Consider the following 72,089-nt stretch of genomic DNA (forward strand, 5'->3'; position numbering starts at 1 on the left):
TTCGTATCACTGAGTACGGCTTAAGCACTCATCACAGTAAGCTTTCTGCAACATTTGTTGTGTCCCTGTAAAGCAAAATTTAGTGCAGACGCGTTGCTCCTCTAACTCTGCCATCTCGAAATTCGCTAACTGTGCGATACAGTGTTCTCCTAAATACAGCACTAAAAAATAACTATAACAGACATACATCAACGAATTCCGGCAGTTACACATTAAACACAGGCGTGTGCAGGGATGTCAACCGTATTTCACTCCAGCACACCATTGGCACGAAATTACGAATGTTCCGGAATTTTTTGAACAGACCTCGAAAATCGAGGTTTGATTCAGCTTTTAAAATTAACAGTTCACAGGAATTTCAGTCAGTATTTATGTGATAAATATTCTTTTACATTTTTATGTGTTTTACATTTAGTGCACTAAATTAATTATATAATTATGTTATATACGTTTACATTATAGAACGCAAAATTGGAAACTATATTCAAACTTCCAATGCTTATTTACAACAATTCTATAACCCTGACGTATAATGAACAAATAATTAACGAAGCCGTCCTGAAATTTTCGAAGCGATCAAATGCTGGCAACATTATTAAATGTAAATATACGCGACTGAGCGGTGTTAGTTTCGTTTCTAGCCTGTTTCAGCTGATCTCCTGTGATTAGAAGTGTCCGGTGATTACAAGCTTTTCAAATGCTAATTTTCGTCAAAACATTTGGTAACACTGTCGTTTGATAGAGACCCTGGCTTCTTTGAAGAATCCCCACTCAGTGTCCACCTCTTACTCAATAAAATTTCGCAAAAGAGATCATTTGAGTAGCTCCAGTCATTGGGCTATGAGACACATCGTCGCAGTCATTATCATCATTGTCATTAACACTACAATCAATAGCACAATAACCACCAATGAGGGCATAGGTGAGTGTTTACTTGAGGCTTTGTAAAACACACACAGGGACGTATGCTGTAACTGTCTCTATGTTCTAAGATTGATATTGCAATTCACTCTCTATACAGTATCATAAGAATCAATTTACCGGCCGTAACAGAGAACAGGAGCAGTAAGCGGGGCTTTGGAAATTATCGGAGTCTTCTGAGGTAATTGTTGACGTAATTGTAATATTATAAACTGGAAACTACTCCAAATTTTTGAGACCTATTTTCAGAAGATTAAATGACAATATTAATCCACATTAAGGGTTTATGTTGGCATAGTGGCGTCGAGTTCACTGCAACTGTGGTCCGCTCTGAAAGTTGTGTTTAACAGTATTTAGATTTCTGTGGAGCTATTCTCGTGTGGGCTCTGTAGACACTAATAACATTACGACCACAAAGAGGAACAAGAGGGAAGCGTCCTGACAAAGATCGCATCCATCAATTTCACAATGCCGTAGCCGTCTCCTTCTACACCACAGTGCAAAACTGAAAAACGTTCAGCCCTGCGACGTTAACTGACGAAAATAGGTAGTTTAATTGATTAAAGGTCGACTGTGCTGTAAATCTTCATCATAAGGCCGCGTAAAACTGCAGACGCAATTTACACGAATGTTTGACCTATTCCATTTTACATTAGTGGAATATAAAGTGCTCTGTCCATCTTAGGTACATTTCGTAACCTATAGTAGGAAAATTAAATAAATTAAGCAGTATTAAAAATTAAGAGTGAATTTTTAAATTTTTTGTTGACTCGGTATACAAGAAAATTCATAAATTATGAGTAAACTGAAAGAATAAAGGACAGCGTTTTATAGGTGTTATATCTTTAGGCAGTTCACAGTCTTATCAACAACAATGTTAAGTGATCCTGAGTTAGCAGCTTCAAAGCAATGACAATATGGCGACACATTACTTGATGACATACATTGGCAACATAGCAGCCAAACCTTAGACGCTTGAAGTGGTTGAATTTGGTTGATTATTTAAAGTTCATATAGTTAAAAAGTGGCGGTGACATTTAGGTCACTTGTTTTATTTTTTATTACATTTCCGCTTAGTGGGGTTTGGAATAGAGAACCAGCACTCGTAAATACAGGGTTTTCTAAAATGACCGGTATATTTGAAACGGCAATAAAAACCAAACGAGTAGCGATAGAAATACACCGTTTGTTGCAATATGCTTCGGACAACACTACATTTTCAGGCGGACAAACTTTCGAAATTACAGTAGTTACAATTTTCAACAACAGATGGCGCTGCAAGTGATGTGAAAGATATAGAAGACAACGCAGTCTGTGGGTGCGCCATTCTGTACGTCGTCTTTCTGCTGTAAGCGTGTGCTGTTCACAACGTGCAAGTGTGCTGTAGACAACATGGTTTATTCCTTAGGATTTTTCTGGTGTTGGAATTCCACCGCCTAGAACACAGTGTTGTTGCAACAAGACAAAGTTTTCAACGGAGGTTTAATGTAACCAAAGGACCGAAAAGCGATACAATAAAGGATCTGTTTGAAAAATTTCAACGGACTGGGAACGTGACGGATGAACGTGCTGGAAAGGTAGGGCGACCGCGTACGGCAACCACAGAGGGCAACGCGCAGCTTGTGCAGCAGGTGATCCAACAGCGGCCTCGGGTTTCCGTTCGCCGTGTTGCAGCTGCGGTCTAAATGACGCCAACGTCCACGTATCGTCTCATGCGCCAGAGTTTACACCTCTATCCATACAAAATTCAAACGCGGCAACCCCTCAGCGCCGCTACCATTGCTGCACGAGAGACATTCGCTAACGATATAGTGCACAGGATTGATGACGGCGATATGCATGTGGGCAGCATTTGGTTTACTGACGAAGCTTATTTTTACCTGGACGGCTTCGTCAATAAACAGAACTGGCGCATATGGGGAACCGAAAAGCCCCATGTTGCAGTCCCATCGTCCCTGCATCCTCAAAAAGTACTGGTCTGGGCCGCCATGTCTTCCAAATGAATCATTGGCCCATTTTTCAGATCCGAAACGATTACTGCATCACGCTATCTGGACATTCTTCGTGAATTTGTGGCGGTACAAACCGCCTTAGACGACAATGCGAACACCTCGTGGTTATGCAAGATGGTGCCCGGCCACATCGCACGGCCGACGTCTTTAATTTCCTGAATGAATATTTCGATGATCGTGTGATTGCTTTGGGCTATCCGAAACATACAGGAGGCGGCGTGGATTGGCCTCCCTATTCGCCAGACATGAACCCCTGTGACTTCTTTCTGTGGGGACACTTGAAAGACCAGGTGTACCGCCAGAATCCAGAAACAATTGAACAGCTGAAGCAGTACATCTCATCTGCATGTGAAGCCATTCCGCCAGACACGTTGTCAAAGGTTTCGGGTAATTTCATTCAGAGACTACGCCATATTATTGCTACGCATGGTGGATATGTGGAAAATATCGTACTATAGAGTTTCCCAGACCGCAGCGCCATCTGTTGTTGAAAATTGTAACTACTGTAATTTCGAAAGTTTGTCTGCCTGAAAATGTACTGTTGTCCCAAGCATATTGCCACAAACGGTGTATTTCTATCGCTGCTCGTTTAGTTTTTATTGCCGTTTCAAATATACCGGTCATTTTTGAAACACCCTGTAGAAACGGTGACTTGTACCTGTCAACGAATTAATTGCACAGTCTTATATAGGAAAAGTCAGTACTCGACTTGTTCTTTATCCCAAAACTATTACAAGAAAAATAATTAAAGGCTTATTTCAAAGCACACTAATATCTTGAATTTATCACTTCGTAACAAGGTTAACCCAAAGGCCAATAAAGTAAAAGACTGGAACATTGTAAAAGCAAAGTTCAAAGAAATTAAAGAGAAGCAATAGTATTTTTCAGTTAATAACGTGCAACGAAAAGAAACATAATTAATCTTTATTTAGTCAGGAAAGCAAGTATACATTTGATTGAAAAGTGATTAATTGTAAATAAAAGTTATTCTATTTAATTCTGAATGGGTGAGATTGACGAAACGGTTTATTAGTTTAAAATTTCAATAGAGTCAAGCATATTGTTGTAGCAAGACGCTTTTACAGAGGTTATTGTTGATTGACAACGAGAGGTAAACGATATTAAATTATATCTTTGCCTTGTGAATGTATTCTCCAATTTACGTAAAAATGTATAACGTCCACATTGATTGCTTGAATATACGAGGGGCGTTCAGAAAGTAAGCTCCGATCGGTTGCGAAATGGAAACGACTATGAAAATCCGATAAAGCTTTGCACAGATGTGTTGGGTAGTGTCTCTAGTATAACCCCAGTTAGCATCACGTCGCTCTTCTTATTTCTGAGCTCGCAGTGAGTGCGTAAAGATGTCTAGAAAATAGTGTCTGCCGCCAAGTACGAGGGCCTGGTGAGAAATTTCGCCTGAAGCTATGCAGCTAACATTACGTAACTGTCGTGCTGTTTCTTCTTCAAGACAATTCTCAGCCGCATTCTGCAGGGGCAATGAAGATGCTCCTGCATCGTTTTCAAATGGAAATGTGAGATTACCCACAATACAGTCCGCAATTGTCTCCCCCTGAGTTTCATCTCTGGTCACATGAACCGCTGTCTTTGAAGACAACATTTTGACACAGACAACGAGGTGTAGGCCAGCGTGGAGAATTGGCGGAAAGCACTGGCGGCTGCCTTCTATGATGAGGCTATTGAAAAGTTGGTACAACGCTATGACAAAAGTCTAAGTCAGAACGGCGACTACGTAGAGAAGTAGCTGAAAGGTGTAGCTAATTGTTACAAGTAAAACATTTCTGATGTTCACTGTGGTTTCAATTTGGCAATCAATCGGAGCTTACTTTCTGAACAGGTCTCGTATAATTATTCGTTGAAGCTTTAACAGAGCAGCAACTAGAATTGTCACCAGATCTATATGACGTAAGTGGTAGGGTACTTGCTGTATCACACCAATTTTCATATAAAATTGATATGGAAATTAATAAAATTGATCAATTAATTATCCCCCAACCACACCTATCCACCCCCACCCACCCACCCCCGATGATGTCATATGTTCTTCTCAGCCAGCACGTGCGTCCCAGCCCCCTTCCTTTTCCCAAACCTCCCCCTCACCAACATACTCTATTGGCGGAAATTTCGAATGTTGGCGCGAATTCCGAACTTTAGTGGGAATTTCTTTGTCCCTGGGCTGTGCTGACATCCCACCCATCCAGGATCTGGCGGGAAATGAAAAATGGCTATGCCCTTTCCTGGGCACAAACTGATCCTCCTGGATGGAAAGCCCAAGTGCACCATCCAACACATGAAAAGTGCCCAGATACAGGAGAGGACGGTTAGGTTAGTGTACTTTATTTATTTTGGATGGGAAACTGAAGTAAAGATCGGTCTTCATTACGCAATTAGTCATAAACATTGGGCCTCATTGCACAACAATATGCATAGCGCTACACAAGGACGGCCCAAAATCGCAATACAGCTCAAAAATTGACGACACCATACAACTGGTGTTATCCTGCTTGGTTAAAAATTTCACAATGCGACTCGAAACTAGTGTCAGACGCTTTCAAACGCTGTCCCACACCAAGTAGCTGACAGAAGAAAGGCTTAGGTGTTATGTATTACCTTTATTTTTTCTTTGGTGGGAAATATATTCAACTGACGAGATGGTGGTGTTGAATAGTGACAAGTTTAATAAGTGTATTACCTGTAAGCATACAGCTGAGGACTGTATCAATTGCTGTTGGACGCCAGAGTTTCCTACAGACACCTGCTCGACAATCACCTTGCAGCACAGGTAATCAAAGCCAACACATGCTACCAGAACTGACGGAAAAAATTTCATCACTGTTCTAATAAAACATCGAAATTGTCGTGAAAAAACCAGCACTCGGAATGAACGGGGCATGATGCAACACATGTACTGGGGAAAATTGTCGTCCAAAAAGACGTGCGTTCTCCTCGATGCGGGCTCATGAACTAACTTGGAGGCCATCTTACACCCTCCCCCTCCCTCCTTCCTTCCCTCTCCTCATTGTAGGTAGGGATAGAGGCCTGTTCTATCTTGCCACTGGTGGTCCAGAAAGAGATTCTTCTGGTGGCATTGATATACTGTCACCAGTCTGTGGAAATAAGTCACAGATAGACAAAAGACAAGAAGAGAACGCTTCTTGCAATCTGTTAAACGTATTTCTCGGAAACACTGGACCCCCATGGAGCAAAAACGACTTAGGGAGCCCTCTGCCTAAAGTGACGACAGATCCGGCCGTATTCCTCAGATGCAGTCGGAGCAGCCTGTAAGGTGTAGCACGAGCTCACCGCAGCCGCTGACCACCTTTAGGCGACGGTCCTTCACCAACACGAAAGCATGTATAGTCAACTAAATAATAGGAGTTAAATGGGAGGCCACCCCAAGTGCAATTTGTTCGTCTAAAATATAGCGACCCAGCGCCACCCACACACGATGCCCACTGGTCAGGGCGCAGCAGCGTCGGCGAACTCACACAGAGACTAGAACATGCTTCCAATGCCTCCAATAGACCTGTTCTGAGATGGAGAACGCTTTTATTTAACATCGACCCACCTCTTACAATCAAGAATCTATTAAAAAAGAAAACACAATCGCGACGATAATAAATGTCCTGTTCCCATGAAAAATGGGCGCAGTCCAGTTTCGTTTAGTTTTATGAGCAAAGTCGGTATAGTTTTTACATTCCACAGCAGGATACAATTCGCATCTCATTATGTTGCGACATCCAACGAAGTTTACCACCGCCAATTACCTTCAGAGTTCAGGCTATACACCCCCTATACACCCAACCTGCGTAAAATGGGGAAGGAGAGCTTCCACTATTTTGATACAAAAATTACCAATCACTACTGAATGTCCTCGTTATTTCTAAACCGTCATCAGAATAAAGAAAAAGAAATAATTTAAACTCTTAAGGAAAGAAAACATCGATTTTAATCAATTTCCTTCAGGATAATGGACAAATTACACTAGCTGAGAGCGTCTCTCGCAGTCAAATGAGTAAGTAAACTGTCATGCACACGTGTATTACAAACATCAAAGACACTTGAAATAACACTAGAGAATACAGTCTTTCACGCCATTAGCTCACATGCCGGAAAAAAACCACAATCATTTTTACATTCGAGAAAAACCTGCTATAATTCAATAGGATGTTGCTGTTTTGTACACTATGGGAACTTCCGTTTCACCAGTGTGACGCTATATCACACTGGCGTTAACGAAACAAATCGTGGGAGCCTGTCTTGTAACAGAACCTCCTACAAGATTTTACCACCTCTCTCTCTCTCTCTCTCTCTCTCTCTCTCTCTCTCTCTCTCTCATCCATTACGTCGAAACCAAACACCGTCTGCCTGCTTACATCTGACGTTTTTCCTCCATAACTCCCCTCTACCGTCTTCTCTGTAAACTTCCTATCATATGGTAAAATCTTGTGTTTCAGTTTTGTAAATAATTTAATCGTAACATCCTGTTTCACGCATTCTAGTCACATGCCAGGGAAAAACACACTAACAGTTCTAGGATCCACAACGAGCTATAATTCAAGTGGTGTCTACTTTATAATTAGAGGGTACGAAGTATGAAATAACATAGGACTTGAGATAACACCTATTTTTTAAACACACAGTCGTGACGATAATAATAAAAACAGTCATGGTTCCACGAGAATACACATATCCGACTTCTGTTAGTTTTATGAGCAAAATCGACGTAGTTTAGCAAGAACTATCTGCATCCGAAATTTAACCACTGTAAAACTCCTTATAAAAGAACCTCCTGCTTGATTCTATCGCATATTTCTTCCTATGTATCCAATAAACAAATACCGTCTGCGTGTTAACATTGAGGATATTACATATACACGCCCCACTGGAGCGAATGGCCAGTGCTCAAAGTCGTTTGCACAGATCTGCTTAAAGTTTTGAAGTTTTGTCCACTGTGTTGGAGGAAGACCATATCCAGCAGACTATCAATCACAAGAGAGGGTTTCTGTATTGGTTCCTCATAAGCAGTTGAAAACATAGTTTTTTCAGCTGTTACACACCCAAGCAGGGCACGACTACAGTGCACCGCCATATACTTTGTTTTTCTACCATGACTTCGACGTCTGTGTCAGGTGCTAAACCGATATTATCATGTTTTCAACCTTTGGCTCTCACAGAAAGTTGAACGTCACATGGTGTAAACTATGCAGCTCTCACAACACAGATAGTTATAAATAAAACACGGAGGCGATGTTTCTCATTGAAAAAAAATTGAGGAAGACATCGCATCATACTAAAACTGGAAGAGTCTGCGGCTTTGCAGAGTGTTTCCAACACCTATACGAAGATGATGACATATACAGTTAATCTCATCTTCCACGGCGACCGGGTAGTAGATGTATCCATGTGCCGTTTCGACGAGCTTTGTTTTCTCATTTGGCAGTCATGTACATGATTATTGCCTGCTGTCGACCATCGCCAGTAGTTGGCGTTCACAACACCCATCAGGTAGTTGCCTCTACATTTAATCAAAAATGGTTCAAATGGCTCTGAGCACTATGGGACTCAACTGCTGTGGTCATAAGTCCCCTAGAACTTAGAACTACTTAAACCTAACTAACCTAAGGACATCACACACATCCATGCCCGAGGCAGGATTCGAACCTGCGACCGTAGCAGTTCCACGGTTCCGGACTGCGCGCCTAGAACCGCGAGACCACCGCGGCCGGCAACATTTAATCCCATGTTGGTCAGTGACAAATAGCAGACATCAAGGGTTCCGCCATGGCTCCCTCCATCTCAAACAAGTGGTGTCAGTCAATCATTATGCAGTAATCCACAGCGTACCAGTGGATGGACAGGATGGGAAAGACACTGTTGATATGCGACGATATACTGTAATACACACCACGGTTGGTAGCCTGATCAATTTTAGCAATTCTACCAGTTGTTCCGTAATTTCAACGCCAGCCAGTACACCCCAGTTTCTGCATCATCACTAAATCGCCCTTCCACTACTTTGCAATTTCCATACACTACATTGTGAATGCAGCTAGATGACTGTGCAGTACATCCATTCGACCATATACATCAAAGTGAACAAGTTGTTCCATAGTTTCAACGCCAGCCAATAAAAAAGTAGAATGCTTTCCAGTTTCTGTATTATCGCTACTTTGCGAATGCTGAATCCTATACCGATGTCATTATCTACATATTTCCAGGTCATTGATCATAGTGCAGAATTTACGAATACTACTGGCCACCTTTCCCAGTGTGGATGGGCGTCACAGAGTAATCTTGCATTCGTAGGATAAAGTCGGAGAGTGACAGATCCCTCCCACATTATTCATGACCAATACTTCCTGCAGCACCAATACTGCCCACGGCATTCACCCAAAAGCACAAGATACGAGGCCTGTTCAGAAAGTAAGCTCCGATTGATTGCCAAATTGAAACCACAGTGAACATCAGAAATGTTTTACTTGTAACAATTAGCTACACCCTTCAGCTACTTCTCTACGTAGTCGCCGTTCTGACTTAGACTTTTGTCATAGCGTTGTACCAACTTTTCAATAGCCTCATCATAGAAGGCAGCCGCCAGTGCTTTCCGCCAATTCTCCACGCTGGCCTACACCTCGTTGTCTGTGTCAAAATGTTATCTTCAAAGACAGCGGTTCATGTGACCAGAGATGAAACTCAGGGGGAGACAATTGCGGACTGTATTGTGGGTAATCTCACATTTCCATTTGAAAACGATGCAGGAGCATCTTCATTGCCCCTGCAGAATGCGGCTGAGAATTGTCTTGAAGAAGAAACAGCACGACAGTTATGTAATGTTAGCTGCATAGCTTCAGGCGAAATATCTCACAAGGCCCTCGTACTTGGCGGCAGACACTATTTTCTAGACATCTTTACGCACTCACTGCGAGCTCAGAAATGAGAAGAGCGACGTGATGCTAACTGGGGTTATACTAGAGACACTACCCAACACATCTGTGCAAAGCTTTATCGGATTTTCATAGTCGTTTCCATTTCGCGACCGATCGGAGCTTACTTTCTGAACGCCCCTCGTATCTCTAGATGCGTACGTGTCGAAGACTGTAGCGCGTCATATCAGTGTATAGTAGACAGAGTGTTGTGGTGATATAACACACGGTTAAGAAGAAACGTATGGTTTATACCTGATGGAGCTCCAGACGAATGGAGTTTGAAACATTTCATGTACGAGGGTAATCCCAAAAGTAAGGTCTCCTATTTTTTTATAAATACATAGACCTATTTATTTCTGCAATGGTTTCATCAGTTTACAGCTTGAACATTTAGCTATTTTTCGACATAATCACCATTTCTGTCGATGCATTTTTGTAGATGCTGTGGCAGTTTTTGTATGCCCATGTCATACCAGCTCGCCGCCATGAAGTTCAGAAAGCTATGAACCTCTTCTTTCACCTCGTCGTCGGAGCTGAATCGCTTTCCTGCCAAATGTTCTTTTAACCTTGGGAACAGGTGATAGTCACTGGGCGCCAAGTCAGGACTATAGTGTGGGTGGGTGATTGTGTTCCACTGAAACTGTTGCAGGAGAGTAACGGTTTGCCGAGCGATGTGTGGGCGAACGTTGTCATGGAGAATGTGTACGCCCTTGTTCAACATTCCTCTTCTCCGGGTCTGAATTGCCAATTTGAGTTTATTCAGAGTCTCACAGTACCTATAAGCGTTAATTCTGGTCCCAGCGCTTCAGCTCCGAGAACGAGGTGAAAGGATCATAACCTCTGAACACCATGGCGGCGAGCTGGTATGACATGGGCATACAAAAACTGCCACAGCGTCTACAAAAATGCATCGACAGAAATGGTGATTATGTCGAAAAATAGCTAAATGTTCAAGCTCTAAACTGATGTAAACCACTGTAGAAATAAAGAGGTCTATGTACTTATAAAAGAATAGGAGACCTTAATTTTATGATTACCCTCGTTAATTAACCGTGCTATCAGTTCTGAAGCATTATCCCACTGTCTGGGTTCGGTACCAGGAAGGTACCAGCACGAGAGGAATGATCGTAGAAATTAAACACACACTCCTATGTTTACATGGTTCTCCACATAAAAATGCTACACTCTTAATGCCATACAGTTTCCAAGAATTAGTCATGCAGAATGCAATGCTCTTAATACCCTAATGCAAGATATATTTGTACAACATCAGTCATACAACCATGCCGGCCGCTGTGGCCGAGAAGTTCTAGAGGCTTCAGTCCGGAACCGCGCTGCTGCTACGGTCGCAGGTTCGAATCCTGCCTCGGCCATGAATCTGTATGATGTCCTTAGGCTAGTTAGGTTTAAGTAGTTGTAAGTCTAGGGGACTGATGACCTCAGATGTTAAGTTCCATAGTGCTTAAATCCATTTGAACCATACAACCATCCTGCAACTTTCCCACCTCAATCCCTTTGGTGGCTAACTTTAATAGGAGAAAACTACTTCCTTCTACACTATTCTTGTGCTCTCGGATGGCATTGTGAGTGTATATCCACTACTCGAGCTGCTTTTAAACGAACTAGAACCATGTCCAGAGACTGCTCTTCCGCCTCTTAGAAAATTAATGGAATTTATAAATTTTTGTAAGTCGGAAATGAACATGCCCTCAATCACGCTTTACACGTCAGTCGTGCTTATAATTAGTAGTAGTACAAGTTTTGATGCATGTGGCTACGTCTCACTAGGAAATAGTGCAAGGAATAGCCACCATGATTATTTTCAATAGCTGATACAGTGAGATACCAATTCATCCTGCTAAAGAACATAACATCTTCGATGCAAGTTATATGACAGATATTTCGTAACAATTTTTCTAGATTCTTCACTAATAAAAATAAACCAAGGCATTCTGCTGGGCCTGTTACATCTACTGTAATACTCTTAAAGATCTACGATGATGGCTCATCATCATCCCAATTCCGCCATTTAATTTGTTAGATGTCCATCAGAAGGATGGAGACAGTCCTTCGTGAGTATTACTGTTATCTACGGTAGAAAACAGCACATTAGTCAGTCATGGTGCCTGTGGCTGCTGTGAGGGAGAAAAAATATTCTGAGGCAAACATCCTTTACTTGCTGGCAAGTGGGTGAAAAACTGGATGCATCTGTTATCTTTAGAAGAAAAACACCGTTATGCATTCTGAGAGATTGATAGTGTGGCATGCCCAATGGCAGCTGCTTCACTCAAAATATATGTTGCTGTTTTCGTTAGGACAGAGCTGTCTGGGGGGGGGGGATGACCCTAACCTCCAAAAACAGTTCTATCGTTCGCGGTAGATGCCCAAAAAAGCGCGCCTTGGGAATGGCATTGTGGTTCTAATGCTTAACTTGCTAACTGTTTGTCTGTCAATTACGTTGCCGGGGATGTACACTCTGTAGGTACGGGGAAGGGAAACTGTTACCGTCAAGGATGTTAAGTGCTACCGACACACTGTCAGATAACGAGTAACTTATTACTAAGATAAGAAACACCCGAAGTCTACCGTTTGTAAATGTCCTGAAACGGTTGTGGGGGCGTATCCGAGTTGGAAGGTGTAAACAAAAGTATAGAAACTCATCTGGTAAGCAACAAGAGCATAAACGTATGGGAAAAATTATCGTAGCAGCAGCAGAAATCAACTGTGTACACATGTCAACTCCTTGTTGCAGATCTCTACAAAGAAGAGTGGAAGTCAGATGAATGTATAGAACTGTGCCAGACTGAGTTTGCATCAAGTGCATCGCTACATGAGTCTGCAGATAAGCTCTATGATGTGATTGTTTCCAGACTACGAGTTTCCAATCTGCACCACTCGTTAAGTCTCATCTAGGTACGAGGCGAGTGTTACTATACGTTTCATGATCTCCCTATCCAAAATGCATGCATGTAGATCATCGGGAAGAAGGGAATTCTTAGGATTTTTAGTGGGCTGCTATATAGGACATGCAAATTAACTCGTATAAAATCAAACAATGCTTGAGTATTCCAGCAATATGACCATACATATACGGTAAAATACCAAAAAAAATGAAAAATGACATAAAATTGGTAAAAATCGAGGATAACCTGGTATAATTAAGACAAATTGATGGGAACTACGTAAAATTGAGGGCAATACGACGAAATATGTAAAACCTTGAAAAAAACTTGTAAAATTACGTAAAGTGATTGAGTATACGTAAAATTAGAAAAAAAGTACCATGAAATGAGGTGAACTCAGGTGGGATGGGGGCAGCTCGACACGCAAGACCGAAAAAAGCTTAAAAATTATGCTCTCGCTGCATTCAGTTTCAGCCCTTCCCCCGCCCCCTCCCCCTCCCTGCTAACCACGTGGGTTTTCGATACAAATACTTCAACAAAGGCGAGATAAGTATTTCACAGAGGCACTATATTAAAAAGTGCAAAGCATAAATGTGTTCTTACACATTCAGTCGAATAAAGATATTACCGAATGACAGCCGGTTCTCAGAAACATGTTATTCCTTATGTATTAAGGAGAAGAATCAATGTGTTTATCAGACTTAGGCCATTTCCTAGAGTGTTCTGTAGGAGAGTGGACCGATGTCACATGTATCACCCTTAATAAAATGAGGTGGGGGGGGGGGGGACTTGTATCCGAGAGATGTGTGCATGAGACATGCTGCCAGGGCTGTGGTGGTGTTCCTGTACAAAGCAATAAGACTGTTACATCTCCTTTGGCTACTGATTGTGCTGCTTATTCCCTCGTAAGGAGTTGCTGCTTCTTGATGTGCGTTTTCGTGCAGCAAGGTGTGGGTGGTACCTCAACGTATCAGCTGTCGAAAATATTCATGTTGGTTATTCCTAGCTCTGTTTTCTAGTGAGACATAGCCGCATTCGTCAAAACCGATACTACTGCTTATTATAAGCACGACTGATGTGTAAAGCGTGATTGAGGGTTTGTACGTTTCCGACTTAAAAAAACGTATAAAGTCCATTAATTTCCTAAGAAACAGAACAGCAGACTCTGGAGATCGTTCTAGTTGGTTTATAAGCAGTTCGAGCGGTGGATATACACTGACGATGCCATTTTACGACACCAGAATAGTTTAGAAGAACTAATACTTCGGAAACCATATGTTATTAACACTATAGCATTTGTAGGTGCAGAACCATGTAAACATAGGAGTGTGTGTTTATGCTGTACTATCATTTCTCTCATGCTTTTACCTTCCTGGTACTGAGTCCAGGCACTGGAATATGCTTCTGAATTGAAAGCACATTTGACTTACGTGAAATGTTTCAAACTCTATCTGTCTGGAGTTCCGTCATCTGTAAACCATATGTTTCTTTTTAATGTCTGTTATATCATCACAACACTCTTATGTCTACTGTATACAGATAAGAGGCGCTGCCCTCCTCGACACGAACGCATCTGGAGAGATCTTGTGCTGAAGATCGGTGCTGCATGGAGGACTGGTCAAGAATAATGTGGGTGGGATCTATCATTCTCCGACTTTATCCTACGAATCCGAGAATACTCTGTGACGGCCATCCACACAGGGAAAGATCGCCAGTCGTAATCGTAAATTCTGTACTATGATCGATGTGTTGGAAACATGTAGATAACCTAATTGCATTGGTATAGGATTCTGCATTCGCAGTCTAGTATATTTTAGCAGCATGGTAGTGGAGGAGTAATTTAGCGGTGATGCAGAAACTGGGAAGCATTCTGCTGTGTCATTGGCTGGCGTTGAAATCATGGAACAACTAGTAATATTGCTAAAATTGTTTCCGCTGTCTACTGCTGTGTGTGTTAAAGTACATCATCACATACCAACAGCGTCTTTCCCATCCCTTCCGACCACTGGTAGACCGTTGGTTACCGCGCAGTGATTGACACCCCTTGGTTGAGATGGAGGGAGCCTCGGAGGAACACTGTATATCTGCTACTTGGCACTCTGGAACATGAGATTAAATGTAGAGATCATCATCTTCAGGCAGTTATTTCGAAGCGTTCCTCAAAGCTGCAGACTCGTCCTATTTCCATATACAGTGATGCCCTCCATATGTTTTTATTTTCTTTTCACCAATTAGATTACAGTACCTCTTTTTATTTCTACTACGTGATGCTTGTTGTGTATGGCACCTTCCGGCGATAGTCAACAACGGAACGTTAGTCATACACATGACTGCAAAATGAGGAAAGAAAGGTCATCTAAACGGAACATGGAGACATCCACTGTGGAAGATGAAATTAACTGTATAGGTCATTACCTTCAAATAGCTATTGGAAACTCTCTAAAATGCCGCAAACTCTTCCAGTTTCCGTATGTTGCGATATCTTCTACATTTTTGTCAATGAGAAACATCGCATAGGTTCTACCGACCTATGTATTGTGGGAGCTGTGTAGTTGACACCATGCGACGTTCAGCTTTCTGTGGTTGCAAAGATGGACTTCGCCATGGTCGTGGGGAGTGAATTTGCGCATCACGGAGCCTATTGTGCACAGTTTGAGTCGTAACACGACGTCCTGTGCCTGCACGAAAAGCATTATTCAACATGGTGGCGTTGCTGTCAGGCTACCTCCGAGCCATAATCCGTAGGTAGCGGTCATCCACTGCTGTAGTAGCCCTTAGGCGGCCTGAGCGAGGCATGTCATCGACGGTTCCTGTCTCTCTGTGTCTCCTCCATTTCCGAACAACATCGCTTTGGTTCAATGTGAGATGCCGGGACACTTCCCATTTTGAGAGCCGTTCCTGGCACAAAGTAACAATGCGGACGCGATCGAACAGCGGTATTGACCGTGTGGGCATGGTTGAACTACTAAAAACACGAGCCGTGTACCTCCTTCCTGGTGAAAGGACTGGAACAGATCGGCTGTCGGACCACCTCCGTCTAATAGACGCTGCTCATGCACGGTTGTTTGCATCTTTGGGACGGTTTAGTGACATCTCTGAACAGTCAAAGGGACTGTGTCTGTGATACAATATGCACAGTCAACGTCTATCTTCAGAAGTTCTGGGAACTGGGGTGATGCTAAACTTATTTTTCATGTGTGTATGTAAGACTGATACAGAATGGGAAAGATCCTTTCCATCCCCATGTATGTCCCATTTTACATGCTTACTTAGGTTAGATCATTTTATGAACCACAAATAATTTTTAAGCTGTACCTCCACATATGTAAGTGGTGATTAGTTGGTCGTCGTCCTTGTGTAACAAAAATACTTCATTCTTAAGATAATACACTACTGAAAAATTTTAAAAATCGAAATGCACGCTCTAAAGACATCCTATTGACACAGATCATTGATATAAGGGAATGAAAACAATATAACAAAGTGCGGTGATGAGGAAGATGTCGGAATGAAGAAAATCATCATGAAAATGCTGACTCGGGAACAACTTTACCTGTATATCTGAAAGAGTTGTCTGTCCCTTTGACCGTGTTGTTAAACATTTCAAACACGTCAGGATGGCATTGAAGAACGTAAATCATAGCAACAGCTGAATTTCAGTAAATTTTGGTCCTGTTGGGCACAGGATGGGTCGGAATAGGAACCACTCAGTTAAACGTGAGATGTTAGCTATATGGGGCGGTCAGCAACAGTCCCTAAAGCTTGTAAGGGTGTTGCAGGGTAGATCTCACAGAGAAATAATTGTTAAGGAAAAATTAAATACTTTACGCAGTTTCCTAGTTAATTAGCATTGAAGTTAGTCTATCAGGCCGTTACGCGCGCATATTCAAGCGGCCTGCCAGATATAATTAGCGTCAAGTGTTCTCATAACATAGATGATAGCGCAAGACACAACTGAGCATTTGGCTCTATTCGATCCTTACTATCGTCCCATGTCCAATTTTTGTTCGGTTTAGGACCCAAAGACCACCTTTCTCTGGCGGTCCGCTTTAATTTGCGTGCTCAACAGCCTGATTGGCTAACTTCACTGCTAATCAACTCGGAAAAAGTACAAAGTATCGAATATTTTTTATACGATTATTTCTCAGCACAGCCTACCCTGAAATGACCTTACAAGCCTTTCAGACTACTTCTGGCCAATCTGTATGTAAGTTTTCTTGTCGACAGTGAAGTTTCTCGTTGTCTCTCTGCAGCTACACACATACTCCTCAAACTACTGTGAAGTGCTGGTCAGAGGGTACGTCCCATTGTACCAGTTATTAGGGCTTTTGCCAGAACAATGACATTAAACGTCTCTATGCATGCTGTTTAATCTATCTTTTACTCGCGATCCCTAAGGCATCGTGTATAGGGGGCTGCAGTGCATCCCTATACTCATCATTCAAAGGCGGTTTTTGAAACTTTGTAAGTAGGTTTTCTCGGGATAGTTTTTGCTCAGTAATATATCCGCCATCCGCGGATAGGAAAATCTCAGAGTGTGGGTTATAGCGTTTTTATTGAAACTAAAGTCTTTCTTCAAAATTTACAAACAATATTCGTGAGGTGGGACTGATCCTCCAAGCCTACCAATAACTAAATCAGAGATTCTTCCAAACATAAACTGTCTGTAGTAACCATACAACTTCACCAAACCAAGCCCCGGGCGTCCCGTGAAGAGCGGCGCGGAGTCCACGTGGCCGTCATCTGAGTCCAAGGACGAGTAGAGGCCCTGCGAGGATGGCTCCGGTACGCTGGCGGCGGTGGACGATGACGCGGCGGCTACGATGACACCAGAGGGCTCGCTCGGCGTGAACTGCCTCTCCAGGTTTTTTTTTTTCTTTATTGTGATTTCATTCCCCTGCCCCATATGGGCAGGGGAGGGCTGTCAGCGGCACAATCTGCCGCTCTTCAGCTGAGTGAAATGACAACTTAAAAGAAGAATATAATGTTACATACATAAGGCGATAAAGGGGAACTTAAAACAGAATAATGGGAGAAAATGGAAGTAAAAAATAGACTAACATGAAAACGTTCATAGAGGACAGTTAAAAAAAAGTCACCAGAAAGTTAAAAAAAAACAGAGTTGGCGATTCTTCAGAACTCAGAGAAGACACTGAATGGACATGCACAGGTTAAAAGTCAGCCACAGTAGTAAAAACACTCAGGAACAACACACTTAAAACACACTTGGAGCACACACGACGAAGAGTAAAACTGCCAGGCGGGACCTGCCGAGGGAAAGGGCAGAGAGGATGGAAAAGGAGGGGAGAGCAAGGGGCAGCAGGGGAAGCGGCGGGATGAAGAGAGGAGGGGCATCAGTGGGTACACGAAGAGGGCTGGAGATGAAGAGGGAAGACAGGGCAGGAGGGAGTGCAGAGACACTGAAAGGAGGCACAAGAGATGGAGGGGAGTAGGAGGGGGAAGCCGCTCAGGAGGAGGGAGGGGGAGGAGAGGGAGCCCTGAGGAGGAGGCAGGAAGATGGGGTTAGAGTTAGTAGGAAGGGTAGGTGTCAGGGCGAAGCTCATCATCCGGGAGCGGTAGATGGTGGAAGTTGCGTTGGGAAAGGAGATGGAGGGTGTGGAGATGGAGAGAGGGTGGGACACAACGGTAAAGGCGCGGCAACTGGTTGGGGGTGGAGAGGAAGGGAGACACCAGGGGGTGAGGGGGGTCAAGGCGGCGGACAATATATAATGTGCGGATGTGTTCAAGGAAAAGGAGAAGGTGGGGGAAGGGGATGAGGTCGTAGAGGATGCGCGTGGGGGACGGAAGGCGGATGCGGAAGGCGAGGCGGAGCGGAGCGCATGGCGTTCGAGGATTTGGAGGGCTTTATAGAACCGGGGAGGGGCGGAAATCCAAGCTACGCTGCCTCTCCAGGTTCCTGCGCCAGCCTAAATACTGCTTGGCGCATGGATATGGCTGGCTCCATTTGCAGTCACGTGTCGAGCGGAAGGAAAGAGGTCCGCCGCTGTAGCGATCTCTTGCGGCGCCGTGGACGCCTCCTGGCCGTCTCTGGGAAGCGTCTGTGTTTCCGGGACGACAGGCCAGGCTGACCCCTACTCTGTCCGGGGCCCGCTGTACCAGTCTGCTTCGCGGGAAGCGAGAGTTGCAGGCGCTTAGTCTGGACACAGTACTTAGTTTCAAGAGTCTCCCAGTTCAGCCTTTTCAACATCTCTGTGACACTTTGCCGCGGGTCAGACAAACCTGTGAACATCCATGCTGCCCTTCTCTGTATATGTTCAATATCCCTTGACAGTCCTATTTGTTATAGGCCCCACACACTTGAGCAATATTCCAGAATGAGTCGCAGGAGTGATTTGTAAACAATGTCCCTTGTAGACTGATTGCACTTCCCTGGTATTCTACCAATAAGCCGAAGTCTACGACCTCTTTTACTCACGTCTGAGCCTACGTGATCGTTTCATTTCGTGTCACCACAAACTGTTACACACAAGTACCTGTATGAGTTTATCGATTAAAACTGTGACTCACTGATTTTATAGCCACAGCATACGGTGTTTTTTCGTTTTCGAAAGTGCATAATTTTCCACTTCTGAACATTTGGAACAAGTTACCAATCTATGCACCGCTTTGAAATCTTGTCAAGATCAGATTAAATAATTGTGAAGCTTCTTTGAGATAGCACTTTATTACAGATAACAGCACCATCTGCGAAAAGACTAAGGTTACAATTAATATTGTCAGAAATGTCATTCATATACAGCATGAACAGCAAGGGATTCTGCACACTTCGCTGGGGTAAGTTCGAAGTTGCTGCTAAAACTGTCGATGACTCTCGATCCAATATAACTTGCTGCTTCCTTCCTACAAAAACGTCCTCAGTCCAGTTATAAATTTCGCTTGATAGCCCATACGATCGTACTTCTTACAATAAGCGTATGTGTAGTACTTAATCTAAAGCTTTACGGAAATCGAGAAATACTGCATCTATCAGGCTGCCTTAATCCACGGCTTTCACTATGTGAAGAAAGCGCAAGTTCAGTTTCACATGACCAATGTTTTAGAAATTCTTTCTGGTTGGCACGGAGAAGGTCATTCTGTTCGAAATACTTCATTATGTTTGTGCTCAGAATATGTTCTAAGATTCTAGAACAAAAGGATATCAATGATGACACTGGGCGGCCGTTTTGTGGAGCACCGCCGACCGGAGTGGCCGAGCGGTTCTAGGCGCTACAGTCTGGAACCGCGCGACCACTACGGTCGCAGGTTCGAATCTTGCCTCGGGCATGGATGTGTGTGATGTCCTTAGGTTAGTTAGGTTTAAGTAGTTCTAGGTTCTAGGGGACTGATGACCTCAGAAGTCAAGTCCCATAGTGCTCAGAGCCATTTGAACCATTTTTTTGTGGAGCACCTCTGCTACCTTTCTTTCACGATTTTGGTTAGACGGATCTACAATGGATTATATTTAAGGGAGGGACTAACTCAGACGCATACTGGGTATAGAAACTGATAGGGATAATCGGGCCCTGGGACTAAATTCAGTATTGACGACTTCAACCGAATCTCATCACCAGTGACACTAATACCTAATTCAGTCATCTTTCTTCGTGGTACGAGAATTAAACTGGAACAACGCTCCTGGATTTTCCTTTGTAAAGGAACATTTTCAAACAGAATTAAGCATTTCTGCTTTTGATTTGCTGTTTTCAATTTCAGTTCCTGTCCCGACCGCAAGTGACTGGACACTAACTGGGGTGCCACCAACACACTTTGCATACGGCCAGAATATCTTTGAATTTTGCGAAAGTTCTTTCGACAATCTTCTGATACGGTAGTCACTGAAGGCTTCATGCACTGCCCTCTTAACGGCCAAACACGTTTCATTCAGCATCTCTCTATCTATAGCCCTACGATTTGTTTTACACCTGGTAAGCAGTATTCTCTGTTCCATTAGAAGTTTCTTGACATTGCCTATATACCATGGGGAGTCCCTCCCATCATGAACTGTTCTACTGGGTATGTATCTATTCAGTTCATAATCAATTATTCTTTTAAACTTCAGCATAATTCCTCTACATGCTCCTGTCCTTAGCTAAAGGTTTCGAGTTCCTCGTAGAAATATGACATGATTGCATCTTTGTCTAGTTTTCTGAACATATACATCTTTTTACTTGTTGTCCCGTGTACTCTGGTCTCCATTGTTGCTATGGTCACTGGTACCGGTTTCAATGCGGACATTCCCATAGAGATTTGTTTTTGCCATTAGATCTATTTTATTACCATCATGAGTGGGGTACAAACTATTTGTTCTAGTTAGTTTTCACGAAAGGTATTTAGTAATGTTTTACAGGATGTCTTGTCACACCCACTGCTAACAAAACTGTAATTATCTCATTTGATTGTTGGATGATTCAAGTCCCCTCCGATGATTACAGTGTGATTAAGGGAGTGACGTATAAGCGAACTGAGGTATTCTCTACAATTTTCGGTTACGTCAGGAGATCAGTTGGCAGTCGATAAAAGAATCAATATTAACTTTATGTCCACACTTGATACTGAATCTTTCTCAAGCAATCTCACATGGAGCATCAATTTCAATCCCTTTGTTGTAGAGAGCAGCGATTAATAAATTCATGGCAACACTGATGCATCGGCTTCAAACGACGGAAGATCTCACGGCGACCCAACCGCAAACTACAATAAATGCTGCCCTATGAGTGTCATCAGCGGCCACTAACAATCGTTTGCTGCAAGCTGGGTTCCTAGCAGATGTGCTGTTCCCTAAATTTCTCCTCAAACTTCGTCACTGTGTATTTCGTCCTTGCCGGTGTAATGAAAGATGCATTAACAGAGATGTGTGGTGGGAAGATATGTTTAGTGAGGCATGAGCGATGTGGGTACGCAGTCTCAAAGGAGAGTTGCATACGAGGAGTAGAGAGTCTTAGGCGGTGATACAGAGAATACCAAACAAAACAGTCCCAGAGCCGGCCGAAGTGGCCGTGCGGTTAAAGGCGCTGCAGTCTGGAACCGCAAGACCGCTACGGTCGTAGGTTCGAATCCTGCCTCGGGCGTGGATGTTTGTGATGTCCTTAGGTTAGTTAGGTTTAACTAGTTCTAAATTCTAGGGGACTAATGACCTCAGCAGTTGAGTCCCATAGTGCTCAGAGCCATTTTTTGAAACAGTCCCAGAAAATACACTGACGGAAAAAATAGCAACACCAAAAAATAATTAATATAGAGTAATGAAATTGCGGGAATACGTTTGTCTAGGTAACATATTTAAGTGATTAACATTGCAATATCACAGGTTAACGTAAGCGCGAGATAAGCCACTGCAAATATAAAATGATGCTACATTAATAACAGGTGTAAACGCCAGAATTATGAATGCAAGCATGCAGACATGCACCCATTCTCTTGTACAGGTGCCGGAAGACAGTTGCTGGGATGGAGATCCATGTTGTTGCACTGTTGTGGATTGGCAGGAGAGCCAACCCACGAATTTTAGAGGAAGCCAAAAGCCACGCGTTTAAGCTCACGCAGGCTGGCGTGAGGTCTGGAACAGGACAAGGAATTTAGACTTCAGAAAAAAGGAGGTAACTGGTGGAATACTTAACTTTAATCCATTAATGTTGAACGTAGCTCTTGTCTGTACATTATTTACAATATCAATAGTAACTGAACATGGCGCCTTGCTAGGTCGTAGCAAATGACGTAGCTGAAGGCTATGCTAACTATCGTCTCGGCAAATGAGAGCGTATTTTGTCAGTGAACCATCGCTATCAAAGTCGGTTGTACAACTGGGGCAAGTGCTCGGAAGTCTCTCTAGACCTGCCGTATGGCGGCGCTCGGTCTGCCATCTCTGATAGTGGCGACACGCGGGTCCGACGTATACTAACGGACCGCGGCCAATTTAAGGGCTACCACCTAGCAAGTGTGGTGTCTGGCGGTGACACCACATTCCTCCCCCGCAAATCGGCGTACGGTTGTGTTATACGGCTTCCGCCCGCCGTGGGGAGGACCCCATGTTGACGTATGCGACGAGGTGGGGAGCCTAACAACAGGCGAGGCTGTGCCACCCGCACCCTGCCATTCGGACCGCGGGGAACTAGAAAACGCCTGGAAACCTACTCCAGGGTGCACGCCAACATGCGGTGTATGCGCCCGTAGAGAGACAGGTGGGGCCGAAGGGTCGACCTCCATCGGGCCGGGGCACCCGACGGGCGAAGACGACATATGGTCCGGAGCGGGCAAGATTTCCATGTCGGAGGACAACTGGTCACGGGAAGCGATCGGCGGCGCGTGACCCAGGGAGGCGCCCGGCGGTTGCAGCGACGCGTCCACTGCAGGCGTCGCCGGCGGGAGAACAGGCGGTGGCGGCGGTGGCGGCGGCGCATCGCCATGGGGCAAAATGGAAGGCAGCGTCGGAAACACCTGGAGCTGAGGCGAGCCAGCAGATGGGTTCCCAGGGCGCTGACCGGACGGCACCGTCGCTGAAAGCAGACGGCGAGCGGCAGATCCTGTGCGACGACAGAGGCGCAGCTGATGGAGATGCCGACGCACCTCACCAGAGGCCCCCAAAACCAGATACATAGCGCGGCCGAGACAGCGAAGAATGCGCCCTTCAAGCCAACGCCGTGAACCTCGATAGTGACGATAGTAGACAACGTCGCCTGGAGCAAAAGCAGGTGTCTGCCACTGCACAGGAACCTGATGCGGCGGATGTAGCAAAGACATCAAGGTTCGATGAGGACGACCGTGGAGCAACTCAGACGGCGAGCGACCATCTCGGGGCTGAGAGCGATACAAGGATAAAGAGAGCAATAACGCGTCCTCCCGAAATTGCGACTCTTTCAACTTCAACATCTGTGACTTGAAAGTCCTGACCAATCGTTCAGCGGCACCGTTTGACTGTGGCGAAAACGGCGCGGACGTCAGATGTTGACTACCATTGGCCTTGCAGAATGACTGAAATTCTGCGGACATGAATTGTGGGCCATTGTCGGAAACAATAGTCTGTGGAAGGCCTTCAATGAAGAAGATAGCAGATAACGCTTGGATGGTGGCAGATGACGTCGTGGAAGACATCCGGACAACAAAAGGAAAATTACTGAATGAATCTACCAGAACCGACCATCGAGCATTCCAGAATGGACCAGCAAAATCGATGTGTAAGCGTTGCCAAGGGGAAGTGGCTTTTGGCCATGCAAAGAACTTCCGCGGTGGGGCGGATTGTTGTTCGACACACGCCATGCAAGAAGAGCACATATTCGTAATCTCAGCATCGATTCCGAACCAAGTACAGTGCTGACGAGCAAGTTGTTTCGTTTTCACCATACCCCAATGTCCTTGGTGGAGAAGCCGTAAGACAGAGGACTGTAACGAACGTGGGACCACGACCCTGGACTGATCATTATCAGAACGCAACAGCAAAACACCACGTCGTACAAAAAGTCTCTTCTTGTGAGCAAAAAATCGGCGAACCAACGGATCCCCGATCCGTGACTTTGACAAGGGCCATTGCGTAGCAACAAAGTGCAGAACGGTAGCAAGGACAGGGTCAGCAGCTGTAGCTGTGGCTGTAGCTACACGACGAAAATCAATCGGAAACGATTCGACCACGTCATCGGTTTCCGCATCAATGAACACGCAAGCAAGTTCGGAGGAATCGAATGCTCTATCCTCAGCAACAGGCAAACGGGACAACGCATCGGCGTTTCCGTGCTTAGCAGTGGACCGATACAAGATATCGTCGCGGTACTGCGAGAGGAAAATAGACCAGCGAATGAATTTCTGCGCTGTACGTGGAGGTACAGGCTTGTTCGGATAGAAAAACGATGTCAAAGGTTTGTGGTCTGTGATGATGGTAAAGTGACGACCATACAAGAAATCATGAAACTTTGTAACGCCGGCCGCGGTGGTATAGCGGTTCTAGGCGCGCAGTCCGGAACCGCGCGACTGCTATGGTCGCAGGTTCGAATCCTGCCTCGGGCATGGATGTGTGTGATGTCCTTAGGTTAGTTAGGTTTAAGTAGTTCTCAGTTCTAGGGGACTGATGACCACAGATGTTAAGTCCCATAGTGCTCAGAGCTATTTGAACCATTTTTTGAAACTTTGTAACACCAAATACGAGAGCCAATGCTTCTTTCTCGATCTGTGAATAATGTCTTTGCGCAGACGAGAGCAATTTGGACGCAAAGGCAATAGGGTGATCGTGCGATCCATCTGTGTGCGGAAGCACAGCACCGATCCCGAAATCCGATGCATCCACCATCAACAAAAGGGGCTTCTGGGGATCGAATGGCGTAAGGCAAGTATTGGAAAGCAACGCCGATTTCAACTGGCGAAAGGCGCGTTCGCATTCCGTCGTCCAGACGAACGGAACACCTTTACGCCGTAAGCGATGAAGCGGAGCTGAAATGGAAGAGGCGTGGCGCACATATTTATGGTAATAGATGATTTTTTCCAGCACACTCTGTAGCTGCTTCAAATTCTGCGGCGAAGGCAAGTCTTGTATGACACGGAGGTGCTCGGGACTGGGATGTATGCCTTGGGCATTGAGTACATGTCCCAGGTAGGGTAAGTCACGAGCAAAAAACACACATTTGTCCTTCCGCAAGCGAAGACCATTTTGTCGCAAGACCTGAAATAATGTTCTGAGATTGGCTAAATTTTCTTCTTCCGTCTTTCCGGAGATCACAATATCGTCCAGATAGTTTGCTGCAGTAGGGACCGACGCACAAACTGTTTGTAGATATTGCTGAAACAATGCAGTCGTGTGAATCGATACAAAGCAAGATGCGTGTTAACCACCAAAACGCGCTGGGAGTCTTCGTCCACCGGTATTTGCAAGTACGCATCTGCCAGGTCCAACTTCGAAAAATATTTATCCGGGCACAGTTTGTCAAAAAGATCTTCCGGACGGGGTAAAGGAAAAGTTGCAATCACTAGTTGTGGATTCACTGGTGCCTTGAAGTCCACACAAAGTCTCAATTTTCCAGAAGGTTTTGGCAAAATTACTAAGGGTGATGCCCAGAGAGAAGCCTGCACACGTTCAATCACACCTTGTGATTTCAAATCGTGTAATGTTTTTGCGACCTCATCACGCAATGCGTGGGGAACATTGCGTGCTCTGAAAAATTTCGGTTGCGCATTTACTTGCAGTTCCAAATGTGCTTTATAGTTCTTAGCGCAACCAAGGCCCGGTGCAAAAATGTCTGCAAATTCTTCACATAGACGAGAAACACTGTCTGAAGGCACAGTCTGGTTCACTGATAGGACCTGATTTACTATAGACAAGTTAAACAACTGAAATAAATCGAAACCAAACAAGTTCACTGCAGAAGAAGAACGAAGGACGTACAATGACACAAGTTTTGTTTGTCCCTTGTATGTTGCAAGAAGGCGGCACTGTCCTAACAGAGGGAGCCCGTGACCTGAAGACGTAGTTAGCTTAACATTTGCGGCACGCAACGGAGGTGTGCCCAGCTGTTTGTATGTGTCTTGATTGATCAGTGAAACTGCAGCTCCGGTATCTTGCTGGAATGGTATCACTTTGCCGTTAATGTCCAAGTCCACAAAAAGTTTATTGTCCTGCTGACGACAAGAGCGACTGCCTCGTGCAATGTGAACTGACACTGGTACAAAATCACTTGCGACTTGACGGGATTTCCGGCGATGTCGACGCACACTATCTGTGTTAGAGAGAGTGGCACTGGGTGGAGTGGTATGAACTACATGAATTTCCATGGGCGAAGTTTCACGAACCGGAGTATCCTTGGTTCGATTCCGATTCCGGCGCGATGCAAAGGGCCTGGAATGATTGTGAGTGTCCGATCTGAGATTTTTCTGGCAAACACTCTGAACATGTCCCTTTTTATTACAGAAAAAGTAAATAGCCTGGCGTGACGGGCAATTCTCACTCGAATGTCTAGTAGCATACCGCGGGCATGAATTTAGCACTGCATTTGCTTGCCTGCACGGCATACGTGGCTGAGAGCCTGGTGGCAGCTGCGCGGCCGGCTGCGAGGGCTGTTTACCGCCCCGTGCAGCTCGCCCGGCGGGCCGGTTAACGTGACGCACGGCTGGTGAAGTTTCAAATGATTCCTGAGCAAATTCAAGTGTGTCCTGCCGATCAAATATGTCCATCACTTGTTGAAGGGAGGGATTGACTAGTTTCAAAATCTGTTCCCTTATACGAACATCAGAAACGTTCTGTGCAATTGCATCACGTACCATAGTATCTGAATAAGGGAGTCCACATTGACACTCAAATGCACAATCCCTAGTAAGGCCTTGCAAGGTTGCAACCCACTCCCTATTAGTCTGACCTGCCGTACGTTTTGTACGAAAGAAGGTATACCGTTTGGCAACTACACTGACTGATTCTTTGAAATATGCATCTAATGCAGACAAAATTTCGTCGTAGGACAGAGCTACTACGTCGCGTCGGGGAAATAATTTGACTATCACACGGTACGTGGTCACCCCAACGGAGGAAAGCAGAAAAGGCTGCCGCTCATTACCTTGAATTCTGTAGGCGGCGAGATGGAATCCAAATTGGCGTGACCACTCCGTCCAGCTTTCCAGTGCCGCATCAAAAGGACGAAAAGTTGGTGCAACTGCGTGTTGTGGCTGTGTTAGCGGTGGAGCGGCGGCTGCCGCATCTTTTTGCATTGCACGTTGACCCTGGACGAGCTGTCCAAGGGCATCCAGTAAGGCCTGCGTCTGCTGATTCTGTAAGTGATAAAATTCGGACAGTACATCTGGAGATGGTGGCGAAGCCATTACACAAGTAAATCAGGGCAGTATACTTAAGAACGCAGTTTTGCCTCGTCGCCAAAATGTTGTGGATTGGCAGGAGAGCCAACCCACGAATTTTAGAGGAAGCCAAAAGGCACGCGTTTAAGCTCACGCAGGCTGGCGTGAGGTCTGGAACAGGACAAGGAATTTAGACTTCAGAAAAAAGGAGGTAACTGGTGGAATACTTAACTTTAATCCATTAACGTTGAACGTAGCTCTTGTCTGTACATTATTTACAATATCAATAGTAACTGAACATGGCACCTTGCTAGGTCATAGCAAATGACATAGCTGAAGGCTATGCTAACTATCGTCTCAGCAAATGAGAGCATATTTTGTCAGTGAACCATCGCTAGCAAAGTCGGTTGTACAACTGGGGCGAGTGCTCGGAAGTCTCTCTAGACCTGCCATGTGGCGGCGCTCGGTCTGCAATCTCTGATAGTGGCGACACGCGGGTCCAACGTATACTAACGGACCGCGGCCGATTTAAAGGCTACCACCTAGCAAGTGTGGTGTCTGGCAGTGACACCACATGTACTACGGCGGTAAATACAGTATCGAAAAATGGTTCAAAAGGCTCTGAGCGCTATGGGACTTAACATCTGTGGTCATCAGCCCCTAGAACTTAGAACTACTTAAACCTAACTAACCTAAGGACATCACACACATCCATGCCCGAGGCAGGATTAGAACCTGCGACCGTAGCGGTCGCGAGGTTCCAGACTGAAGCGCCTAGAACCGCTTGGCCACCGGCGGCCGGCCAGTACAGGGTCGGCTAATGCTATTTTTGGTGACGCTGTAGGTGTCAGACGATGATTGGAGACAGATCTGGTGATCGAGCAGGCCAAGGTAACATGTCGACACTGTACAGCATGTTTGGTCACAACAGTCTTATGAGGGTGAGTGTTATCCTGATGGAAAGCACCCTTTCGAATGCTGTTCATGAATGGCAGCACAACAGGTCGAATCACCAGAATGACGGACTGATTTGTAGTCAGGGTGCGTGGGACAGCCACGAGATTTCTCCCGTTGTCATAAGAAATCGCACCACAAACCATAAATCCAGGTGTAAGTGCAGTGTATCTAGCACGCAGACAGGTTGGTTGCAGGCCCTCAACTGCCATCCTTGTAACCAACAAACGGCCATAAATGACACCAGGAACAACCAGCTTTCGTCGGAAAACACAACACACCTGCCCCCTGCCCTCCAACGAGCTCTTGCTTGAAAACACTATACTCACGAATGGTGGTGGTTTGGGGTCAGTGGAATGCACGCTACAGGGCTTCAGGCTCGGAGCTGTCCTTTAAGTAACCAATTTGTAACAGTTCGTTGTGTCACTGTGGTGCCAACTGCTGCTCAAATTGCTGCGGCAGATGCACTATGATGCGTCAGAGCCATACGCCGATCACGATGTTCTTCCCTCTCGACAGTGCCACGTGGCCATCTGGAGCCCGGTATTCTTGAGACCGTACTTTCTCGTAACCACCGCTACCGGCAATCATGTACAGTGACTAGATTCCTACCAAATCGTTCTGTAATATCGCAGAAGGAACACCCTGCTTTTCGCATCCAGATTACACGATTTCATTCAAACTCAGTGAGGTGATGATATTGGCGTCTTTGACGCCTGAAAGGCCTGACTAACATCCACTCACTACGTCCAATCCCAAAGCTAATTAACGTTCACGACCGGTACAGCATGCATTTAAAGCAAATCTGATTTGCAATCTCATGGTGGCGCTACTAGAGCCACTCTTATGTGACTGGTGCGAAACTGGAACAGACATTATCTTTGAGATGTAGAAAGAAGGCTACCAACTTTCGTTTACATACTTCTTGGTACTGCGATTTTTTTCCGTTAGTACATATCTTACATAAAATTTAACATTGTTATTCCCCAAAGATATACACAGTGTCATACGAGGAACTGCAGTGTAACAAAAGGCCTTAATGGAGTTGTAGTTATCTAGCTATGTGTGCATTAGGAAGTTTTATTTTACACTGTCCTGTCACGTTAATGTGACCAACTGTCAAAAGCCTGAATAACCAAATTTGGCCGCGAGGACCGTTGCGAGACTTGCAGGAAGATCGTCAATGAGATTCTGGAAGGTCCTGACAGAGATGTGGAGCAATGCCGACTCCAGTGCTGTGGCCAGCTGCGCTAGGTTTCCCGGTTCAGGAACCACGGCGGACACCGCGCTCGTAGTCGTCTCACAGATTCTCGACTGCGTTTAAATCGGGGTGTTTGGTGGCCAGGGGAGTACGGTATACTCATCCCGGTACTCTTAGAATAACGCACGCACACTGCGAGCTGTGTGACACGTTCCGTAGTCCTGCTGGTGTAGACGCCATTGTGCCGAGGTCCATACCTACTGCTTGTAGGTACGGACATGGTCCCCGAGGATAGATACGTACTTGTGTTGTTCGTCCATTGTACCTACCGGGGAATGCCTCAGGCCTGGATCCTTCCGACAATTGTTGCAGCGTATTTACTTTCAGTCGTTTCACGCTGTAGACGCCAATGGCTATCTGTCCGATTGGACATGAAACGTGATTCATCTGAAAAAGCCACCTGTCGCCACTCAGTGGACGTCCAGTGCGGTACTGGCGTGCTAACTCCAGCCTTCGTCGATAATGAACGGCGGTCAGCATGGATGCATGAAACAGGAGCCTGCTGCGGAGGCCCACTCGCAGCAACATTCGCTGAACGGTCGTTAAGAAGACGCTATTGGTGGCCCCTTGGTCAGCTGCTCAACAGTGGCACGTCTATTCCCATACACATTTCCAAAGCCGTTGTTCACCCCGTCATCTATGGCCCGTGGTGAACCACAGCTGCCTTGGCGCCTATTTTGGATAGCGCCATTTTGTCATGTGCGGTATACTTCAAACATGGCGGCACGTGAATGGTTTATAAACTCCGCCATTTCGGAAATGCTTCCATCCTTGGCCCGAAAGCCAATGATTATCGCCTTCTGGACGTCAGATAAATCTGTTCGTTTCCACAGTACAATGATTGTACTCTTTTCTGCGTCCACCGACGCCGTTTATATACCCTTCCCCTCTAGTGCTGCCACCTGCCGGCTGTGAGTAGTAGTTGTACGTAGACGTCGAACATAAGTGGTGGCCACATTAAAGTGACTAGACTGTGTAATAATCAAAGTGGCTGTAAAGCAGACAGTATCGATTTTAAATGTAACAGTCGTGAGAAAGAAGCAAAACCTTCAAGCTTAATTAACGTCAGGTAAAATGAAACATTACGAACAACGAATTAGGACGGAAGTGAGCACCATTAAACAAAGTTAAGATTTGTAACATTACATTTGATGTTTCGTCACAGAAATAAGGCTGACCGTCACTCAGTTAAAACAGCTTAATTCCCGTAGCTCTGCAATCTTCCTCTCCCTGGACCTCGAACATGCCTATGACCGCGTATGGCATTCCGGTCTCCTCTTCAAGCTCCAAACCTTCGTCCTTCCCATTAACTACGTCCGTCTCATCGGCTCCTTTCTCTCCCACCGCCCTTCCTACGTCACCATCCATAACACGGATTCCTACACCTTTTTTCCCTCTGCGGTGTGCCCCAAGGCTCTGTCCTCTCCCCCCTTCTGTACCTTTTGTATACAGCGGACATGCCGCCGCCGTCACCCCCCGTCCACCTTCTCCAGTTTGCCGATGACACCGCCTTCCTTGCCCTCGCTCCCACCCTGCAGCTTTCCTTCCCAACACCTTCTCCAATCCCATCTTGACCGGTGCAACCAGTGGTTGCTCAAGGTCAATCCCTCCAAAACCCAGGCGATCATTGTAGGCAAAACCACCCCTTCCTTCCGACTCCTTGATTTCCATCTAACCATGTCTGGCCGTCCTATCGCCCTCACCCCAACCCTTAAGTACCTTGGCGTCACCCTCGACCGTCGCCTATCCTGGACCCCCCATCTCCGGACAATCCAAGCCAAGGCACGCTCCGGTCTCCGTCTCCTCAAGCTCCTTTCCAGCCGTATGTGGGGTCTGGACCCCTCCACCATCCTCCACACCTATAAATCCCTCGTCCGCCCTATCCTCTGTTACGCCCATCCTGCCTGGATCTCCACCCCCTCTTACAAATCCCTTCAGATCCTTGAACGCCATGCTCTCCGCCTCGCCTATCGCATCCGTCTCCCCTCCCCCACGCAGATCATGTATGACCTCATTCCGTTCCCCCACCTCCTCCTTTTCCTTGAAAGGATATGGATCCTCTACACCTCCCGTAAACTCGATTCTCCTCACCCGCTTCTGCCAGCTCTCCCTCCCTGATGATGCCCTCCATCTACCCCTCCTACCAACTTTGATCCTCCCTCCCTCTTCCTGTGTTTGTTACTTTGGGCACCCTCCCTTCTCTCCCCCTTCCCTCCCTCCTCCCTTTCTCCCCACTCCTCCCCCGGGCTTCCCCTCCAGCCCTTCCTCCATCTTCTACTTCCGTCTCCTCCACCACTGGCATCCTTGCTCACCCCTCTCCCTCCCACTCCCCCTTCTTCCCCTCTTGGCAGGTCCTCGGACTCGTACACGCTCTGTGGACATTTGCGTGCAGGATATCATAGCCATCAGTTTCGCGTGTGTGTGCCGTCGTTTTGTGTTTTTAGTGTCTGCCGTCACGCTCATACGTTCACTTGTGCTGTCAGATTCATCAGTGTTATGTGCGCCTTGTCAACATGATTTCAGTGTCGTTATCGTCGAGTGTGAACAGCTCTGTGTTTTTTTGTATTTCTGTGTCCACTATTTTTTGCCTGTCACTGTGTTTATTCTGGATCTCCATTCTGTGTTTTATCATTGTCAACTCTATGGCTGAAGAGCGGCGTAGCATGACGTTGACACCCTACCTGACTGTACAGGTATGATAATAACAATAAAGAAAAAAAACGGTTAAAGTGATTATGAAAATAAGGAAACTTTTTTGTCAGTGGATGAAGCTGGCTGGAAAGTACAGCTTCTCTTTGTCAGTAATGGGGTATATTATACAACATTGGACACCATAGGCCTCGTTTAGCGTGTTATTCTAGGATTTTTACATCCAAGCGATCCAGCAATACAATAATCTGCCCACGTCAGAAATGGCTCATCCGACGCCTCTTCATGTCTGGTGAGCAGAATTTCTTGCAACAGCTGCAGATCTGCTGTTACCTCGGACACAATGCCATTAACTGACTATACTGGTATTCGTTTACTGCCTATTGGAGACTATGCTCTGAATATTCGCGCTGTCTTCCTAAACGGGGATTATTCCAATACTCGTGGTGCAAGACCACGTTCAGAACTTTACAAAGTAAAATCCTACTCAAGTTCACATCACAGAGCTACAATTCAACTTTTACACACATAACTGATCTTCACAAATTTCAGATGTTAAAAATGTAGCAGCAAAATCAAGAATTCAGTAATAAACATGCAAAAGTATTGATTAGTAGCTGAAGACATAGTACAAGAACCAAGATTTGAATAACCACCGCAAATATTAAGTGAGATGTGTAATCTGTATGATCTCAATAGTCACGTTCCATTAAAAATTGATTTTAAGGCTTTGGAACACGCGTTGTGATCGCATATTACAATTTTTAGAGGTAAAGTAATTCATCTCCTAAAACAGCAAGAACTGCGGAAGCATGGATCGCCAGAATATCAGTTCTCTCTGTTCATTCACAAAATATAAAAAATACTGTAGATAATAGATCTCAGTGTTGATGACATTGTGCCCTCTCACTTGATCCTGGAAAGGTTTTGATTCAAACTGTTCAAAAAAAAAAATGTTTGCATCTCACTCAAGAGATGCATAGTTACTCTCTCTTTTTAAAAAAGTATTATAATTACTACCATAAACCTGTTCTCAGTACTCCTTTGACCACTAGGTCATAGCAGACTATTAAGAATCTCCACTGCATTCTCAGTGCTGTCCACTAGAACGAGCTGACTTTTATACACTGCTTAAGGTTAGCGAAGAGTAGATGGTGCAAAAGGCAAGGACTACTCCGCGCACTAGCCATACGTCACTCACAAATGTACCGCGCCTATTCGACAGCACCTATTTCGTCCAGATCTGTGGTATAATAGCTGAGTACTCGGCCTTTATTCCAATTTTATTAGCCCCTCTCCTTCTCCCCACTCTTTGTCGATCTCCTCCATCCCCTCTCCGTCCATCCCCCTCTCCCCCCCCCCTCTGTCCACCTCCTCCAGCCCCACTGTGTGTCTGTTTCCTCTCTCTCTCTCTCTTTCTACCTCTCTGTTCATCTACTCCTCCGCACTCTATCTGTCCATCTGTTCTTGCACCCGTTCCCCTCAGTCCGTCTACTCTCTCCCTTTCTATCGATCTCCTCCTCCCCCCTCTGAGGAGTTCATTTCCACCTGCCCCTCTATCTCATCATCACTCCCCTTATCTCCTCCTTCTCTCTCTCTACCCACCTCCTCCTTCACCTCTCTCTGCCCATCTCCTCCTCTTTCCTTCCCGTATCCATGTGCCCTTTCTCCCTCTCAGCCTATCCATCTCTTCGTTCCCTCTGCTCTCTCCACGTTATCACACTATCTCCAATAGGAGATTGCTGGTTCTTACCACCACAGTATTTCTTTACAGATAGTAAGTAATAATTGTACCAAGCCTCTCTGAAATTGGTCCAGGTGTTTAGTAGGAGCTTCTTACGCGCAGCTTCGTCAAAGTACGTATATGTCACATACAAGCTGAATCACCTAAAACTTGCATCGCAAATATTCCGTAAATGGAAAGTGCTATTGATGTGCGGTTTTCCATAATGGACTGGTAGTCAGGGGCTCGTATTGTTATCCAATAAACAGACTGAATAATACTTATAAGATATATTTTTTGTGCAAACATAGGCTTTTATACATGAAACAATGTTTACAGACATTAACAGACTAAAAACAGGATGCATTAGAATTTCAGTGGTGTTTGTTGCAGGATATTAGTACTTGTCGTTTACGAGATAGCGTATTTTGCAAAATTTCCACACCAACTCTTGCCTGTGCCACTCAATCTGTGTAGTTTCTAGGTACGATCTTGTTATGTTTGCTTACAGTGTGCTTATGTGTTCCTTGAGTGCAATGCGACTTGCTACTCAGTGTGTGACAGGCAGAGCAGTAGGTTCGTTTTGGACGATGGGATTTACCAACTCAGAAAAAGCCGACATCCTTATTGCGTATGGAGAGTGTAGGAAGAAAGAAGTTCGTTCTTGTACGGTGTATGCGGCAAGATATCATAATAGACGTCAACCATCTCGGCAATTATTTATCAGCCTCTTCAATCAATTGCGTGAAAGTGGTAGTGTAACACCTAGACAACGTAAAAGGAGGAAATAAATGACGAAAGGAAAAGGGGAAATTAGTGTTCTTGCAGTTGATACACACTATATCTCCCGCACAATCGCACAAGGAAGTGGCATGAGTCAGGCAAAGTGTCCTACTCATCATCCATCGATATAGGTTCCACCCCTATCACATTTCTCTCCTCCAAGAGCTGCATGGGAACGATTGTGAGAATCGTGTTAACTTTCTACACGGGCATTAAGTCAGGACACTCCAGATGTATCCCGTATCTTGTTTATTGATGAAGCCACATTTACCAATTATGGCCAAGTAATCCGCAATAACATGCACTATTGGTCTGTTGATGATCCCCGTTGGCTTCGTCAGGTGAAACGTCAGCATCCATGAAGTGTAAACGTGTGGTGTGGGACAATGAAACATCAGCTCATAGGCTCGTTTTTCGTAGACAGAAGACTGAATGCGCGCAAGTATCGCTGTCTCCTATTAGGCCATCTTCCACGGATTCTGTTGTGACTGACAATTCGCAATTTTACAGAAACACAACTTTTATTGAGGTAAGTTCACAGGGTTGATGACTGAACATACAAACGAAAGGTAACAATAACGAAAACAAGTCTCCTAATTGAGGCAAACAAAAATTCACTTCTAATTTTCCACAAAGATTCTTGGTAACACACTCACACACTAGTAACAGTCCAATTCCGATACGTAATTTAATCTTCAACGGTCGCAGTGCCCGATGTCGGCATCCGGCGTGAACCGAACTTCGGGGCTGGTTCTAGCCCCTCTACAGGGTGGTCCATTGACAGTGACCGGGCCAAATATCTCACGAAATAAGCATCAAACGATAAAACTACAAAGAACGAAACTCGTCTAACTAGAAGGGGGAAACCTGATGGCGCTAAGGTTGGCCCCCTAGATGGCGCTGCCATAGGTCAAACGGATATCAACTGCGTTTTTTAAAAATAGGAACCCCCATTTTTAGTACAGTTTCGCATAGTATATAAAGAAATACGAATTTTTTAGGTAGACCACATTTCGCTTCGTGATAGATGGCACTGTAATAGTCGCAAACGTATAAGTACGTGGTATCACGCAACATTCCGCCAGTGCGGACGGTATTTGCTTCGTCATACATAACCCGTGTTAAAATTGACCGTTTACTAATTGCGGAAAAGGTCGATATCGTGTTGATGTATGGCTATTGTGATAAAAATGCCCAACGGGCGTGTGCTATGTATGCTGCTCGGTATCTTGGACGACATCATCCAAGTGTCCGGACCGTTCGCCGGATAGTTACGTTATTTAAGGAAACGGGAAGTGTTCAGCCACGTGTGAAACGTCAACCACGACCGGCAACAAATGATGATAAGTAGGTGTTTTAGTTGCTGTCGCGGTTAATCTGCACATCAGTAGCAGACAAATTGCGCGAGAATCTCAAAAACGTCGGTGTTGAGAATGCTACGCCGGCCGGAGTGGCCGAGCGGTTCTAGGCGCTACAGTCTGGAACCGCACGACCGCTGCGGTCGCAGGTTCGAATCCTGCCTCGGGCTTGGATGTGTGTGATGTCCTTAGGTTAGTTAGGTTTAAGTAGTTTTAAGTTCTAGGGGACTGATGACCTCAGAAGTTAAGTCCCATAGTGCTCAGAGCCATTTGAACCATTTGAGAATGCTACATCAACATTTCTATGCTCCAGGAATTGCATGATGACGACTTTGAACGTCGTGTGCAGTTCTGCCACTGGACACAAGAGAAATTACAGGACGATGACAGATTTTTTGCACGCGTTCTACTATTTAGCGACGAAGAGTCATTCACCAACAGTGCTAACGTAAACTGGCATAATGTGCACTATTGGCAACGGAAAATCCACGATGGCTGCGACAAGTGGAACATCAGCGACCTTGGCGGGTTAATATATGGTGCGGCATTATGGGAGGAAGGATAATTGGCCCCCATTTTATCGATGGTAATCTAAATGGTGCAATGTATGCTGATTTCCTACGTAATGTTCTACTGATGTTACTACAAGATGTTTCACTGCATGACAGAATGGCGATGTACTTCCAACATAATGGATGTCCGGCACATAGCTCGCGTGCGGTTGAAGCGGTATCGAGTAGCATATTTCATGACAGGTGGATTGGCCCGCACGTTCACCGGATCTGACGTCCCCGGATTTATTTATGTGGGGAAAGATGAAGGATATTTGCCATCGTGATCCACCGACAACGCCTGAAACATGCGTCAGCGCATTGTCAATGCATGTGCGAACATTACGGGAGGCGAATTACTCGCTGTTGAGAGGAATGTCGTTACACGTATTGCCAAATGCATTGAGGTTGACGGACATCATTTTGAGCATTTATTGCATTAATGTGGTATTTACAGGTAATCACGCTGTAACAGCATGCATTCTCAGAAATGATAAGTTCACAAAGGTACATGTATCACATTGCAACAATCGAAATAAAATGTTCAAACGTACCTACGTTCTGTATTTTAATTTAAAAAACCTACCTGTTACCAAGTGTTCGTCTAAAATTGAGAGCCTTATGTTTGTGACTATTACAGCGCCATCTATCACAAAGCGAAGAAAGTGGTCCAACTGAAACATTCATATTTCATTACGTACTATACGAATATGTAATAAAAAATTGGGGTAACTCTTTTTAAAAATAACGCATTCGATATCCGTTTGACCTATGGCAGCGCCATTTAGCGGGCCAACCACTGCGCCATCTGGTTTCCCCCTTCAAGCTAGACAAGTTTCGTTCTTTGTAGTTTTTTCGTTAGACGCTTATGTCGTGACATATTTGGCCGGTCACTATCAATGGACCACCCTGTATAGCTGTCTCCAGGCAGTCAAGTTTTGGCGTAGTGATACTTCCTGCAGGCCGTGGCTCGAGCTCCCCCTGCAGGAAGTAGTGCTCGGAATGTCTGTTTCCATTATCTTGTATGTAAATAGCCAGTGTTTACCATGGTGCACCAGTTCGATTACTCCCTCTTCCCGGATATCCACGATCGAACTGACACCTCTGTCCCCCCCCTCGCTCCTGGTTTCCAGTACTTGGATAACATTCCACACACGGAACTCAATGCCCCTATCACTACACAGGATCTCATTGCTACACTCCGCACGAAACGCAACACCGCTCCTGGTCACGATCGTGTCACCTACCGTCACCTTCGTGAAGCTCCTGTCTCTTTCCTCTCCACCCTGGCCAGGCTCTACAATGTAGTCCTGTCCACCGGTTACTACCCCGACCTGTGGAAAACCTCCCGTATCCTCATGTTCCTTAAACCTGGCAAACCGCCGTCCGCCGTCTCCTCCTACCGTCCCATCAGCCTTACCTCGGTCTTCAGCAAGATCCTGGAATCTATCCTCACCCGCCGCATCCACCAGCATCTCCGCCAGCACCGCCTCCTTCCCATTACCCAGTGTGGCTTTCGGCCGTCCTTCTCTTCCGACGACCTTCTCCTTCACCTCACTCATCTCCTTTCCGAACAGCTTAATTCCCGTCGCTCCGCAATCTTCCTCTCCCTGGACCTCGAACGTGCCTATGACCGCGTATGGCATTCCGGTCTCCTCTTCAAGCTCCAAACCTTCGCCCCTCCCGTTAACTACGTCCGTCTGATCGGCTCCTTTCTCTCCCGCCGTCCTTCCTATGTCACCGTCCATAACACAGATTCCCACACCTTTTTCCCCCTCTGCCGGTGTGCCCCAAGGCTCCGTCCTCTCCCCCCTTCTGTACCTTTTGTACACGGCGGACATGCCGCCGCCGTTAGCCCCCGTCCACCTTCTCCAGTTTGCCGATGACACCGCCTTCCTTGCCCTTGCCCCCACCCTACAGCGCTCCCAACACCTTCTCCAATCCCATCTTGACCGGTTCACTGCTTGGTGCAACCAGCGGTTGCTCAAGGTCAATCCCTCCAAAACCCAGGCGATCATTGTAGGCAAAACCACCCCTTCCTTCCGCCTCCTTGATTTCTACATCACCATCTATGGCCGTCCTATCGCCCTCACTCCCACCCTCAAGTACCTTGGCGTCACCCTCGACCGTCGCCTCTCCTGGACTCCCCACCTCCGGACAATCCAAGCCAAGGCACGCTCCCGACTCAGTCTCCTCAAGCTCCTCTCCGGCCGCACGTGGGGTCTGGACCCCTCCACCATCCTCCACACTTATAAATCCCTCATCCGCCCTATCCTTTGTTATGCCCATCCGGCTTGGATCTCCGCCTCCCCTTCCTTTTATAAATCCCTCCAAATCCTTGAACGCCATGCTCTCCGCCTCGCCTATTGCATCCGTCTCCCCTCCCCTACGCGGATCCTGTATGATCTCATCCCCTTCCCCCACCTCCTCCTTTTCCTTGAAAGGATACGGATCCTGTACACCTCCCGCAAACTCGATCCTCCTCACCCGCTCGTCTCCCCAATCCTCTCCCACCCCCGCCCGCTGCCACGCCTGTATGCCCACGTCCCACCTGGTCTCCATCTCTCCACCCTCCTTACCCTCTCCCAAGGTGGCTTCCGCCAGATCCCCTCCCTGATGATGTCCTCCTCCCCTCCATCTACCCCTCCTATCAACTTTGACCCTGCCCCACCCCCCACTTCCGGTGTCCTTTCCTTTAGGCACCCTCCCTCCCTCCCTTCTCTTCCCTTCCCTTCCCTTCTCTTTCCTTTTCCCCCGTCCCCTCCCTCCACCCCTCTTCCCCCCGGGCTTCCCCTCCCACATCCTCCCTCCCCCCTTTCTCCCCTGCCCGTGGCATCTCTGCTCTCCCCTCTCCCTCTCCCACTCCCCTTCCTCCTCCTCCTCTCTTGGCAGGTCCCCGGACTCGCACACGCATAGTGAACATTCGCGCGCCGGAGATCATCGCCATCAGTGTCTAGTGTGTGTGCTTCGTTTTGTGTTTCGTGCAGTTACAACTCAACTGTTCACATGTGCCGTCGCCGTTCTCCGTGTTTTGTGCGCCGTCTCAACAAGTGTTCGTGTTTTTATCGTCCAACGTGAACGGCTTCTTGTTTTTTGTTTTTTGTAACTACTTTCTCTGCCCGCCATTTTTTGTATTGTCTGTGTCACCTATATCATATTATTCTACCCCATAAGGCTGAAGAGCAGCGTATTAAGCTGCTGCCAGCCCGCCTTGTATGAGGTGATTAAAATTACAATAAAGGAAAAAAAAACCATGGTGCATTCCCCCACCTCCTCCTGTTCCTCCAACATCTCCGCATCCTTTACATTGTTCGCAGGCTTGATCCCCCCCACCCTCTGGTTTTCTCCTTCCTCTCCACCCCCCGCCCGTTGCCGCGCCTCTATCGCTGTATCCCTCCCTCTCTCCACCTCCACACCCTCCATCTCCTTCATCAGGGCAATTTCCAACGCGTCCCCCTCCCGGATGACGAACTTCGCCGTGACATATACCCTTCCTTCCAACTATAACCTGGCCTTGTTCCCCCCCCTCTCCCCAGGGCCCCCTTTTCCTCTTTCCTCCCTCTCCCAGAGCGGATTTTCCTCCGTCCCCCCCCTCCCCTGAGACCCTGCACCCCATACTTGCCTCTCTCCTTCCCACATCCCTATCTATCTGGCCCTCTTCCGCGCGCCCCCCGCTCACCTCCCCCATCTCTTCCCCTCCCTCCCTTCTTCAGGTCTCCCTCATCTCCTTGCGCCTGGCAGATCCTCTGTATTGCTCTTCATCAGTGTGCCACATCAGTGTTGTTTAGTGCTGTTTCTCGTGTGCGTCAAGAGGTGTGCTTTTAATTGTGTCCTGCCTTGAGGTTCGCCGTCAGTGTTACGTTATGTGCTATGCCATCCGTCGCTACCTTTATGCTCCAGTCATACTGTGCCTTGTGTGGCTTTTTGTGTGTGCTACTTTTAAACAGTTTTTTTTATCTCCATTTTACAGTCACCCCGTTTTTTGTCTATTGTCTTCCATTATGTTCCCCTTTTTTATATCTATGTTCACCTTATTCTCTCCTTTGCTGTTTTTAAATGTCTTCTATTGTTTTGTTCTATGTCTTTCGGCTGAAGAGCAGCGCCTATGCTGCTGCCAGCCCGCCCCGATGGGGAATTGAAATACAATAAAGGAAAAAAAAAACCATGGTGCATGTGCCACATCAGTGTTGTTTAGTGCTGTTTCTCGTGTGCGTCAAGAGGTGTGCTTTTGTGTCCTGCCTTGAGGTTCGCCGTCAGTGTTACGTTATGTGCTATGCCATCCGTCGCTACCTTTATGCTCCAGTCATACTGTGTCTTGTGTTCTTTTAACCGTCGCAGTGTGTGGCTTTTTGTGTGTGCTACTTTTAAACAGTTTTTTTTATCTCCATTTTACAGTCACACCGTTTTTTGTCTATTGTCTTCCATGATGTTCCCCTTTTTTATATCTATGTTCACCTTAATCTCTCCTTTGCTGTTTTAAAATGTCTTCTATTGTTTTGTTCTATGTCTTTCGGCTGAAGAGCAGCGCCTATGCTGCTGCCAGCCCGCCCCGGTGGGGAATTGAAATACAATAAAGGAAAAAAAACCATGGTGCAACATAAACACTCCCATCACAGCACAAGACATTAAACTTATCCTCTGATCCAAATGCAACACGGCCCCTGGTCACGACTGTGTCACCTACCGTCACCTTCGAGAAAGCCCCTATTCCTTCCTGACTGTCCTCGCCCATCTCTATAATGTCATCCTCTCTACTGGCTTCTGCCAGCCGAATTGGCCGTGCGGTTAAAGGCGCTGCAGTCTGGAACCGCGAGACCGCTATGGTCGCAGGTTCGAATCCTGCCTCGGGCATGGATGTTTGTGGTGTCCTTAGGTTAGTTAGGTTTAACTAGTTCTAAGTTCTAGGGGACTAATGACCTCGGCAGTTGAGTCCCATAGTGCTCAGAGCCATTCTACTGGCTTCTACCCTGACCTGTGGAAGACCTCCCGCATCCTCTTATTCCTGAAACCCAACAAACCCCCTTCTGCCGCTTCTTCCTATCGTCCCATCTGCCTCACCTCCGTCTTTAGTAAGGTCTTTGAATTCATCCTCTCCCGCCGTATCCATCAGCACCTTGCTCAACACCACCTCCCCCCCCTTACCCAGTGTGGCTTCTGACCCTCCTTCTCTGCTGAAGACCAACTCTTTAACCTTGTTCACCTTCTGTCCCTCCAGCTCAACTCCCGTCGCTCCGCCATTTTTGTTTCCCTCGACCTCTTAAATGCCTATGACCGTGTATGGCATCCCGGTCTCCTCTTTAAACTCCAAACCTACGCCCTGCCTATCAATTTTGTCCGTCTGGTCGCTTCCTTCCTCTCGCACCGTCCTTCCTATGTCACCCTCCACAACACCAACTCCCGTATCTTTCATCCCACGGCTGGTGTTCCCCAGCGTTCTTTCCTCTCCCCTCTCCTATATCTCTTGTATACAGCTGATATGCCCAAGCCACCCCCACCAGTCCACCTTCTCCAGTATGCTGATGACACCGCCTTCCTGGCTCTCTATCCTACCCTTCAACGGTCTCAACGTACCCTCCAAACCAACCGTAACCAGTTCACCACTTGGTGTAACCAGTGGTTCCTCCATCTCAACCCCTCCAAAACCCAGGCAATCATCATAGGCCGCACCACTCGCTCCGTTCGCCTCCATGATTTCTACCTCACCCTTTATGGTCGTCCCATCCAGCTCACCCCCACCCTGAAATACCTTGGCTTCACCCTCGACCGACACCTCACCTGGACCCCTCATCTCCAGACCATCCAGCAGAAAGCCCATTCCTGCCTCCGCCTTCTGAAACTCCTGTCTGGCCGGACATGGGGATTGCATCTTTCGACCATCCTCCACACCTACAAATCCCTCACCGTGCTATCCTCTGTTATGCCAGCGTTGCCTGGATCTCCGCCCCCACCCGCTTTTAAATAGCCCTCCAAATCCTTGAACGCCATGCACTCCGCCTTGCCTTCCGTATCCACCTTCCTTCCCCCACACGGCTCCTATATGAACTGATCCCCTTCACCCACTTCCTCCTGTTCCTCCAACATCTCCGCATCCTTTACATTATCCACAGGCTTGATCCCCCCCACCCTCTGGTTTCCTCTTTCCTCTCCACCCCCCGCCCATTGCCACGCCTCTATCGCTGTATCCCTCCCTCTCTCCACCTCCGCACCCTCCATCTCCTTCATCAGGGCAATTTCCAACGCCTCCCCCTCCCGGATGACAAACTTCACCGTGACATCTACCCTACCTTCCAACTATGACCTTGCCTTGTTCCCCCCCCCCTCCCCAGGGCCACCTTTTTCCTCTTCGCTCCTTCTCCCAGTGCGGATTTTCCTCCTTTCCCCCCCCCCCCTCCCCTGAGACCCTGCACCCCATACTTGCCTCTTTCCTTCCCACATCCCTCCCTACCTGGCCCTCCTCAGCGCGCCCCCGCTCTTCTCTCCCATCTCTTCCCCTCCCTCCCTTCTTCCGGTCTCCCTCATCTCCTTGCGCCTGGCAGATCCTCTGTTTTGATCATCGTCAGTGTGCCACATCAGTGTTGTGTTTAGTGCTGTTTCTCCTGTGTGTCAAGAGGTGTGATTTTAATTGTGTACTGCCTTGAGGTACGCCATCAGTGTTTGTTATGTGCTACGCCATCCGTCGATACCTTTTATGCTCGAGTCATAATGTGCCTTGTGTTCTTTTAATTGTCGCAGTGTGTGGCTTTTTGTGTGTGCTACTTTTAAACAGTTTTTTTATCTCCATTTTACAGTCACCCCGTTTTTTGTCTATTGCCTTCCATGATGTTCCGTTTTTTTATATCTATGTTCGCCATATTCTCTCCATTGTTATTTTTAAATGTCTTCTCTTGTTTGTTCTATGTCTTTCGGCTGAAGAGCAGCGCATATGCTGCTGTCAGCCCGCCCCGATGGGGAATTGAAATACAATAAAGGAAAAAAAAACATGGTGCATACCTACCCCCTATCTCCCCTGCCCATGGCATCTGCTCTCCCCTCTCCCACCCCCCCTCCTCCTCTCTTGGCAGATCCCCGGACTCGTACACGGTTAGTGAACATTCACGCACCAGAGATCAACGCCTTGTGTTCTGTGTGTGCCGTCGTTTTGTGCTTAAGTGGTTCAGTGTTATTTTTTTTGTGCACCTACGTTCACGTATGACAATTTTCGTCTCTGTCTGTGTCCAAGTGTCTGAACAATTTTATTTTGGACTCCGTTTGTCTATGTTTATATGTCCGCCATCTTTTTTTCTAATTGTCTTCATTTGGATCTTTGTGTTTCTCTGCGGCCAAAGAGCGGCGTCGTATGCTGCTGCAGAAAAAAAAAACCATGGTGCATGCCTACTGGGATACCCTTTCCACCCTGGTCGATAGCCACCCATTCACCTACCACCACCCTGACGATGTAACCCATGCCGCCTCCTTTCTCCAGCAGACCTTGTCTGAGGCCATGGAGGCCCACGTCCCTACTGTCGCCGTCCACCCGCACTGTCCTCCCTAACCCCCACAGGCCGTCCTCCTCCTCTGTGAATCCCGCCATCTCTACCGTGCCCTCCTCCGCACCCGTGACCCGGACACACTACGACGCCATCGGCTACCCCAGCGACACATTCGTAACTTGCTCGCTGCTAAGAAAACGCCGGGACTGGCGACAGACATGCACCTGTTTAAATGCTACCCTACCTATCAACTCGTCCAAGTTCTGGTCAGCGTTCCATCGCCTTACCGGAACTAAACCCTCCCCCTACTATCCTCTTCTTCATGATGATCACCCCTTCCCTGACTCCCTTAGTAAGGCCAATCACTTTGACTCCTACCTCTCCGATGTATTTTACATCCCCAATGATCCCCAGTTCGATTACTCCCTCTTCCCGGATGTCCGCGATTGAACTGACACCTCTGTCCCTCCCCTCATACCTGGTTTCCAGTACTTGGACAACATTGCACACACGGAACCCAATGTCCCTATCACTACACAGGATCTCATTGGAACACTCCGCACAAAACGCAACACCGCTCCTGGTCACGATTGTGCCACCTACCGTCACCTTCTGTCTCTTTCCTCTCCACCCTGGACAGGCTCTACAACAGGGCTTCACAACATACGTGCTCGCAGAGCAAGCTGTGAGCAGCAAGGCGCGAGCACGGAGCAGCGCGAGCACGTTACCCCCACTACCGGACCAGAGCGGAGAGTGGGGAGAGTCACGTGGGGTACACAACAGCTGCCGCCAGTCAATGTAAATCCGCGGCCACCTGCAGGGATATCACTCACGAATTATTACTGCGACAAATGAAACAAATAAAGGAGAATGTACACGTGCCACATAATTTTATTAGCTTAGTGTATGCCTCTACCATCTGTAGACACTGAAACTAAAGAATTCCACGACAATCCTATATTTTCAACACTTTCTTCAACACTACTTAAAATATCACTTCCGGTTGTAGTGTTCTTCATGGCTACTACATCGAGGAGCTCCTCCCTCACCTGAAGATCTCTATTAACACCTCTAATAAATATGGCAAGCTGCGCTGTTCCAGTGATATCAACACTTTCGTCCAGAGCTAGAGAATACGCCATAAAATCTTTACAGATATTTGCAAGCTGGCTCTGGACGTCGTCTGCCATGTCCTGTATGCGACGCATAATGGTCATGTTAGATAATGGCACAATCCGACACTGTTCAACTTGAGATGGACGCAAATGTTCCGCTGCAACTACCAAACATTCTTTTATTAAATCGCCATCAGTTAAGGGGCGCAGGGATTTTGCTAAAAGCAAAGCAATTTTGTAACCCACTCTGAGAGCTGCCTCAGTTGATTTTTCTTCGTCGTCCAGATCTTCGGATAGCTTCGTTTTAAGTTTAATAACTTCCTGTGCACGATCTGGTCAATCACATTTTCCACGTCCGTAGTCTTTCGCGTGGTACGACATATAATGTCACTGCAAATTAAATTTCTTAAAAGAATTCAGCGTTTTGTGACATACTAAACATTTTGCAACACCATCTTTTTCTGTAAACAGATACAATTCCTCCCCATGGGGGTTGAACTGCGAAAGCATGGTTAGGGTTACACAACGGCGACTTCACAAGATTCTTAACCAGCGAAATGACTGTTAAGAGCTGATCGTAGTACTTCAAACGTTACACAGTTGGCGCGAATTCAATAGGCACGCTGCAGCTCTATTCAAACGTGCGCGCGCATTTCCCCTCCCTCCCCTCCCTCCCTACTCCGCGACCTTGCAGCTGCTCGCGAGCACGTGCCTGAGCAGAAGCGAGTACTCGCGCTCACAACAGGCGAGTTGTTAACCCCTGCTCTACAATGTAGTACTGTCCACCAGTTACTACCCCAACCTGTGGAAAACCTCCCGTATCCTGATGTTCCTTAAACCTGGCAAATCGCCGTCCGCTGTCTCCTCCTACTGTCCCATCAGCCTTACCTCGGTCTTCAGCAAAGTCCTGGGATCTATCCTCACCCGCCGCATCCACCAGCATCTCCGCCAGCATCGCCTCCTTCCCGTCACCCAGTGTGGCTTTCGGCCGTCTTTCTGTTCCGATGATCTTCTCCTTCACCTCACTCTTCTCCTTTCCGACCAGCTTAATTCCCGTCGCTCCGCAATCTTCCTCTCCCTGGCCTCGAACGAGCTTATGACCGCGTATGGCATTCCAGTCTCCTCTTCAAGCTCCAAATCTGTGCCCTTCCCATTAACTACGTCCGTCTGATCGGCTGCTTTCTCTCCCATCGTCCTTCGTACGTCACCATCCATAACACGGATTCCTACACCTTTTTCCGCTCCGCCGGCGTGCCCCAAGGCTCCGTCCTCTCCCCCCTTCTGTACCTTTTGTATATGGCGGACATGCCGCCGCCGTCACCCCCTGTCCACCTTCTCCAGTTTCCTGATGACATCGCCTTCCTTGCCCTTGCCCCCACCCTGCAGCGCTCCCAACACCTTCTCCAATCCCATCTTCACCGGTTCACCGCTTGGTGCAAACAGTGGTTGCTCAAGGTCAATCCCTCCAAAACCCAGGCGATCATTGTAGGCAAAACCACCCCTTCCTTCCGCCTCCTTTACTTCTATCTCACCATCTATGGCCGTCCTATCGCCCTCACTCCCACCCTTAAGTACCTTGGCGTCACCCTCGACCGTCGCCTCTCCTGGACTCCCCATTTCCGGACAATCCAAGCCAACGCACGCTCCCGACTCCGTCTCCTCAAGCTCCTTTCTGACCTTACATGGGGTCTGGACCCCTCCACCATCCTCCACACCTATAAACCCCTCATCCGCCCTATGCTTTGTTACGCCCATCCGGCCTGGATCTCCGCCCCCCCTACCTTTTATAAATCCCTCCAAATCCTTGAACGCCATGCTCTCCGCCTCGCCTATCGCATCCGTTTCCCCTCCCCCACGCGGATCCTGTATGATCTCATCCCCTTCCCCCACCTCCTCCTTTTCCTTGAAACGATACAGATCCTGTACACCCCCCGCTAACTCGGTCCTCCCCATCCGCTTGTCTCACCCATCCTCTGCCACCCCCACCCGCTGCCCCGCCTGTATTCCCACGTCCCACCCGGTCTCCATCTCTCCACCCTCCTTACCCTCTCCGAAGGTGGCTTCCGCCATCTCCCCCTCCCTGAAGATGTCCTCCTCCCCTCCATCTACCCCTCCTATTAACTTAGATCCTCCCCCCCACTTCCTGTGTCACTTCCTTTAGGCACCCTCCCTCCCTTCTCTTCCCTTCCCTTCTCTTTCCTTTTCCCCCATCCCCTCCCTCCTCCCCTCTTCCCCCGTTCTTCCCCTCCCCCTTCCTCCCTCCCTCTATCTCTCCTGCCCATGGCATCTCTGCTCTCCCCTCTCCCTCTCCCATTCCCCTTCCTCCTCCTCCTCTCTTGGCAGGTCCCCGGACTCGCTCAGTGAACATTCGCGTGCCGGAGATCATCGCCATCAGTGTTTCGTGTGTGTGCCTTCGTTTGTGTTTAGTGTTTGTTCGCCGTCACGCCACCATCGTTCACGTGCCATCGCCATCATCCATGTTATGTGCGCCGTGTCACCTAGTGTTAGTGATGTTTCTCGTCCAGCGTGAACAGCTCCATGTTTTTTTGTTTCTTAGTGTCTACATTTTTTGCCCATCGTTTTGACTGTATTCTCTGTGCCACCTTTTTGTAATACTTGTTGTCAAACTCAAGGCTGAAGAGCAGCGTACTATGCTGCTGACAGCCCGCCTTCGTATAAGGTGTTTAAAATCACAATAAAGAAAAAAAAAGGTGCTAATGCCCTAGTGGCACCACCACCACCTCCTCCGCTCCCAAAAAGGCCTATACCCCGTCCTCCTTCCCTCCACCCCAAGAAGCCATGGATGTCTCCTCGTCTGGCCCTGCACCCTCCGCCTCCTCCTCCTCCTCCTCCTCGTCCTCCACCTCCTGCCCCCCTCTTTATACAACTACCTCCTCTCCTGTCCCGATCCTTCCCTTCTCGAGGCCCGGAATCTCTCCCTCCTCCTCTGCCAACACTTACCTGGTGCCCCCATCTCCCTCCTCACTCCCAGATGGGATTCCGTTCTCATCTCCTCCCCCAGCCCCACCCTCCATACTGACATCCTCTCCCGCCTTCCCAACACCCATTTTGGCCCAAATGACTCCCTCACCCCTGCTCCTTCTCCATCTCCTACCCCCCAACCCCAACCCCCACGTCGCCTGCCGACCCTCACGGCCATGATCACTCGGCTCAGTCCGACGATCACGGAGGAGGAGGTGTTGGCGGAGCTCAAGGCGCATCCCATGCTGGAGGTGTGGGCGGTTCGCCGCATTTTTGACACGGCCGGCCCCACAAGCATTATGCGGGTTTTGTACAAGGACGGCCCCTCCATTGACCGTCTCCTGAAGGATGGTGCCCTCCTCTTCAACCAGCGCTATAAGTTCGACCCCTCCCATTCCCCTCCTCAACCCCTGCGCTGCCAGAGGTGTCTGCACTATAACGCACACCCAACAGCCGAGTGCCGCAAGGCCCCCACCTGCCCGCATTGTAGGCAAGCGCACTTCCTCCGGCAGTGCCCTAACCTTCAATCCCCTCCCTCCTGTAATAACTGCAATCTCCCCCATCCCATCTACTCCCAAAAGTGTAAGGCTCGACCCCCTCCGACCACTCCTGAACTCACCGTCCCTGTCCACTCTCTGGACGCCCCCACCCCTCCTGGCAATTCCCTTCGTCCCCCCCACCACCGCTGAGGACATCATCAGGTTCCTCACCATTGTCCTACAAAATGTCCACTCTTTCCAGCGCCCTCACACCCTCCAACAGGTCTCCCTCGCCGCCAGTTCCGTCTTCCACCTAAAAATGTATGCCACCTACTCCCACAACCAGGCCCATTTCACCTTCTCCCGTCTCGACACCCTCGTCTAAATCCCTGTCGTGGCGCGACAGCACAATATCCTGTTCAACAACATCCGTTCCCTTCTCGCCAACAAGAACCTCTTCATGCACACCCTTGCGACTCACCACATGGATGCCTTCCTCCTCAATGAAACCTTCCTCCAACCCCAGCACACCGTCCACACTTCGACCTACCTTCTCCACCGCTCCAATAATCCCCTCCCGATTGCACGTGGTGGAGTTGCTAATGGCCACCACCGTCAGATCCCGGTTCGGCTCCAACCTCTCCTTCACGACCCCACCGAACACCTAATCCTTAGTGTCTTCTTCCCCGGCCTCACCGTCACCTGCGCCACCATCTATGTCCGCCCTACCGCCCCTATTCCTTTCGACTTCCCCTCCAACATTGATTGTACCTTCTCCTCCTACGTGATCGCCGCCGACCTCAACATCCATAGTCGTTCCGCCACCCAGTTACGGTGGTGGCATCAGTTCCTCTCCACCCTCCAAGGCGACCTCGTCCCCATTCCCCAGCACACCCGCCCCGAATCCAACTCCACTCCCAATGTCATCCTCTCCTCCCCCAACCTCCTTGGCCACATAGCAGTGGATGTCCTGGACCCCATTGGTAGCGACCATCTCCCTGTCCTCCTCACCGTTTCAGACGGTCGTGGCCCCCGCCCCGACCCTCGTAATGACCCTCCCCCGAAGTACATCCAAGATTATTCTTGTGCCAACTGGAATGCTTACCGGGATACCCTCTCCACCCACGTCGAAGGCCACCCCTTCACCTACCACCACCCTGACGATGTTACCCATTCTGCCCCCTTTCTCCAGCAGACCTTGCCTGAGGCCGTGGAGGCCCACGTCCCTACTGTCCCCATCCACCCCCACCATCCTACCTTACCCCCACAGGCCGTCCTCCTCCTCTGTGAATCCTGCCGTCTCTACCGTGCCTTCCTCCACACGCGTGACCCCGACACACCACGAAGCCACTGGCAACTCCAGCGATACATCCAAAACTTGCTCGCGACTAAGAAACGCCGGGACTGGCGACAGACATGCACCCGTTTCAATGCTACCCTACCTATAAACTCGTCCAAGTTCTGGTCAGCCTTCCGTCGCCTTACTGGAACTAAACCCTCCCCCTGCTATCCTCTTCTCCATGATGATCACCCCTTCCCTGACACCCTTAGTAAGGCTAATCACTTTGCCTCCTACCTTTCGGATGTCTTTTCCATCCCCAACGATCCCCAGTTCGCTTACTTGCTCTTCCTGGATGTCCACGATCGAACTGACACCTCTGTCCCTCCCCTCGCACCTGGTTTCCAGTACTTGGACAACATTGCACACACGGAACTCAATGACCCCATCACAACACAGTATCTCACTGCTACACTCCGCACAAAACGTACCACTGTTTCTGGTCACGATCGTGTCACCTACTGCCACCTTCGTGAAGCTCCTGTCTCTTTTCTCTCCACCCTGGCCAGGCTCTAAAATGTAGTCCTGTCCACCGGCTACTACCCCGACCTGTGGAAAACCTCCCGTATCCTGATGTTCCTGAAACCCGGTAAACCACCTTCCGCCGTCCGCCATCTCCTACTACTGTCCCCTCAGCCTTACCTCGGTCTTCAGCAAGGCCCTGGAATCTATCCTCACCCTACGCATCAACCAGCATCTCCGCCAGCACCGCCTCCTTCCCGTTACCCAGTGTGGCTTTCGACCGTCCTGCTCTTCCGATGACCTTCTCCTCCACCTCACTCATCTCCTTTCCGACCAGCTAAATTCCCGTCGCTCCGCAATCTTCCTCTCCCTGGACATCGAACGTGCTTATGACTGCGTATGGCATTCCGGTCTCCTCTTCAAGCTCCAAACCTTCGCCCTTCCCATTAACTACGTCTGTCTGATCAGCTCCTTTCTCTCCCACCGTCCTTCCTACGTCACCATCCATAACACGGATTCCTACACCTTTTTTCCCTCCGCCGGTGTGCCACAAGACTCCGTCCTCTCCCCCGTTCTGTACCTTTTGTATACGGCGGACATGCCGCCGCAGTCACCCCCCGTCCACCTTCTCCAGTTTGCCGACGACACCGCCTTCATTGCCCTCGCCCCCACCCTGCAGCGTTCCCAGCACATTCTCCAATCCCATCTTGACCGGTTCACTGCTTGGTGCAAACTGTGGTTTCTCAAGGTCAATCCCTCCAAAACCCAGGCGATCATTGTAGGCAAAACCACCCCTTCCTTCCGACTCCTTGATTTCTATCTCACCATGTCTGGCCGTTCTATCGCCCTCACCCCCACCCTTAAGTACCTTGGCGTCACCCTCGACCGTCGTCTATCCTGGACCCCCCATCTCTGGACAATCCAAGCCAAGGCACGCTCCCGACTCTGTCTCCTCAAGCTCCTTTCCGGCCGTACGTGGGGTCTGCACCCCTCCACCATCCTCCACACCTACAAATCCTTCACCCGCCCCATCCTCTGTTACGCCCATCCTGCCTGGATCTCCACCCCCCCTACCTTTTACAAATCCCTTCAGATCCTTGAACGCCATGCTCTCCGCCTCGCCTATCGCATCCGTCTCCCCTCCCCCACGCGGATCCTGTACGACCTCATTCTGTTCCCCCACCTCCTCCTTTTCCTTGAAAGGATACGGATCTTCTACACCTCCTGTAAACTCGATCCTCCTCACCCACTTGTCTCCCGCATCCTCTCCCACCCCCGCCTGCTGCCGCGCCTGTATTCCCATGTCTCACTTGCTCTCCATCTCTCCATCCTCCTTACCCTCTCTCAAGGTGGCTTCCGCCAGCTGCCCCTCCCTGATGATGCCCTCCTCCCCTCCATCTACCCCTCCTACCAACTTTGATCCTCCCTCCCCCTTCCTGTGTTTGTTCCTTTGGGCACCCTCCCTCCCTCTTCCATTTCTCCCCACTGCTCCCCCAGGCTTCCCCTCCCCTGTCCCTCTACTCTTCCTCCTATCTAATCAGCCATTGGCATCTTTGTTCTCCCCTCTCCACCCCCCTCACCCTTTTTCCCCTCTTGGCAGGTCCCCGGACTCGCACACACTACGTGGACTTTCGCGCGCCGGAGATCATCGCCATCAGTGTCTCGTGTGTGCCGTCGTGTTTAGTGTTCAGTGTTCACCGTCGCACTCCATCGTTCACCTGTGCTATCGCCATCTTCAATGTTCATGCGTCGTGTCAACAGTTTGCAGTGTGGATTATCGTCGAGTGTGAACGGCTCCGTGTTTGTCTTTCTGTGTCTACTGTTTTATTGCCCACCGTTCTGTAGCTTATGTCTATTCTTTCTGTTTTTTCTCATTGTGTATTCTATGGCTGAAGAGAAGCGTAGAATGCTGCTGACAGCCCGCCTGTTGTACAGGTTTTAAACTAACAATAAAGAAAAAAAGAACATGGTGCTTTTGGGTATGCCTTGGACATAGACTACTTCGTCCTCTGTGGTGTTATATGGGTTGCCGGCCCTCAGGGGCTACCTTGGCTCCGGTATAACAGATACTATATGACGTTCCTCTATAGACAACCTGTGGTACCAACATAATGGCTGTTCATACCATGACGCACGAAGTAATACAGTATGTTTTCACGAATTGTTTGCAAATCGTTGGACTGGAGGCAGAGGACCCGTACCTTGGCTGGCCCGTTCCCCTTATTTGACGCCTGTAGACTTTCTTCTGCGAGGAAATCCGAAAGACACTGTCTACAAGGATATACCAACTACACCCGATGATATACAACGACGTATTACTGCAGCCTACTTGGACATTTCCGCTGAAATGCTAGCACGTGCGCGTCAGTCGTTCCATGCTAGACTGGAAGGATGTTTTGTTGCTGCCGGTGTTCATTTTGAATACAGCCTGTGACGGTCAGCAGTCTTCGTACTGGTCGGAATCCACATAACCAGTGTATGCGCTTCGTTGTTCTTTTTTGTGTGCAACGATATCTCGTAAACGACTCGCACTGTAATCCTGCAACAAACACCAGTCACCACTGACAGTCTTGTGTACGCTACTTTTAGTTTGTTAATGTCGATAGGCATTGTTCCATTTATGAAAGCGAATGTTAGCACACACTTTCATCTACATCCACATCTACATACGTACACCGCAATCCACCGTACGGTGCGTGGCGGAGGGTACCTCGTACCACAACTAGCATCTTCTCTCCCTGTTCCACTCCCAAACAGAACGAGGGAAAAATGACTGCCTATATGCCTCTGTACGAGCCCTAATCTCTCTTATCTTTGTGGTCTTTCCGCGAAATATAAGTTGGCGGCAGTAATTTTGTACTGCAGTCAGCCTCAAATGCTGCTTCTCTAAATTTCCTCAGTAGCGATTCACGAAAAGAACGCCTCCTTTCCTCCAGAGACTCCCACCCGAGTTCCTGAAGCATTTCCGTAACACTCGCGAGATGATCAAACCTACCAGTAACAAATCTAGCAGTCCGCCTCTGAATTGCTTCTATGTCCTCCCTCAATCCGACTTTATAGGGATCCCAAACGCTCGAGTAGTACTCAAGAATAGGTCGTATTAGTGTTTTATAAGCGGTCTCCTTTACAGATGAACCACATCTTCCCAAAATTTTACCAATGAACCGAAGACGACTATCCGCCTTCCCCAGAACTGCCATTACATGCTTGTCCCACTTCATATCGCTCTGCAATGCTACGCCCAAATATTTAATCGACGTGACTGTGTCAAGCGCTACACTACTAATGGAGTATTCATACATAACAGTATTCTTTTTCCTATTCATCTGCATTAATTTACATTTATCTATATTTAGAGTTAGCTGCCATTCTTTACAACAATCACAAATCCTATCCAAGTCATCTTGTATCCTCCTACAGTCACTCAACGACGACACCTTCCCGTACACCACAGCATCATCAGCAAACAGCCGTACATTGCTATCCACCCTATCCAAAAGATCATTTATGTAGATAGAAAACAACAGCGGACCTACCACACTTCCCTGGGGCATTCCAGATGATACCCTCACCTCCGATGAACACTCACCATCGAGGTCAACGTACTGGTTTCTATTACTTAAGAAGTTTTCGAGCCACTCACATACTTGGGAACCAATCCCATATGCTCGTACCTTAGTTAGGAGTCTGCAGTGGAGCACCAAGTCAAACGCTCTCCGGAAGTCAAGGAATATGGCATCCGTCTGATACCCTTCATCCACGGTTCGCAAGATATCATGTGAAAAAAGGGCGAGTTGCGTTTCGCAGGAGCGATGCTTTCTAAAGCCGTGCTGATGCATGGACAGCAACTTCTCTCTCTCAAGGAAATTCATTATATTCGAACTGAGAATATGTTTGAGAATCCTGCTTCTTTCTAAGTATTATCACGATCTGTTGATTGTCTAATAATACGAGCCCCTGACTACCAATCCATTCTGTGAAAACCGCACATCAATAGCTATTTACATTTGCGTAGTATTTGGGATGAAAATTTTAGACGATTTACCCTGTATATTTCACACACATCTAATATATTTCACTCATATTTAGACACATATTTGACCAGTGACTGTGAGAATTTCGCCTCACAGTTTCGTTTTGGCGTTTTTCTATCTCTGTGACGTCATATCTCCCGAACAATGTGTCGTACAACGATATAATTATATAATTTTGCAGGTACATTCAGTGGTATACCTGAATACTGTCTGTGAAGTGGATTGCGAATATGGGTAGTAGTAAAGACGTAATAAATTGAAACGTCACGCACGATATGGCAATTTTTCACGCATCTCAATGTTTATGACGTCACATCTCCGGACGTTGTAATACGATAAAATTTTGCAGGTACATTCAGTGGCATTGCTGAATACTCTCCTTTTGCAGCTATGTTCCGTGACATATGTGAATATTGTCTGCATAATGTGTTTTGTATACTGTTAGTAATAAAGAAGTAATAATCTAAAACGTCATAGCTGATGCAGCAGGTTTGCAGAATGAACAGCGGAAATATAGTAAGCGATAAAGTTTTCTTCTTGGATCATTTATTGGGGGTTGTCAACGAGAAAAAGTTTCGTGAAGGTTTGGAATTATGTGTAAAATACACTCCTGGAAATTGAAATAAGAACACAGTGAATTCATTGTCCCAGGAAGGGGAAACTTTATTGACACATTCCTGGGGTCAGATACATCACATGATCACACTGACAGAACCACAGGCACATAGACACAGGCAACAGAGCATGCACAATGTCGGCACTAGTACAGTGTATATCCACCTTTCGCAGCAATGCAGGCTGCTATTCTCCCATGGAGACGATCGTAGAGATGCTGGATGTAGTCCTGTGGAACGGCTTGCCATGCCATTTCCACCTGGCGCCTCAGTTGGACCAGCGTTCGTGCTGGACGTGCAGACCGCGTGAGACGGCGCTTCATCCAGTCCCAAACATGCTCAATGGGGGACAGATCCGGAGATCTTGCTGGCCAGGGTAGTTGACTTACACCTTCTAGAGCACGCTGGGTGGCACGGGATACATGCGGACGTGCATTGTCCTGTTGGAACAGCAAGTTCCCTTGACGGTCTAGGAATGGTAGAACGATGGGTTCGATGACGGTTTGGATGTACCGTGCACTATTCAGTGTCCCCTAGACGATCACCAGTGGTGTACGGCCAGTGTAGGAGATCGCTCCCCACACCATGATGCCGGGTGTTGGCCCTGTGTGCCTCGGTCGTATGCAGTCCTGATTGTGGCGCTCACCTGCACGGCGCCAAACACGCATACGACCATCATTGGCACCAAGGCAGAAGCGACTCTCATCGCTGAAGACGACACGTCTCCATTCGTCCCTCCATTCACGCCTGTCGCGACACCACTGGAGGCGGGCTGCACGATGTTGGGGCGTGAGCGGAAGACGGCCTAACGGTGTGCGGGCCCGTAGCCCAGCTTCATGGAGACGGTTGCGAATGGTCCTCGCCGATACCCCAGGAGCAACAGTGTCCCTAATTTGCTGGGAAGTGGCGGTGCGGTCCCCTACGGCACTGCGTAGGATCCTACGGTCTTGGCGTGCATCCGTGCGTCGCTGCGGTCCGGTCCCAGGTCGATGGGCACGTGCACCTTCCGCCGACCACTGGCGACAACATCGATGTACTGTGGAGACCTCACGCCCCACGTGTTGAGCAATTCGGCGGTACGTCCACCCGGCCTCCCGCATGCCCACTATACGCCCTCGCTCAAAGTCGGTCAACTGCACATACGGTTCACGTCCACGCTGTCGCGACATGCTACCAGTGTTAAAGACTGCGATGGAGCTCCGTATGCCACGACAAACTGGCTGACACTGACGGCGGCGGTGCACAAATGCTGCGCAGCTAGCGCCATTCGACGGCCAACACCGCGGTTCCTGGTGTGTCCGCTGTGCCGTGCGTGTGATCATTGCTTGTACAGCCTTCTCGCAGTGTCCGGAGCAAGTATGGTGGGTCTGACACACCGGTGCCAATGTGTTCTTTTTTCCATTTCCAGGAGTGTATGTTGCAAGTCACTAAGGGCTCTCATTCTCAAATACTGGGTGAATAACTTCTGCGAATTCGATCGTCGTGAGCAACATTACTTTTTCAGTCCCACTCCCGCTCCTTTTATAGGTACGTCGTTCTTACCCCATAAAAATTCTTTCCAGACAGTAAGCGATATCTGTACCAAGTTTGGTAGAAATCGGTTCAGAGATTTAAAAGGAGTTCTAGAACATGCATACGTACAAGAAAATATACGTATATCCATTCTTTAAAAATGTGTATGGCTCCGCCAGAAAAGGAAGTGAGAGAAGTGAGGACTCCAGATGTCCAAGAGTTCCCCAAAAACAGCCAGTGGCTGGAGCAGCAGAAAGCGTACGGAAAGGTAATCCGAGCATCGTGGGGTCGTGTGTGGGCAAACTTTTATATTTTCAATTTTTCCTTTACTTACACTGTGTATAAACCGAAATAATGCTCAATATTTTGTATTTGTTAATATTTTCCAAATAGGCATGAAAAGGAACACAAAGGAGAATTTGGAATTGCAAACAAATTTCCAGAAAGATATTGTAAGGCGTACATGAGAGATCCATATGTAAATTTGGATGCTTTTATTATTTTGTAGTTGATGGTTTACTCGTGCTGGGTTGGTACTCACGGTAACAACAGGGGAAGCAAAAATTTTACACACGTTATAAACGCTGCGTTTTTATACTTACATTGTTGTTTTGCAACTTCGACAAAAAAATAAACTTGATTTAATACATAAAAAGTTCTCTCTCATCGTACAGTTAGGCAGAAAACCATGCGTAACTCATCATGCGGCCAAGTATTGGTGAGGATTTCTGGTGACGTACGATGGAATGTTTTTTAATTCAGTCTTCTACGGCTGTCGTACCTCTCTCTCTCTCTCTCTCTCTCTCTCTCTCTCTCTCTCTCTCCATCGATGAGAGAACAGAAGAGCAGTTTTGAAGCTTTTTGATTAAATTCTTTACCTGACATAAAAAATAGCCATTGCACGGTTGCATTAGCTGCCGTGCGCTGCACGACGCTCAAAATGAAACTAACCTAACACGAAGTCCTTTACGCTTCTAATTACAATCCATTCTTGAAAAGTTATTTGCGGGTTCCTCGTGGACGCTGTAAGTACAATTCTTACCTGGAAGTTTATTTGCAGACTCGAATTTTCCTTTGTCTTCCTTTAGATGCTTCTTTTGAAAAGATTAATAAATATAATACGTTTAGCATTACGTCAGTTTATTTGCAGTGCAACTAAATTAAAAATAGAAAACAAAAGATTTCCGCTTCTGGACTCGACCCTCGTAGTGTTTCAAACCCATTTTGAGCCGGTGACGATGCTGTACAGTCTCTGCATTCTAGTAAGTTACTTCGTAACAGCAACTACATTCTTTGGTAAGCGGTTCTCATCTTGCCAGCTGTTTACGAATGAACGCAAAGGAGCAGAACTGCGCACTGGGAGGGATGTGCCGACCAGTTGAAACCTGAAGTGCGTTATCGCAGGAACCCAACTCACACATTGTATGACAGGAGCGCCGCCGTTCTAAAGGCGAACAGGCACTGGCAGCAAAGTGTCGACAAGCTTGTGCATTGTGGTTTCACTCATCTAGAAATATGTATACTTTCGAAAAGACTGTCTTTTGGATACTGGTATGTTTTTACTTCGCGATAAAGGATACCTAAAACTCAAAGTGCGTAACATAAACAGCCATGATAATAGACTTAGTGAGCGTATAGAGCAGACGATAAATTCTTGGGTTTGCTGCTGGGACACAGAGACGAAATTTCATATCATAACGTTATCTTGTGACTAAATTTCCAGATGCTGCCATAGTATGATATGGTAGGATTTCCAGAAGTTGAGATCATCGATCGTGACTATCTAGCACAACACTGTGCATGCTTCTGATCACTCTGAGCGTTTCCAAAATTCAGATAGTATTTACCCGTTTGTAGACTATTTGTATCATTGCTCACGTCACGTAATGCAGCTGGATATGTTAGAAGAAAAATACATTTCGTCACAGAGTAACTTAGACATGACGAACAATTTGAAGAACTTGAGTCAGTATCTTTAACAGATAATTAGCGTAATATTAATATGAGTCACGTCGCAGGTGCTCCAGGTTCTAATTGCTAACATATGTGGAGAGCTATTGAACCACAAGGTATAATTCATCTTTGAAGGTTTTCCTTCTATATGTTGAGGCTCCATAGTTGTCCACAATTTCTCTGGCTGAAACAATTTTCACTGTAGTTAGGAACACTTTGTTACACTCCATTCGTTATAGTATTTCTGGTTTTAAAATGAGCTCGTCATAGCAACCAATGTATTCGTTTTTAACATTCATTCATGTAGTACTTATAAGAGACTAGACAACAGTTATCATCTAATTACCTATTTTATACACTCCTGGAAATTGAAATAAGAACACCGTGAATTCATTGTCCCAGGAAGGGGAAACTTTATTGACACATTCCTGGGGTCAGATACATCACATGATCACACTGACAGAACCACAGGCACATAGACACAGCCAACAGAGCATGCACAATGTCGGCACTAGTACAGTGTATATCCACCTTTCGCAGCAATGCAGGCTGCTATTCTCCCATGGAGACGATCGTAGAGATGCTGGATGTAGTCCTGTGGAACGGCTTGCCATGCCATTTCCACCTGGCGCCTCAATTGGACCAGCGTTCGTGCTGGACGTGCAGACCGCGTGAGACGGCGCTTCATCCAGTCCCAAACATGCTCAATGGGGGACAGATCCGGAGATCTTGCTGGCCAGGGTAGTTGACTTACACCTTCTAGAGCACGCTGGGTGGCACGGGATACATGCGGACGTGCATTGTCCTGTTGGAACAGCAAGTTCCCTTGCCGGTCTAGGAATGGTAGAACGATGGGTTCGATGACGGTTTGGATGTACCGTGCACTATTCAGTGTCCCCTAGACGATCACCAGTGGTGTACGGCCAGTGTAGGAGATCGCTCCCCACACCATGATGCCGGGTGTTGGCCCTGTGTGCCTCGGTCGTATGCAGTCCTGATTGTGGCGCTCACCTGCACGGCGCCAAACACGCATACGACCATCATTGGCACCAAGGCAGAAGCGACTCTCATCGCTGAAGACGACACGTCTCCATTCGTCCCTCCATTCACGCCTGTCGCGACACCACTGGAGGCGGGCTGCACGATGTTGGGGCGTGAGCGGAAGACGGCCTAACGGTGTGCGGGCCCGTAGCCCAGCTTCATGGAGACGGTTGCGAATGGTCCTCGCCGATACCCCAGGAGCAACAGTGTCCCTAATTTGCTGGGAAGTGGCGGTGCGGTCCCCTACGGCACTGCGTAGGATCCTACGGTCTTGGCGTGCATCCGTGCGTCGCTGCGGTCCGGTCCCAGGTCGATGGGCACGTGCACCTTCCGCCGACCACTGGCGACAACATCGATGTACTGTGGAGACCTCACGCCCCACGTGTTGAGCAATTCGGCGGTACGTCCACCCGGCCTCCCGCATGCCCACTATACGCCCTCGCTCAAAGTCCGTCAACTGCACATACAGTTCACGTCCACGCTGTCGCGGCATGCTACCAGTGTTAAAGACTGCGATGGAGCTCCGTATGCCACGGCAAACTGGCTGACACTGACGGCGGCGGTGCACAAATGCTGCGCAGCTAGCGCCATTCGACGGCCAACACCGCGGTTCCTGGTGTGTCCGCTGTGCCGTGCATGTGATCATTGCTTGTACAGCCCTCTCGCAGTGTCCGGAGCAAGTATGGTGGGTCTGACACACCGGTGTCAATGTGTTCTTTTTTCCATTTCCAGGAGTGTATATTGGAAAGCACGCTCGAGTCCAAAATTAAAGCAACGAACGGAAATTTTGCAAGGTCACGTTTATTTTGCCACAAAGCAGTATAAACTGGTGACAGTAAAGTAGAAATAATGTGGGATCCGCATCAGGTGGGACTGACGGATGACATCGAAAAAGTACAAGGAAGGGCAGCTCGTTTTGTATTATCGCGAAATAGGAGATATAGTGTCACAGACATGATATGTGAATTGGAGTGGCAATCATTAAAACAATGGCGTTTTTCGTTGCGACGGGATCGTCTCATGAAATTTCAATCACCAGTTTTCTCCTCCGATTGCGAAAGCATTCTGTTGGCACCCACCTACATATGGAGAAATGATCATCACGATAAAATAGGAGAAATCAGGGCTCGCACGGAAAAATTTAAGTGCTCGTTTTTCCCGCGTGCCTTTCGAGAGTGGAACGGTAGAGAGACAGCATGAAGGTGGTTCATTGAACCCTCTTGCAGGCACTTTATTGTGAATAGCAGAGTAATCACGTAGATGTAGATGCAGGAATATAGAACTTAAACAACTGTAACGTGCATACTGGCAGACAAAAATGTTCTTCGTTTTTTCCAACTGAACGGATTTGCACACACACTCTGACAAATGGTTAATGTGCTCAGTATAGGGTGTGACCACCTCTGGCAGCAGTACAGACATGACAACGACGGGAATGCTGTTACTGATGTCATCAATCTCATGTTGAGGCAATAACGTCCGTTCCTCCTGAAGTGCAGCTCAAAAGTCTCTGGAGAGTGGTTGGTGGAAGCTGACGTGATGCAAACCGTCTCTCCCTGCATCCCAGACACGCTATATGGAATTGAGATAGGGGGAGCGAGCATAGTACGCCATTGATGCAATACCTTCCATTTCCAAGAGAACATCAACCACTCGTGCCCTATGAGGTCGAGCATTATCGTCCATCAGTACGAGGTCTGGGGCCACAGCACCTCTCAACAACCGCACATGAGGTCCCAAGATCTTGTCATCATATCTGATAGCGGTTAAAACTTGCCGATTCACCCGTACAATTTTGTCAAGAGGTGTTCGTGTGGTTAACATAACCCCTGACCACACCATTAGGGATCCTCCTCGATATCGGTCTCTTCTACAGTGTCTGGGTCCCGGAATCGAGTTCCACGTTCCCTCCAGATGCGAATCCGTCGAGAATTACTCTCCAGACGAAGTCTGGACTCATCTGTAAAATGAACATTGGGCGACTGTACGACCGTCCAGGTGGCATGCTGACGACTTCAGTCTAGACTTTCCCTTCTGTGAAGACGCTTCAGAGGTCTCCGACAGTAAAGGCCACTCTGCCGAAGCGTTCTGTACACCGTTTGCCTCGATACAACACGTCTTGGATGCTGCGGAGTCAGATACCAGTTGCAATGCAGCACTAAGGTGGTACTCTCATGCCTTAGCCCAATAACCGTCCCCTCTTTCTGATGTCACAAATGATCGACCGTGGTCTTCGGGATACAGTTTAGGTCTCTATAAACTATCGCCAGATCCGAGAAACAACAGAACGATTCACGTTAAGCCATCGAGCCACATCAGTCTGCGACTCTTCTGCTTCCATTCTTCCTATGGCCCTCCATCGCGGAGAGTCTGGTGCCCTGACGTCATCGTTGGCATGGCTGCGGAGGACCGGAATGCCACCTTCCATGCAGAACCCGATCTTACTGACATCTGTTGTCAATTTGTATGATTACATCGAGAATTAGACATAAAACTGGAAAATAGCGGTTTGTTGCTTTAATTTTGCACACCAGTGTATTTATTGGTCTTTCAATATTCGCCAAGAAAACCGCTTGTTCAATAGACTGTTTCCGTTTTATAATACCCCACGCGATCACTCAAACCTGACAGCCACCACGTACTCTGATTTCAAAATTATACCGTGACCATATCTCAAAATCATTGACAGAAATATACAAGCATTTAACCTTTGCTTCAAGAGTTTACGTATTCTAAGTGTGCGGAAGCGAAATTTTGCACAATAGTGACTGTTAAGTGTTTTTGTGGCAAGGGTTTTTATTTTCCAGAGAAGATCTTGACGGGATTACGAAGGTTAAAATTTCGTGTAACTTGGTGTGCACCCTCAAGAATATGTTGCGAATCTTTAAACACCTGATTCCAAAATTAGGCAAACACGACGGCTGTAATCCATTCACCGACTGTGCTCCTAGTCGCCTCCCACATCGGCCAACCAGGCTGAGGGGTTAGTATCTTATTCAAACTTTCTTATCTAAATGCGATGTTATTTCGATTCCTACAATCAGAGAGGAAATATACATGAAAAGTGTCAACGTAAACACATAGTACGCATCTTAATTGACACAAACGGTGTTTAGAAGTAAACAGGAAACATGAAGTTACAGGTTCCCCTACACCATGTGTCACCCAAAATCCTATGACGAAGAACCGTGCGAGTGTAGAATTTATGAGAGCGGAAAATGCTTCATTTTAAATAGAAAATAATGATTGCGAATGAAAATGACCTGGGGATAATAAACAGGGAAAGAAAGATAGGTACCGGAGGTAGGTCTGTATCCCATATGTCCACCAGTGTGTCTCTTGTCACGATAGACCATTCTGTTTCTACAACAGCACCATCAAGCTTGTCCTTAAATGATATCCTGTTTCCAGATAAATCCCTCATGGGGTTGCAGAGTTATTCTCCTCATACTCTCACCTGGAGATGGCTAATAAACTTTGTGCAAAAGAGACTAAGTTTATCGGACTCCTTGTTTTGGAAGGTTCTAAGTTGGGTACGTATCCTGAACTTCAAATGTTCTTTGGTCGTTGAAACAATACGAGCAACGCCCATAAGTACAAATATCAGCAACAACAACCATGTGTACGTTTACGACTTAATTTCATGGACGTTAATTCTCGCCCACCTGGAGTTTGTCTCTCTGGTGGATTTATTAACCGAGGGTAAATATATCCACCGCATGTACTGGTCAGCAAGGTCTCCCGATCTGATTTCTATACATCTTTGTGACCCATTGGGAGAACAATATAAAGCCCGACAGCCGGCATTTCTAGACCCTCAAAACAGACCTTTCTCAGAAATGAGACAGAGCTCTGTTTTAATAGGGCTCTTGGAGCACCCCATAGAATGCATGCTACACCTGTTACGAACATCTGTGGCAGTTGGAGGAACCATATACCCTCTGAATGGTTCAAATGGCTCTGAGCACTATGGGACTTAACATCTGAGGTCATCAGTCCCCTAGAACTTAGAACTACTTAAACCTAACTAACCTAAGGACTTCACACACATCCATCCCCGAGGCAGGATTCGAACCTGCTACCGTAGCGGTTGCACGGTTCCTGACCGAAGCGCCTAGAACCGTTCGACCACTCCGGCCGGCATATCCTCTGAACCCCTTATTATTCTACAGAGACATTTTCTATTCTTTTAAATGTGTAGCATCGATTTCAGAACTTCTCGAAGTACCTTTTCAGGAGATGTTCTCATTTCTTAATAATATTGAACTATTCGATTGTAGTATACATGACTACCCCAACAAATAAATCCAGAACCCTTGTAACGTTCCTGGTGCACAGTGTAGCTATATTCAGAAATTGTTGGCTATGTAGATGATCAACGTGTAGTATAAATATTGTCAGCTTATACTCAACGTAAATTACCTCAGAGTAATGCGCTTAAATACAACACAAAATCAAGTATTTTCTGAGTTCTACGTCGACGATTAACCACAAACATCAATGATCAAGCATCTTCAGGTACTCAGGTACTCAAACTGTTGTGGAACAACAGTAGTAATCCCGTTCTAAGGAGTACTGATAAAGGACATATTCATTGGAGGTATCTGAAGAACTACGTTTGACTACACTTTGACAGTGCGTAAAGTTGTAGAACTATGGCAGTCTTTTGTAGACCATCAGACGTGATCGTAGATTACATTAGTTATCCTAGTAGCTTTAGTCAATTAAGGTGGTACTCGTGTTACCTGTACGTTATGTGTGTTGCGTATGTATATGGCGTTACCTCATAAAGATCGCATTGTTTACGGATGTGATCGTTGTCTTACCCGATTACCCTATTAACAGAAGCGGTGGACCGTTTAGAAATTGTGTGAGGATATATAGAGAGCCACGTAACTTACGAAACAGTTTTGCTCTACATAGTTTTCCTCCTGTCTGTTTTGTAAAAATAAACAGTACTGAAATCGGTTGGAAACGTTTAATTCAGATCCTATTCGAAAATTATCGACTTGTATCGTGAAACAGAGGGATGTTGCAGTAAAAGTAAAGAAAACAGTACAGATTTATCATACAGCGCTAGAAAACGCAGTTTGCTCAAAAGAATGGTAAAATAATAATTATGGAAAGCAAAAATATATCAACCATCGCATCAATACTTCCTCGAATTAATATAACACATGTTTCTGTATACATAAACAACTTTCATATTTATCAGTAATAACAGGAAAGTCTTGCCTTTGCTCATGATGAACTATTGAGTACAAAGTAACACGTACAAATTTTGATGTTTTTGCATGTAAACTGTTCAAAAATGGTTCAAATGGCTCTGAGCACTATGGTACTAAACTTCTAAGGTAATCAGTCCCCTAGAACTAAGAACTACTTAAACCTAACTAACCTAAGGACATCACACACATCCATGCCCGAGGCAGGATTCGAACCTGCGACCATAGCGGTCGCGCGGTTCCAGACTGTAACGCCTTTAACCGCTTGGCCACCCCGGTCCGCGCATGTAAACTGGACTTCCATCAAAAATAATTGCTCTGGTTACATGAAAGTGCAGAGATTACGCGATCAACTGAGTTTAATTACTTATAAAATGCATTTTGTACTCCGCAGAATATAAAATATACAATGAACTCCACACTGAATAATATGTGGTTCGAATAATGTGCAAAACCAACAACTAACCAAACAAAAAATAAGAGAAGTCGTCGGCTCCCAGTTCCTCTCTTATACATTCATTTATGTTTCTTTCACTACCAGTGCTACCGATACTCCCGGCATTCCCACCATTTATTACGTCATTTATGTAATGTACCAAAACTCAAAAATGGTTCAAATGGCTCTGAGCACTATGGGACTTAACATCTGTGGTCATCAGTCCCCTAGAACTTAGAACTACTTAAACCTAACTAACCTAAGGACATCACACACATCCATGCCCGAGGCAGGATTCGAACCTGCGACCGCAGCAGTCGCGCGGTTCCGGACTGAGCGCCTAGAACCGCTAGACCACCGCGGCCCGCTGTACCACAACTACTGAACAGTATTTTTGGCAGAGCGCAACTCGAGCAGTAAGCCAATGCTATCAGCTACGGCTGTAAATAGCTACTGTTACCTTTTCGAAAAATCTCAATGTGGAATGACCAAAGAAATCCAGCTTTGTGTCATGATAAAGTAAGATTTATTGGAAAAATCCAAGATGTAAAATTAATTGACGAAGAATATCTCTTATGAAAGCCTTATCTGACCGATTCTTGGGTATAGTTTCCCGATTTAGAACCGTTATAAAGTTGGATTAGCAAGCTGTAGAGAAAATTTAAAAAAATAATACATCTATCGACAAGATTGTTTAGCCAATGGGAGGGTGTGACAGAAGTCTATGTACACAAATGATCTGGAGGACAGGGTCGACAGCAATCTCAGGTTGTTTGTTGATGATGCTGTGGTGTGCGCAAAGGTGTCGAAGTTCAGTGAGTATAGGAGGATACAAGATGACTTACAAGGAGAGGTCCCCAGCCGTGGGATCGACTTTTTGAAATCATCTATACGGTGACGTAGGTTAAGGACCCAAGTATCACACCCTGCAGCCATTTACCCTGCTGGGCCTTCGTTTGTGAGTAATCGACGAAACAAAATTTCGGAATTTAACACGATGCTTTATAACTTTAAAAAAGAAATACTCCCTTTGTCATAAAAGTTCCAGGACTGTTCTTTTTATTTATCAGTTTGCAGTACTAAAAAGGAACAAATGTTGTTTTTATGCTATCTGGTATGTGTCTGTCCCTGAAGTGACGTTCGCCATGTTTCTGTGCAAACTCGCTAAGTGGCAGGGCTATGCTTAGAAACACACTGTTTGGGTTTTTGGGCCATTAGTTACGGTGCCACAATGGATACTGATTGTGAGCAAAGTGTCAACATTAAGTTCTGCGTTAAGCTAGGGAAATTCGCTAGTGAAACGCGGACAATGATTAAGTAAGCATTTGCACACGAAGCAGTGAGACGAAGTTGTGTTTTTGAGTGGCAAAAAAGGTTTCGTGAAGGCAGATATTTTGTGCAAGACAATCCCAGTGCTCCTCGCCTGTCTACCACACATACCGCTGCGAACGTGGAGCATGTAAGGCAGTTATTGCCAGAAGACCATGCTGTAACTGTGTGTGCGATATCAGATCTTAATTTAAATCTTGATGTGTGTCATAAGATCTTACGCAATGATTTAGGGAAACAGGAACTTAATAAATTTTCATAATGTGGGACCACAGTCATAATACCCTACTGGCCATTAAAATTGCTACACCACGAAGATGGCGTGCTACAGACGCGAAATTTAACCGACAAGAAGAAGATGCTGTGATATGTAAATGAATAGCTTTTGAGAGCATTCACACAAGGTTGGCGCCGGTGGCGAAACCTACAACGTGCTGACATGAGGAAAGTTTCCAATCGATTTCTCACACACAAACAGCAGTTGGCCGGCGTTGCCCGGTGAAACGTTGTTGTGATGCTCCGTATGAGGAGGATAAATGAGCACCATCATGTTTCCGACTTTGATAAAGGTCGAATTGTAGCCTATCGCGATTGCGGTTTATCGTATCGCGATATTGCTGCTCGCGTTGGTCGAAATCCGATGACTGTTAGCAGAATATGGAATCTGTGGGTTCAGGAGGGTAATACGGAACGCCGTGTTGGATCCCAACGGCCTCGTATCACTAGCAGACGAGATGACACGCCTCTTATCCGAATGGCTGTAACGGATCGTGCAGTCACGTCTCCATCCCTGAGTCAACAGATGGGGACGTTTGCAAGACAACAACCATATGCACGAACAGTTCGACGACGTTTGCAGCAGCATGGACTATCAGCTCGGAGACCATGGCAGCGGTTACCCTTGACGCTGCATCACAGACAGGAGCGCCTGCGATGGTGTACTCAACGACGAACCTGTGTGCACGAATGGCAAAACGTCATTTTTTCGGATGAATCCAGGTTCTGTTTACAGCATCATGATGGTCGCATCCGTGTTTGGTGATATGCTACCAGTTTCGGCATTACGTTGATGCCATCTTCAGGCTTCGATAGGAGCTAGGGGCAATACTTGGTAAGTGCAATTTTCTGTTTTTAAGAAAACTATGACGCGTAGGGCCTGAAGATGGCATCTATGTAATGCCGAAACTGGTAGCACATAACAAGTTCATAAAATAAATTTCTACATAACATACAGCTGTTGGTAAATTATTGAATCAAGAAATTTTAAGTTTAAATCTTTTCCAAAATGACATTGATCATTATTTGCATTCAATTAATTGGTTTAAATGAGATTTTTTATTTTTATTCATTTGTCACATCATTTTAATGTCCATATTAATCTTTCAGTTGCTGTCTTTTTTTCTTCCTACAAATATTTTTCCAGTTTGAATCTTTGTGCTTGTGAATTTAATTCTTTTTATTTATCTGTCACAATATTTAGACATTTTAAATGCAGATCTATCGGTTACAAAAAAAGACGATATAATCTGTTTATGTTGACTGTGTGTTGGTGCAGAAATGTAATTTTCGTTACAGTTTTTTGGATGGTAAACCACGTATAAACATTTAAAACAAATTCATATTGCTCTATGGACAAAAACGCTGATGAAGTTTCAAACACGAAGGGATTATAAGTAAAATTAAATTCAAGTAAAATGAGGAATAGAAATGAATGCAATAACACGGACGAAAATATAGCATGATGAAATTGAAGAAACTAAACTGATGTTCCCCATGGAAATAATTCACAAAGATTCCGTGGAAAAATAATTAAAGGGAAATAAAGACAGACCAACTGAAATGTTAATATGGTAATTAAAATGATGTGTCAAATGAACAGAAATATAAAATACATTGAAAACAATTAAGCGAATAAAAATAATGATCAAAATATTTCGACAAAGGTTTAAAAAAAATATTTCAAAGGACTTCAGGAGATTCGAACACACCAATTCTTACATACAAGGCTTGTACTACAATTACTATGCTACGCAACTAATCTACACGATGCTTCGTTTCTTTAAAGCTGTAGATCACCATGTGAAATTCACAAAAGGGGACCCAATAGCGTAAAAGTCTACAGGATGTGATTCCTGGGACCCTAACCTACATCACCATATACACTACGGGCCATTAAAATTGCTACACCAAGAAGAAATGATAAACGGGTATTCATTGGACAAATGTATATTACTAGAACTGACATGTGATTACATTTTCACTCAATTTGTGTGCATAGATCCTAAGAAATCAGTACCCAGAACAACCTCCTCTGGCAGTAATAACTGTCTTGATACGCCTGGGCATTGAGTCAAACAGAGCTTGGATGGCGTGTACAGGTACAGCTGCCCATGCAGCTTCAACACGATACCACAGTTCATCAAGAGTAGTGACTGGCGTACTGCGACGAGCCAGTTGCTCGGCCACCATTGACCAGACGTTTTCAGTTGGTGAGAGATCCGGAGAATGTGCTGGCCAGGGCAGCAGTCTTTCTGTATCCAGAAAGGCCCGTACAGGTCCTGCAACATGCAGTCGTGCATTATGCTGCTGAAATGTTGGGTTTCGCAGGGATCGAATGAAGGATAGAGCCACGTGTCGTAACACATCTGAAATGTAACGTCGACTGTTCAAAGCGCCGTCAATGCGAACAAGAGGTGACCGAGACGTGTAACCAATGCCACCCCATACCATCACGCCAGGTGATACGCCAGTATAGCGATGATGAATACACGCTTCCAATGTGTGTTCACCGCGATGTCGCCAAACACGGATGCGACCATCATGATGCTGTAAACAGAACCTGGGTTCATCCGAAAAAATGACGTTCTGTCATTCGTGGACACAGGTTCGTCGTTGAGTACACCATCGCAAGCGCTCATGTCTGTGATGCAGCGTCAAGGGTAACCGCAACCATTGTCTCCGAGCTGATAGTCCATGCTGCTGCAAACATCGTCGAACTGTTCGTGCATATGGTTGTTGTCTTGCAAACGTCCCCATCTGTTGACTCAGGGATAGAGTCGTGTCTGCACGATCCGTTACAGCCATGCAGATAAGATGCCTGTCAACTCGTCTGCTAGTGATACGAGGCCATTTGGATCCAGCACGGCGTTCCGTATTACCCTCCTGAACCCACCGATTCCATATTCTGCTCACAGTCATTGGATCTCGGCCAACGCGAGCAGCACTGTCGCGATACGGCAACGCCGGTCAACTTCTGTTTGTGTATGAGAAATCGGTTGGAAACTTTCCTAATGTCAGCACGTTGTAGGTGTCGCCACCGGCGCCAACCTTGTGTGAATGCTCTGAAAAGATAATCATTTGCATGTCTCAGCATCTTCTCCCTGTCGGTTAAATTTCGCGTCTGTAACACGTCATCTTCGTGGTGCAGTAATTTTAATGGCCAGTAGTGTAGATGGTTTCAAAAAGTCGGTACCACAGGTGGGGACCTCTACTTGTTACACAAAATTACTAGCTGGTGTGATGAACGGCAGCTAGCCCTAAATGTGGACAAATGTAAGGTACTGCGGATGAGTAGGAAAAACAAACCCATAACGTTCGGATACGGCATTAGTACTGTGCTCCTTGACACAGTCACGTTGTTTAAATATCTGGGCGCAACGTTGCAACGGGATATGTAATGGAACAAGCACGTAAGGATTGCGATAGGAAGACAAATTGTCGACTTCGGTTTATTAGGAGAATTTTGTGAAAGTGTGGTTCATCTGTAAAGGTGACCTGTTCTTGAGTACAGCTCGAGTATTTCGAAGTTGCACCTGATCGGATTAAAGGAAGACATCGAAGCAATTCAAGGGCGGGTGGCTAGATTTGTGACTGGTAGGTTCGAACAACAAGCTCGTGTTACGGAGATGCTTTGGGACTGTAATGGGATTCTACGGTCGCAGGTTCGAATCCTGCCTCGGGTATGGATGTGTGTGATGTCCTTAGGTTAGTTAGATTTAATTAGTTCTAAGTTCTAGGCGACTGATGACCTCAGAAGTTAAGTCGCATAGTGCTCAGAGCCATTTGAACCATTTTTTTGTAATGGGATTTCCTGGAGGGGAGGCAACGTTCTTTCCGAGGAACACTACTGAGAAAATGTAGGGAACTGGCATCTGAAGCAGGCAGCAGAGCGATTTTACTGCCGCCAACATACATTTCACGTAATGGTCACGCAGATAAGATTAAACAGATTAGGGCTCGTACGGCTGATACTGAGGCATATAGATAGTCACTTTTTCCTCTCTCAACTTAAGAGTGGAAGACAAAAGATCATGGCTTATACTCTCCGCCGGGCCCCGAATGGTGGCTTGCAGACTATGTGTGTATTTGTGATTGTAGATGTAGAGTCCAATCAGAGGTCTTACAATAAAATTCGTTGCATCATGATAAGACTAGCCCATATCTCAAGAGCATATATTTCAAAGTGCGTCAGGAAACATTGACCAATCAGATGAAATTTGGGAAATCCCAGACTGTATGCAGACGTACAGTTATTGTTTCCTGGTGTCATACTGCGTCTATGACATTAATGGTGGGAATACGAAACTGGTAGATTTTCCAAACTCCATCATTTACCGTACGGTAGTTTGCGGAGTGCAGATGTAGACGTAGAGCGAATATAGGATTTTGTTATTTAGTAAGAACCCAACTTGAAGACGGTATATGTGGTAAGATAATATATAAGCAGTGGGCGATGCAATGAAAATCTATTGAGGAGAAACGACGGTCTTTTCGAGGAACACTACTGAGAAAATTTAGATAACCGGCATTTGAAGCCGATTGCAGAGATACGCGTACTTTACTGCCGCCAACATACATTTCGTGTAAGGACTGGGTACCATCCCCCAACCACCGTACGGTGGCCTGTGGAGCATGTATGTAGATGTAGATTTAGAGGTCCAGTCAGAGGTCTTACAATACAGTTCGCTGCCTGATAGCACTTATTTCAAGACCATATATTCCAAACTCAGTCAGAAGACATTGACCATTAAGGTGCAATTTGGGAAAACCGGGACTGTACGGAGACGTACAGTCATTGCTTCCTGGTGTCATCCCGCACGTATGACGTTAAGAATACGAAACTGGTAGCTTTTCCCAGCCTCCGCCATATACGATACGATAGCTTGCGGAGTTCATATGTAGATGTACAGTGTATATGACCCACTTGAAGGCGATATACACACATAAAAAAAGTTTGGCATCACCTCGGCTCCGAGAGTTCCGGAACCTGCACAGAAA

The sequence above is a fragment of the Schistocerca nitens genome, chromosome 3 (genome assembly GCF_023898315.1).
Source record: "Schistocerca nitens isolate TAMUIC-IGC-003100 chromosome 3, iqSchNite1.1, whole genome shotgun sequence".
NCBI lineage: Eukaryota > Metazoa > Arthropoda > Insecta > Orthoptera > Acrididae > Schistocerca > Schistocerca nitens.